Raw genomic sequence first — 52,500 nt, 5'->3', positions numbered from 1 at the left:
CCCAACAGTGCAAAATATCATCCCGCTGCAGATAGAACCATCTGCAGTGATCTCACCCATCAGAACTGTTCCGATACACAAACTCCTTCTATATAAAAGAAGTAACCCAGGACAAAGTGAAAAAGGCTATTGCAAATATGAGTAACTCTATGGCAAAGGACAACCATAACTTAAATACTTCATTTATCAAGAAACATCAGAGTTGTCTGTTGGAGCCAGTCACTTACTTGGTAAATTTATAAATCCTAACAAATAGGTTCCCAGAAAGCTGGAAAACTGCAATAATTACCCCAGTTTATAAATCAGGAGAAAGGGACTTAGCAGGCAACTACAGGCCTATCGCCATCCTCCCGGTAGTCTCAAAAGTTCTAGAGAAAATTGTAGCTGAGCAATTAATGGAGCACTTAGAGTCGAACCAACTGCTTTATCCACAGCAGTTTGGTTTTAGACAAAAAAAATCTACAGAATCAGCTAACTGCTATCTGCTGGAGAAGATCAAAACTTCCCTGGATAAAGGAAATGTTGTTGGGGCAGTGTTCTTGGATTTAAAAATGGCCTTTGACACTGTTAAACACAGTGTCCTACTCAATAAATTAAAGCAATTCAAACTGTCGCCTGAAGCTCTTAAATGGCTTAAATCATATCTGGAGGGCAGACAGCAGTGTGTTAGGGTCAATGGGGTGAAGTCCAGCATGTTAGCAAACAGCATGGGTGTACCACAAGGATCCGTCCTTGGTCCATTGCTGTTCACTATGTACGTTAATGACCTGCTGAATTGCTGCCCAAGTGTCAACTGCCAAATGTATGCTGATGACACCGTCCTCCATGTGGCCACTAAAACACCCAGCCTGGCTGGTGAGCACCTGACGCAGGCATTATTAAACATCTCGACATGGCTTGAGTTATCCCACCTAACTCTTAATGTAAAAAAAAAACAGTGTCCATTTGCTTCTCCACGCGTAGCAGGCCTGATCATGAAGTATTTCAGGTCAGGATTAAGGAGGAAATCACTAAAGTAGTGAATGAGGTGAAGTACTTAGGTATCATCCTAGACAAACATTTTAAATTTGACAGTCAGGTTAAGTACATCTGTAACAAGGTCAAACCAAATCTTAACTGTTTTCGTTTTATCAGAAGGAACCCGTCACACCAAGCTGCAAAACTATACATGCATGCTATGATTCTTTCTCATTTATCATACTGCATCACATCGTGGTCACAGGCTTCCACAACCACTATGAAACCCATAGTCTCCATATATAAGCAAGCAATAAAAATCATAGACCAAAAACCAATGAAATGGCATCACTGCCGCATCTTAAGGAAACATAACCTTCTCACTTTTGAAAATTTTATTAACCTCAGTATTTTCAGATTTGTTTTTAAATGTTTAAATAATCATGTGTCAACACTGTTTTCTGAAGTGGCCATCAGGCGTCAGAGCTCTCACAGAGCGACCACACGAGCATCCACTTGTGGTGATTGTCCCATCCCACTACGCAAGACTTCTTTAGGCCAATCTGCTCTCTCTGTAAAGGGGGCCAAACTCTGGAACTCTCTGCCCACTGAGTTAAAACTAGAGACCAATAGTAAAGCTTTTAACAAAGGAATCAAACAGTGGCTAAAATCTAATCAACAGTGCACACATGAATAGTTCTTAACTGGTTTACTGCTTGCTCATATTGCCTTTGCTCTGTTGCCTTTTATGTCCCTTATTTGAAACTTGCTTGTATTTCTTTGATATCTTTTTTCTCTCGTTTTGTTGCTGTTTTTTCTTTTCTTTTTTTCTCCGATCTTTGCCTGTTTTTTTTTTTTCTTTCTCCACTCTTATTATTTTAATTGCCCTATTTTCTAACTGCTCTATCTTCTCAAAAGCTGCCTATGGACAAGTGTTGTGAATTAGCACTTGTGCTAAAACACTTAAACAATGCATATGGTTTGTCCAATGTAATTGCTATGTCCATCTCAAATAAACATTTAAAAAAAAAAAAATTATTTATTGAAGAAAAAGTAACTTAAAAAGTAACCTAAACTAATCATGGCGTGTGTAGTCAGTGGAATCAGTGGTGTAGGTGAATGCTGACGACCCTGCTGATGTCAGAGGGAGAGAGAGAGCAGGGAGGGTTGTCACCCACCCCCCCACCCCATAAGACGGGGGTCCTCACAGGATCTCCGTCACAACATAATACATAAAACATGATACCAAAGTGAGAACTACATAATCAAATAATACAATAATTACAGCATACTTACAATCTGCCAGTTCCAACATCCATTCCCCAAAACAGCAACATCCCAACCTATAAGGGCCAATTTCAATTAATACAGAGGGGAAGGGAGAACAGAAGGTGAACAGTTTCCTACTCCATCACTGGAGCCCGAGACATTGCAACCACGGCCTTTAATGTGTCGGATGTCCAGATTACAAGACTGCAGGAACAGCAACCACCTAATCAGCCTCTGACTGGGGCACCGCATAGAATGTAAAAAAAAATTGTAGATTGTGGTCTGTATAGACCACAACAGGTGCCCCCCAATTGGTGCAGGACGGCACGTCACCAAACAAACCAGGGTCAAATACCATAGCTTGTGCTTCTGGCAAATAGCCAACCAACCCTTTAAGAGTCTTCAAGGTGTCTGGATTTTTCAACCGGCCCGACAGCACCCCCTCATCAGGCTCAAGAACACCATCAAGACACTCACCGGAAACCACTCCCACTGTACCAACTACCAAGGCAGGATTCACTGCCACTGACCCCTGCTGGTCAGCACCGGATGCACTGGGAGAGTGAGCATAGTAGGGCTTAAGCAGATTCACATGAAACAGTTTAACTGACTTCCTCCGACCAGGGGTGGAGATTAAATAGTTTAGGTCTGAAACACGTTTAACCACTGTATAAGGTCCCATAAACTTGGCCTGGAAGGGTGAACTCACCAATGGACACCGAGCCAAAACTCAATCGCCCTCACTAAACTCACGCAGTTCAGCTCTGCGATCATACCGCTTCTTAATTTTAGCCTGGGATGGGATGGAAGCCCACATTTGCTTTGCCAGCTCCCCGGTTAGCTGACAAGTACTACAGTGTTTAATGTGAAGAGAAACATCCTTTTTAAGTCGTGGCCAGAAGAAATGATGCAAAATCCTGTCATAGGTTTTATGGACACCCAGATGCCCTGACCCATCATGGGCCAACTTTAACACCAAACCACGAAATTTGAATGGAACAACCACTTGAAAGAGGGGATCCCCAACAAAATCCTCCCCATGGGGCATCCACTTTCTCACTAAGATCCCATCCTGGAGAAAGTACCCGCTGGCAACACTTTTCAGCTCACAGGGTGTCAGCACAGACCCAAACAGCTCATCCAACCATCGGTCAGCTCTCTGTTCACTTTGCAGTTCACTGTGGGATACAGACAAAAGGAAAATCAGGCAAAAATGGCAAAACAGTATCACTCTTCCCATCTGTCCCCTTGGACTCAGCACGACTCATTGCCCGCGTAACTACACATGCAGAAAAAACTTGCGGAAAGCGCAATGCACTTTCATCAGGATGTTCTGGCCATGAAGGAGAGAGGGAGACTACTGGAGGGCACCCTACACTTTCAGGCCGTTTTTCCCCTGAAGGAGAGAGAGAGACTGCTGGGTCGGTGAACACTTAGCCCAAACCCGACTGCCTGCCAGATCGTTGCCCAGAATTATATCAACCCCCTCTATACGCAATGCTGGTCTCACACCCATCAGAACCCCACGCTGCCCCAATTCACAGTCTAAGTTCATCTTATGCACTGGGACAGCCACTACATCCAAGCCCATTCCTCGCATAAGGATCTTGTCACCAGTATCAGTCTTCTCAGAAAAACACAAAACGGATTCCAAAACATATGAATCAAAAGCACCTGTGTCCCTTAAAATCTTAACAGGCACTTGAGTGTCACTACCAACCAGTGATACAAACCCATCTGAAATGAAAGGCAGATAGGACTCGTCAATGGCACCAGTCAGGCCAGATTCCCCCCAGTTACGTTGCCACGCCACCACATCCACAGGGCCTGAAACACTCGCAGCCAGGGCCGCTGGTTTTACACGCCCGCCTCAGCATGCTGCTTCTTAGCTTTTAGCATTGGGCAGACCGACTTCCAATGGCCTGCCTCACGGCAATAGTTACAGACATCCTTTCTATTCTGAGGTGCTGCCCGGAACCCCTTACCTGAGGAAACGCCAAAACGAACAGGTGATCTACCACCCTCCTTTCGCCCAACAGGCTCCCTTCGAGGCTCACCAGGCCCTGCCCTTATGAACAATCACATACTCATCAGCCAGCCCTGCAGCCTCAGCAGCAGTTGTAACCTTGCGCTCATTAAGATATGTGGCAACCCGACTGGGCAGAGTGTCTTTAAATTGCTCCAGGATGACCAAATTGCACAATCCCTCAAAGTTATCAACACTTGAGGCTACACACCAACGATTGAAATGATTAGTCAGCTCCCTTACAAACTCCATATGTGACTGATTAGCCCTCTTCTCCCATGTCCTAAAACGCTGGCGATACGCCTCTGGGACCAACTCATACGCCTTCAGTAAAGCAGCCTTGACTGACTTATATGTGAGGTCACAGCCCAAAGACGCATACGCCTCCCTGTGCTTTCCCTGTCAACACGCAATGCAGCAGCAATGTTTGGTCAGAATCTGACCAGCCTCTTGCCTCTGCCAGCCGCTCAAACAAAGAAAAAAACACATCTGGATCTTTTTCGTTGAATTTAGGCAGGAGACGCAGACTACTCACCACTTCAGGGGACTTTGATGGTGAAGAAGAACCATCCCCCCCTTGCCAAACCTCTCCAGACAGTTTACCCTCTTTGACTAACCCCAGGCTAGTAGCCTGCAAGTCTATCTTTGCCTGCTCTGTCTCACGCCGCAAGCGATGAATGGAGCTAACATGGCAGGAAAAGTGAGAGGAGTGCAAGCTCGCATTCTGAATAAAAATCCCTTGGCCACATACTCACCATGTGCATCTCACACGTTAAACCTAGTTGGTGTCCATGCAGCCCGGACCTGCCCAGAAATAGACATATTCTTTGGCTTCATCAATCAGCTGTACAAACTATTCAGTGGCAGCCTTCATCAAGGGGAAATCTTACAAAGAGTTTTGGGTTGTTCTCTGCACAGCTTGTCTGACACACGATGGAGTGCGTGGATAGAGGCAGTGCGCCCAGTGGCAAAACATTTGCCCGGTGTGATCCAGGCATTAGACACCGTTATCACTACAGGTAACCTCACCAGTGAAGCCAAAGCTGAAGCACAGGGTCTAAAGACCTACTTTCAGTTCTTTAATGCAGTTTTGCTCCTCACTTTTTGGGTCAAGGTGTTACAATGCATAGACGATAGAAACCTTACCAGCCAGTCCTCAACCATCTCACTTGATGCGCAAGCTGTCAATATAAAGGAACTGGAGGAGGAGATTGCCTGCATGCATGCATCATGGGACAGTTTTCTGACAGAGGCAACTGCTGTTGCCCAGAGATAGAGTGTTTCATGTTGCAATGGACAGCATAATCTCTCAACTACATGTATGGTTCTCATCAATGTAGCAGATATGTGACGAGTTCTGCATCCTGTGGAAATTCAGAGATATGCCACAGGACAGCATCAGTGCATCATGCTCATAGCTCTCTGAGAAATATAAGAATGACCTCACAGAGTCCCTTGAAGACCAAATTCAGCACTTAAAGAAAATATATAGTGCAACTTTTGAAGACGGTCTTGGACCTCTGGACCTACTTAATGCCATATACACAATGGGACTACAGAGCATTTATGGAGACCTGTGTGTCCTGCTGCGTATTTTCCTGTCTCTGCCTGTGACTGTGGCTGGAGGTGAGCGAGCCCTCAGTAAAATGAAGATAATAAAAAACTACTTGCGCTCTAACATGTCCCAGGAGAGGCTCAACGGTTTGGCAATGCTCTCCATTGAGCGTCAACTTGCCAAGAAACTGGACTTTAAAGACATCATAGAAGATTTTGCCACAAGGAAAGTTTGGCGCATGGCATTTGGAGTTCAAATCTAAACATGTCATACAGCAGTAGCGTAAAATACGATGGTAAATATTCATTTATTTCCTGCTAGTGTCAGAATTCCAGTACATATGAAGAGTGTATTTGGCAACAGCTTATGAGTAGTTTGTTAATGTTAACCATTATTGTCAATGCTCGTCACTTGTCTTTCACAGAGAGAGATGTGAGGAGTAGAGAGGAGAGGAGAGGAACAGGAGAGGAAGAGCAGAGGAGAGGAACAGGAGAGGAAGAGCAGTGGAGAGGAACATGAGAGAAAGAGCAGAGCAGAGGAGAGGAACAGGAGAGGAAGAGCAAAGCAGAGGAGAGGAGCAGGAGAGGAAGAGCAGTGGAGAGGAACAGGAGAGGAAGAGCAGTGGAGAGGAACATGAGAGGAAGAGCAGTGGAGAGGGACAGGAGAGGAAGAGCAGTGGAGAGGTAAAAGGAGAGCTCTGGGCACGGGGGGGGGGGGCATCTAAGACGATCTTGTCCCGGGCCCAGGCAGGACTGTCAGCTGGCCTGTACTGAACAGTGTAACCGTTAAAAGTTGAGACGTAGCTCTATCTTCAGCAGACCGATTGACACGCAGTCGAGACTCGAGTCGAGACAGTTCTTGCTTTAGCAGAGCGGTGTTCGTACGGTGTAGGGGGGAGGGGCGACGTTAACTCTTGAGGTGTGAAATACAGGATCATAGTTTAGAGTAAGAAGTTCAGAGTTAATATTTAAACATTTACACTTACAGCTTTGATTAAGTGACACTTCCTTTTTACACTCGGTTTGACAACACCTATTTAACGACTGAGAGTTAATTATAATGGATTAACGCTATCCAGAGTATAATTAACTCTACTAGTGTATGTCTAGTTTAACACCAAGAATTCAATTCTTCTCAATTTGCTGTGTGTATTGAATAAGCATCTGTCATACTTCCACCCAGTTACTGGATTTCCACCAGATATTTTACATGATTTTTTTGAAAGCGTTATTCCTGTGGAATTATCTTTGTGTCTGAATGAACTGATAGCAAAAAAAACTTATTACATTTGATGAACAAGCCACAGAAAATTACAAAAGCAAACCTTGCAAAGGGAAATATTGGAGGCAATGGGCATGAAAATTGGGCACTGCTACGATTAATCCCTCTCATGATTGGAAGCAGTATTCCAGAACAGAAGCCCCCATGGGAAATTTTGATGGACCTAAAGGAGATTGTTGAGATTGCCGTGTCCAGCAAATTCACTGAGGAAATACTGGGTTACTTGGAGAATAAAATATCTGACCATCGGAATCTGCTTATTCATTGTTTTCCTGACTTAACCCCATGGCCAAAGCACCACTTCATTGAACATTATCCACATCTGATATGCTGCTTTGGACACCTAGTGGAATTATGGACAATGAGGTTCAAGTCCAAGCATAGCTTCTTCAAAAAAGTGGTGCATGATGTTCACAATTCAAGAATATACTTTACTCTCTCTTCAAAACATCAGCAACTGATGGCATACCACTTTGATGGCCCTAATCTGTTTAAACCACGACTGCATATTGGCAATATTGACACTGTCAGAACAACATCATTGGATGAACTACTGAGGACCGCAATCAAGAGAAAATATCTGTATCAAGATACTATCTCCCTGGCTAAAGACATTCATTTCTATGGGATGCATTATGTAAAAGACATGATAATATCTGTCAGTCAATGCAGTGGGCTCCCAGACTTCTACAGAATACTTGGTATTGTGGTTAATCTTGATAAAGTGTCATTTGTCTCGAGAAAGCTCTCATCCTGGTTCTTGGAACATTACAGGTCTTACAAAGTTGTCCAACACAGGTACGGAGACATAGAAATCCTGGATCCAGAGGTTTTGAACGACTATCGCCATCTGGCTGACTACACTGTACAAGGAAAGCTGCTTGTGATCCCAAGGACGTGCCTGTTGTATTGAAAGGACTTGTAATGGTATGTTATAAATCAGTTATTAAGTTCCTCTCCACTCCTGTTTTTCTTGTTCCTCCTGTTGGATGTTTGGAGGAGAACAGTTTACTGTGCATTTGTCTTCTCTGCCCCCTAGCCATGTTGTCAAAATCTGTCACAATTCTTATGTCATTAAAATGAATCAGAATTGTAAAATAAATGTGATCATCACGATTAGTATAGTAATGAGTTTTGATAACTCTGATAAAGACTAGCTCTTTTATTTAGTTATTCTTTAAATTACCTAATTTATTTTTCCTTTCACAGGCTTTGTAACTGCGAGTGCAGATAAATCCAAAACTCATGCGGAAAGTCCACCTTACTCAACCATCAGAATCTGTCGAGCATCTGCAAAATGAACTACGGGAGAAGCTCGGACTTGAAGGTGGATTTTCTCTACAATATGAGGACCCGGATTTTGATAATGCACTTTCTAATTTGGTGGACATTGTAGAGCTGCCAGTTGCCCCTTCCACCTCTTTCTTTGATACGGTAAACTCCAGCTCTACTCTAGTTGTTCATAGATATTTACGAAACACTGCAGAGTGGCCTTGTCTATTTCCCATCCCCCCTTTCTCTTATGATGTGGAGTTAAAGCTCCGAAAGGGCAATGAAGTGTATGAGAAGACGGGCAAAGGTGTCACTGTAACGAGGGACATGAAGATGGGCATACTGGAAAAGTCGCAGATACAATATTTGCCCTGAGAGCCTACCCTGACAAACATCAGATTTAAGCTGTTTCTTGGAGCCGGGCAGCAGCACAAGCTGGACAGTAAGCCTCAAATACAAACTTGGTAACTATAGGTCAAAGCTGCGTAATGCAGACTGCAATGAGATCAGTGTAAACAGAAAAAGAGGGAGGGAGGAAGATGGTGACAGGAGTCGTCCGTTTTTGAAAAAACCAAAGCGAGGAGAGGTCAATTATCATCCAGAAAACCACGATGATGGTACATTAGAAGGGGAAAGATCTGCCATGGTAAATGAGATGAAAAAGAGAAGCAAAGACATGACCTTCATCAGAGAGAAGATGGACCTCACATTCTCCATAAGGAGGAAGGAGATTGTGGATCAACAACCTATGGTGTCATAGATCCAGGAGAGATGGCCTGCTCTGTTTTCTGAAGAACAGGTAATAAAATCTGTGTTATTTAATTTCAGATTAATATTTTTAGAGTTCCTGTTAGCACTGAGTTTCTTAACTACTATATAACTGTCTTAAAAGGATAGGTCATATTTTTTTGAAAGGTGGTGCTTGGTGTCCCAAAGCAGTATATTCCAAAGTTGTGCTAATACATTGACTGCGGATAAATGTTCAACACAACCTCATTTTCAAATTTTGCTACTGTGTGACTTTGGTAAATCTAAACTAACCCTTTACAACACCAGAGTCACACACTAGCCCCATTCACACAGGAGAAGACGCATAAAAGCCACAGCCGCAGTTCGCCAATTCTCCGCCGATGGTGATTCACACAGAGCAAAGCAGCTCCGCCTTATAGACGAACCGCCGTAAATTCACACAGAAAGCCGGTGCTGCGGCTCCTAAAGAGGCATGACGGTACACGTCATGATGATGACGTCGGTGCTTTATCAAGGTGTTCCACCGTGTCCTCCCTGTCAATCTTACTCCCTCACTCAGAGGACAAAAGCTTGTTTTCTGGGGGAAAGTTCACTGAAGTTTCGGTCCGGAGGGCTGACCATCGCTGTGATTTATTTTCATCACAAACACTCGGTGAATTAAAGTTTTTTGCCGGTGAAAGACGCTGTTTTTTGGGCAGAGGAAGAGTCGGTAGGACGGACAGGAAGACAGACGCTTCTCCACGTATACGGTATTTTTTTTCTCATATAAGTTGCCAAAGACAGTTACAGTCACTACGTTACTTTTGTTTAGTCATGTAACATAGCTTTGTGGTAAATTTCTCTGTATTAAGTTGAGTGAAGGACCTGTGTAGTCGACACGCCCCCGATACGCAAAGCCGGCTTATCCGTTCACACTGGTTGGGTTCTCCAATAATACGGCCCTGATACTACCTCCAGAGGTGTATCAGGGCTGGAGCGAAATTTCACCCCTCGCCGCCTCCGAGAGAGTCACACTGAGACGGAGGCGGGGAATTGGCGTACTAAAGCTGCACCCAAAAGCCAGTGTGAATGGGGCTACTAACACAGACTAACTAGCAGATCAAGAGAGTGGTGGACCAGCAACCACAGTGAAGTGTGGTTGGTTTGGAGAGAGCACGATTTGGTTTATATGGAAGTGACGTCCCATCAGAAAAGGAGTGTCTGTTGGCAAGGTGAAGCAGTGACAATATTCTAAATACAGCATACACTTAAGCTGATCATCTAAAGTTGGTAATACAATGACTTTGGATCTCACAGTATCTCATACACCAGACTTCAAACAGTCCACCTATCCCTTTAAAGTCATTAGATAAACATGTGAACTCTGTTGAAGGGTAACACGAGTGATTCCTATAAACTCAATTATCAATTATTTACAGTAATAATTATTTTAATTTAGGTTTTTTTCGGCATAGACACCTTTATTAAGCAGTAGACAAATAGGAAATATGGGAGAGAGAGGGGGATGTGACATGCAGCAAAGGACCTCCGGCCGGAATCGAACCAGGGTTGGCTACGTATGTGGCATGCACTCTAACCACTCGACCTCCTGCGCGCCTAGAATAAATGTTTTAATACTGAAATGTGATTCTGCTTTATGTTCAACAGATTTGTGCAGAGTTCTACCGTGTCACCACCAAGGAGCTTTTGGGGACCTTCAGATCAGCCTCAGATGAGTACTCTACTCGCCTGCTGAAATTCTACCATTCCAAGACGGGTGCCATTGGTCAAGAAATCGAAAAACTCCTTGACAAGCTTGATCACCAGGTAGACTGATCACTTGAGATCAATTTAAATGTTTATTATTGGAGTTAACATATCTGTGGCTCAGTCTCAAATTTTTGCTCTCAAAGGGGAACACCATTTATGTATAAAAACAGTGTTGGTCACTTCTCTGATGAGTAGTTTCTTTTATTATTTTTTTTGGGGGGGGGGGGGTTTCAGGCATCTGACATTGGAGTACACAGAAGGAACACATCTCTGCAAGGTCTACCCCTGTTTCTATGCAAGGATTCAGAGAAGCTCTTTAGGAAATGCTTGGTGAGTACAGTAGGAGGCTCAACATTTTTAGATTTTTGGGAGGGAATTGGTTCCTAATTTTTCATTTTCAGTTATCTCTGAATTTGGCACCACTACCCTGTTTTTATCAGGAAACTGATCCAGATGACAGGAGCCTCAAAACCAAGCTTATACTTTAAGTCCGCTAAAACCTGACTCAAAAAGTCCATACTTTTTCTTAAAGCGCAACTCAGCATTTATTTTCTTGTAATTAGCCTCTCAACCGACATCCAGACAAGAGGATAGATATAATTTTTTAGACTGTGCGTGCATTAACAAGAAAAAGACATGCAGAGATCACCCACCGTTAATTAGCTTAACTCCAGTGAATGGTAGTAAACGGGATTCACTCTGCTTAGTCATCAGATAAACTTTCCAACAGTGTTAATGGTCCTCTTTGCTTGTTGTGATTTGTTTATTTACCCAGTTATGACAAAAACAACAGGAAGAAGACAACAAAATAAAATGTCGGTCCTTGTCCTTGTACATTTTATTTTGTTGACCTACATCTTCCTGTTGTTCTTGTGCTGTTGTTGCGCTTTACTTCCTGTAAGTATTTAAAAAAGATTTTAAAATAACATCACTCGCTAATCTGACTTTTAAAATAACATAACTGGGTAAATAAACAAATCACAACAAGCAAACAGGACCGTTGTTCACCGTTAGAAAGTTTATCTAATGACTAAGCAGAGTGAATCCCGTTTACTACTGTTCATTGGAGCTAAGCTAATTAGCACTGGGTGATCTCTACACATCTGTTTCTTGTTAATTCACCAAAAAATAGGAGTATGGCTTTATGTTGCTTTTGGCTACACGCAGACGTGCATGGCAAACTATTTTGTTTTGTTTTTATGGGTGTTTTATTCAGCTGGATAATGATACCCATTTTACAATGTTAAATTGTATGCCTTTAACTGGCATCGTTTTTTGAAATTTTACATAAAACTGTTGTGAACTGCACAGGTGCTTTTACAGGTTTTGCGTATTTGTATTTGACCCGGCCACTTCAGATATGTCAGCAATGTTGTTGCTGTTGTTGTAATGCACCGCACAATGACATGTTTACGAGATGGTAAATATGTTTTGAATGTATTTGACCATAGGTCAATAACATTTGAAGTTACTGTTTTTATGGAGCTACTTATTCTGCACTTGGGTTTGCTGCATTAAGACAGCGATTATCTGCTGCTAAAGTAGCTGTGGTATATCTTGCTTGTTCTACTGCTGTCTGGCATTCTGAAATTTTCCAATTATCACTTTTAATAAAGTATGAAGTAAACTTAAACTTAAACAATTTTAAATGTTATTAACCTTAACTTAACAACCCTAACTTACTTAGTTAGTACTTGCTTAGTAACAACCATAACTCTAACTTTTAAGTTTTACTAATAAAGAAAAGTAAATTATCTGAACAAAAGATTATTAGTTGACAAACTTAAAAAAAAAAAAAAACAGACTTTTAAGTTGGCACTACTCTAACATTCAAGTTTGTCTAAAGAAAAAAATGTAATATACAAACAAAATAATATTAGTTGATGTAACTTTTTTTAAAACTCAAGATCTTTTGTTGGGCTCAATTCTAAAAAATGTATTGCAGTAAGTTGCCTTGAAATTTTGAGTTTTCTCAACTTTTTCATTTTTACATTGTTGTAACACAATTCCAAAAATCAAAAAGAGCCAACAAGCAGTTATAGCAAAAGGGAAACATAATACGTGACCTTCAATAAATAATTGTGAGGATTTTGTGTCCAAAACTCCCGCCACCACACACAATAAGTAAAAGAACTAACCACACCCTCTCAATGTGTCATCGCAATGATGCCATCAACGCAATGACGTAAAACCTATGTAAAGGAGCAGGCAAAATATATTTTGCTACAGTGGTAGTTGTTTAGGAATCACCATGCGCTCTTCACATGCTCTGACAAATCACAGATTGTGACTTGGCTTAAGAAGAACTTTCAGTCATGAGTTTCTCTTTCTTTGTTTTATCTCCTGCAGAAAAGCGTGGACAACAACTCGGCACAACAGACACAGACAAAGCAGAAGACATCAGGACAGCACCGGCAGCAGACCATTAAAAAGCAAAATGAGTCGGCAGTGGATCGTTCTCAGATGAGTTGGAGTCGGATGGTGCAGTTGATCAGTTTGGTGATGAATCAGAATGTGATTCCTCCAGCGTAGACATGGGAGACGAATATATACCACCTAAAGGTGAATGTGAGGACAGCACAGATGATTCGGATGGAAGTGAAGAATTCTTTGATGACACAATTGACGTGATATCCAAACGGAAGGCCAAAGAAAAGAGGACCACTAAGGCCATACAGTGTCATCAAAGTGCAGGTGCAAAGCCCCAGGTTCATGCAAACAAGAAGCAGCATCCCTACCACATCAAAAAGTCCTCCTGGTACAGAAGATGGTGATACATCACTGTCTCCTCCATCTGTGTCTGTTCCTGCAGTCTCTAAAAAGTCAGATGGGAAAAGGGTATATGACAAAACGCAGTACTGCCAGTTTTGTGAAACTTCAGTAAATAAATATTTAAGACATCTGGAGCGTCTTCACAGTGCTTTGGCTGAAGTTGCCAAGGCTTTAAATTACAAGAAGAATTCAAAGGAAAGAAAATGTAATTTGAATTTTTGCAACTTTGTGCACAATGCATCTGTACTCAAGAGTGGACAAGGGAGCCTCATCGCAAAGAAGCAACCCAGAACACACTGTTCGGAGGAAGAATTTTTGCACTGTTCCCACTGCCTTGGCCATTTTGCCATAAAACTGATGTGGTGATCTTAGAAATTGTGATAAACGACCATCCGAAGAGGAGGCACAGGAGACATTTTCTAAAACTCGAGTGCTGGCCACCTGCTCTATTGAACAACCTTCAGCTTCAGGCACACCTGAAATGTTTAATGATCTGACCAAGAGCATGCGTCAAGATTATGTCACTGATATTGTTAAAACTGATCCAGCAATCAGGGGTTTTGGCTGCCATTTAATGAACAAGGTCATGGGTAGTAGTACTGACACAGTTGGCAATAAGAAGACTTTCACACAACAGCTGAGGAGTCTTGGTAGGATGATAAAAGCTGCAAGAGAGATAACAACTATGAAGGAGACCATTAAAATTGCACGTCACGTAGGCAGATTTGACAAAACGACATTTAAGTCCAAAATTCCAAGTCTTAATGGTAAATTGGGTAATGGATTGAACAACATGGCAAAGTACTTAAGAGCCGAAGCACTGCAGAACTTAGATCATGCAGAAGCAGAGCGGTACCATGCATTTTCCACTATTTATGATAGTCACTGGGGTGTGTACATGTCAGGCAGTGGTGGACAGTAACGGAGTAAATTTACTTGAGTACTGTACTTAAGTACATATCCAGAGGATTTGTACTTTACTTGAGTATTAGATTTCTTTGGTACTTAATTTCTAGGAAGGCTGAAAAGTACTCGTTACTTTCAGGTCTGCTCTTTTTTTTTTTTTTTTTTTCTAAAATACTATCGGACACAAGCTGTGTTTGTCAAAGAAGGAAACCTATCACAGTGCACGCTCTCCACTGGGATCTACGTAAAAGCGGAAATACGTCATCCCTCCCCATAAGGATACCACCAAAGTAGCCACGCTCTCGACTGCGTTTGTCAACACAAAACCGCGACAATGGCTGCATCAGATGTAGTTTTTTGTAAAGCAGTGATTCTCAACCAGTGGTCTGGGGACAACATTGGTCTTTGAGGGGGTTCCAGTTCCCAACTTAGCTAAATGATAGAGAGTTAGTTGGACGGTGCAGGTTCATTTGGTTACAGTTTTAATGATTGTTAATAAACATCTGCATCTGCAACATCTGCTGCATTGATGTTGCTAGGTAAGCGTCCTGCGTCCCTGACACATTAAAATCTGAAAGGACGCACTAAACTCACTATCCATGCGTCCCGGGGACGCACCTCATTTTCCCCATGAAAAACGATACATTGTGAACATTAAACAACTCGTGTTTAATCTCAGTAACTGGCAAAAGGAACCTTGTTGTTAGCAGACCGGACAAGCGCTGTTTCAACCCTCTGCGCATCTGCTCGGCGCAGACGTGATCCCCTGTACAAAGTATCGCGACATCCTAATTTAGCCGCTACCAAAACAACTAGCCCGTCACCGCTGATTTCCTTTCAACCAGGGGCGTCACACCCGTGGGGGATGTGTGTGTTAACACCCACACTTTTCCCGTTGAGAGGGTTCAACACCCACACTTTTTCTGCAGTTTTCCACAAACGCCTTACTGCGGCCGCTCTGTGTCTGCACTCGCTGCAGCTGCCTCCTCTCTCCTCTCTCTCCTGTTGCTGCTTCAAACATGACACCGGCTTTGGGACTGACCGGCTGATGATTGGCTGTTCTGCCTTAAGTCCCGCCTCTCTTGCTATGTTAGATTTATTGTTCAGCTCGTGCTGATGAGGCGGGATCTACCGTAAAATACCAAATAATAGCCGGGCGTGTATTTGTCTCAACCACTTAACAGACCAGGTGTTTATTTGGGACAGGCGTTTAATTCCCTCCTCACAAAAATCCGGGATGAAAATGTCACAAACTTCTCCAGCTTCTCTGTGAAATCTCTGGAAACGGAGAGCAACCAAAAACAATGTCTGTAACGTTCACTGATGATTATAAACGTTGATTACTCCTGATACGTTCAGTATACAGGTCGACACCAAACCACATGATGTGTTGTATAATGTGTTTATGTGTTTACAGCTGCTAATGTATGTAACGCTGTTACTGTGATGACAAATGACAGTTAAATATTTAATCTGTCTATAATAACCACATCCTGACATGTAACTGTGATTTTTGATAATCTGTTAATTTTTTGTCATGATTGTTATTATTAGTACTCAAAGGCTGCAAATCAAGATAAGAAGCTGCAACTGGCAGTGAGCAGCTCTCTTTTCTATTAGCAGTGAAGTGACATAGTCCATGACAGAACATTATAAAATATGATAATGTATAAAATAACATTTAATGGTAAAAAAAAAGTACAGTTGCAGTAGGCTTCTATTATAAATATTATAATTAAACAAATCAAGACAGATGTCACATTTACATGTCAGGGTGTGGTTATTATAGACACAGATTTAATATTTAAGTGTCATTTATCATCACCCCCCGACTCAAAATTGTTTTAAAAAAACACCACCACCACATCCATCCCCCGCACTTTTGAAAAGCTTGCTACACCTCTGATTTCAACATTTAATAATACAAACTTCATAGTAAATAAACCGACATTTCCACTGCTCGATGCTGTGCTCATTTGTGTCACATTTAGGGGACGTGCTGTAATGAAATAAATAAAACATAATCCGATGGTGGTGATGAAAACTACATTGAAGGCCAGCCGCCATTTTGTTACTGTCATATGTCATGCCACTGTGACAGTTGTTTTACAATAAACTTTTCAGATTTGGAATTTAATTTGTTCAATTTCAGATACATTTTGAACATACATGAATATATCCGTTTATTATAACCATACTAAAACCCACTAAACTCACCACCTGTGTGTCCCGGGGACTCACTACATTGAAAACCTATCAACATCACTGTGCTGTCCTCCTGTCCTCCCATTCATTTGATTTGTTTTTACAGGTGTTTCTGCAGGCTTTATATAACATTGTGGTTCTAAAAGCAAGCACATCAGTGCAGGTGGTTTCAAAGAGTTCATTCTCAGAAAACAAGAGTTAAAAGGTCCTTAAATTCATTTAGAAAAAATTATAGTAATTCATTGATGTGAAAAATAAGAAATGTACTCTTACTTTTACTTAAGTACCTTTAAAAGCAAGTACTTTTTTACTCTTACTCAAGTAACATGTCAACTGAGCTACTTTTACTTGTAACGGAGTAAATTTTGACCAGTAGTATTTGTACTCTTACTCAAGTACTGGGGTCGAGTACTCTGTCCGTCTCTGATGTCAGGTCATGGCAGGATGGACCAGAGGGAGGCCAAATTTATTGCTCCCAAGCACTTACCATTTACAGGTGATGTTAGACTTCTTCATGCTCGTCTAGATAAAGCGGTAACCCAAGGGATCAAGGAATTGAAAGAGATGGTTTCAACAGCTAACTGGAAACGGCTGTGTGAGACTACTTTGACAAATGTAATACTGTTCAACCGCCGAAGGGAAGGTGAAGTCTCTAAGATGGAGCTTAAGTTCTTTCAGATAAGAAAGAAATCAGTGCCTATTGAAGAAGTCGAACAGCACCTCACAGTCAACGAGATGAGTATGTTCTCCCATTTCACTCAGATTGAACTGCCAGGAAAGCTTAGCCAAGGTGTTCCTTTACTACTAACCCCACAGACTGAAGAAGCACTTGAACTGCTGTGCAATAAACAAGAGGAGTGTGCCCTTAAAAAAAAACATCTACTTGTTTGCTCGTCCAGAAAAAGACACCTATCTCTAAGGTTCTGATTGCATTAGAAAATATTCAAAAGAATGTGGTGTCAAAAACCCCAAAGCCCTTCGCTCCACAGAGCTGCAGAAACAAATTGTAACATTGTTGAGTGTACTGTATCTTAAAGACCGTGATCAATTGGCAAGGTACCTCGGCCACAATATTAGGATCCATGACGACTTCTATAGGCTCAAGCTGGACACCCTTCAAATTGCCAAAGTCAGCAAGCTCCTACTTGCTTTGCAGCATGGGCGGATTGGAGACTATATAGGGATGAACCTTGATGAGATAGACATCTCCCCAGATGGTATGTACACAGCATTTCTCTGCATGACCCAATTTGTTTTATTAATTCTCTTAAATAGACTGTTAAAATTATTTAGCCTTTTGGAATAGTGTACATTTAATTATGCTATTTTTTGGTAAAAAACGTATTTTCTTAAAAGGTTAAAGCTCTATAATGTGATTGCAATCATTGCTATAGAGTGTTTGTTCTGTAACAGAGGGTTCTCCAGCTCCAGAAAGTACATTTTCAGGTGGGTTGCCAATTTCACCCAGACAGGAAAGAGAACCCATTTATCAGCTACAACCCCTTTATCAGCTTCAATTTTATAGTGTTCCAGGTCTGATTTGTTTCTTTGTCTTTGTGTTATCAAGGACCATGCTGGAAATAAGTTGTACACTTTTGCATGTCATCCTTTTGGATTACTGTTTTATTGTGTTTTCGATCCATAAATAAATCAATCAAAAAAAATCACTTCAAATTTCACCTGTTTATGCTGTATCTTGTCTTGTCTCTCTCCAGATAGGATAAAATTGGTGTCTCAACCTGAAAAAAATGAATTTTCATTTACTAAAGAGCTGCAGAGATATGGAGACCCCTAAACAAACACGCTATAGCAATTTGTCACAAATAGTGCTATTTATTTAACATTTAAGTTAACAAAACAGATTCACTTGTATTACCTTTATTTTGCTTAATCCCATAGAGTCTGTACCAACACTGATGCCCGACAAGGAAGAGGTGCAAGGAGAAGACGAGATGGGGAAAGGAGAAAACAGCAATAACAGGGGAGGAGAAGATGGCGAGACAGAGGTCATGTATTGTCGGGTATATGTAACTTTTATAGGTAATGCATCAGGGTTGAGATGTTGCTATACCTACAGTGCTGGATAACAAAAAAAGATACACAACTGACTAATAGCATGAGGGGGGCTAACCCTGGTACAGTGTTTCCTCTACATTCATTTAAAATCCTATGAATCCTATAAATCATAGCCGCCGCTCCTTCAAATGTCTTCTTTTTTTTTTTTTTTTAATTGTCGCAAATACACCACCGCCGCATCATTTCTCCACCTTCACAGCAGAGTCCTGCACTGGGTCGGATGTCGTCGCGAGTGCTGAGGTAAACTAGATAACTATCTTGCTCAGTATCTACTCTTTGGAGTAGATTCCCTCCGCCCTCCCCCAATAACTTACCGGTGCCATCGACGTTAATTACTCGCGAGAGCGCAGCCTTGAAAGTGACATCACGTCAAGCACCCAGGCACCAGGTCGGAGAGTCAGAGGAGTGTCATCTTGAAAATGGGGCAATGACTCACCGGAGAAAAGGTAGACTTATTAGCTTAAGAAAACTTATAATAGATTTTATAAGTTCAATAGACATTCGCAAAATATTGATGGCCAGCTAAGGTTACGTAACATGTCGGTAGCTTAATTAATTGGGCCCGGTGCCAACTCAACTCAGTGTCCCTAACGTGAGTAAACTAATTGATAGCATTAAGCAAATGTATACACGCCATGATGTAACTGCTGACTGCATTTTCAGATGAGCTTGTTCAAATATTTCTCTAAACCCAGAAAAATTCCTTGTTCTGAGCCTGGGCAGAGACGTTCTACTATTGTAGAGACAGATCACTCTGATCATTTTGAATGGGGAAATCTGCGACGCCAAAGATGGCGCATATCCCGCCCCTTTCACCAACAGCCAATCACCTGCGTTGTCACAGTCGAACCGGGAAAATTATAGCCCAATCATGTTGTTTCACCAGCGCATGCGCACAAGTAGTTTTTACGACAGCGAGAACGTCTCTGGTAGAGTCATTAACGGCACTGGAGTAGTGTCCGAAAGTCCGTTTTTCTTTTTGCCGTTGAGCTCACTATATAGTGCACTATGATGGACTCACTATGTAGTGACTACGGAGTAGGGAATGAGTGGGTGATTTCGGACACAGCCCCAGAGCACAGCAGCCGGCACAGATTCAGCCGTACGATGGACGTCGGTGTCGTAAATCCGCGCGCATGCGCAGTGGAGTTCTCCCTGTAGGAAAAGAGCATTTTAAACATTATTTCTATGGTAAAGTCGATGTTTTTTGGTTTTTATGTGTATCTTATTTCACTGGCAAGCATGTCTGTGTTTTTTCCGTCCTGCTATCACGTTAAAGGGTGGATTTGACCATGCCTCCATTCATTTAGATAGGGGTCTGGTCTCTTTGGGCTTTTCGAGGCGTCGCCAAGATGGCCGCCGAGTGGCATGACTTGCCTAGAAGGACTTTGGCCTGGGTGCAATCTTTGCCACTGATTCTACAGCCTCATCAAGAGATTATTATTATTATATTTATTGTTTTTTAAATTTATTTTATTGTTATTATTTTTTATTTTTACATTCAGCCTTTAAAAAGCCCTTTTCCATGCCAGCCATTCAATAAAAAGGGGGATTATGCTGGGCATTTAAGTAAAATCTGCAGTCAAGTGTCATTTGTTTACGCCGCCACGGCTCCCCGGAGAGCCTGCCCCCGCTGCTAATAAAAATCCTGGAGGAAATGTAACCCGCTAGGTACTACAGAGTTTTGGACCAGTGACTAGGTTCGTAGAGGAGGGTTTAAAGAGGAAGTCACAGACACAATGAATAAATGGAGCCACGAAGTACGTTGAAAGTAAGTTGACTGTATTGAACTGTATGAAAATAAAATAAAATTCAGTGCAATGACATCTGATTGCTCAATATTTCACAGTCTTTCTTTAACATAAAACCAAATAAAAGTGTCCAAATGGAAACGTAATGTTCCTTTAAATGTTCCTTGAATGTCCTTGAATGTTCCTTGAATGTCCTTGAATGTTCCTTGAATGTCAGCGCGCTTCAGTCAAATGTATGTAAGTCAAGTCAGGGGAAGTTGAAAGAGTCAGGGGTTCAGGAGTCAGGTGTGTGTGTGGTGGTCCTACCACAGGCACACTCAGTTAAGGTGAAGAAGGGGCTGGATGTCCTCTTCAGGCTCAGGTACGGGTTCTCTACTCCTTTGGGTAAGGGGGTTTCACTAGCTCGCCATCTCCATCAACCAGGAGAATCCAGATCCACATCTAAAGGTTTCTGAAGGTTCTCAAAAAACCTAGCCTGTATAAAGACAGAGCTAGCACTACATAGAATCATCAAACTTCTCTTATGGCCATATTCAATACATATATCTCAACACACTACTGGAACACAATAGTGATTAAATGAATTATCTTTTTAACTGTACAGTTCTTTTCTTTTTCTCAATTAAGTATTTCCACACATTTTTAATCAACATTAATTATCTTAGCTATTTAACCATGAATTATGATAATTTTAGCTCCTTTACCATAAAATATTGTTCATTTTAATCCTTTAACCATTTCACACATATCCATTGAATTATGAACAGAAAATTAGCAAAATGCACCTTTAACACACATAAGAATATCAATTCAGGCTTCAGAGTTTCTGCCTTCCTGATTAATGAATATGTTTAACAGTATTTAACAAGACACACACCCTAAAGTGCATCTCAGAATGAGTACACACACACACACAGGAAAATAAATAGCACACCTCGTTTTTTCATCAGGTTATCAGAGCAAAATATGCAGCTTTAACTCTTAAAACACACAGTAAACAGTAGCGGCAGGTCACGTTCATGTATCAACAAGTTTTCTGCCCTCTCACATGTTGAATCACCATGTGGCTACTACAGTTAGCATGCGCTAGCGCTAGCTAGCTCGAGCAACTCACCAAGTCTCTGCCGAAAACAATAACTCACGGGTCCTCGACCACCTCTCTGCTTCAGGTAGGTACACTTTCCAAGGTTATTCTGTGTTGATAAGTTAGTTAACAACCGCCATTTTCGTGACTTCTTATTAACTTTCTCCTCCGTGCTCTCATCTGCTCGTACCGCTGCTCTGACTCTCTGCTCTCACTCCGCACCACGCTAACTCTGCGCTCTCACTCCGCACTGTAACTCTCGCGAGAACAGGGTGGGAATACTTTTTCTTAAAAATCATACATCTACTTTTTTTTTATAATGCAACAATTAATGACTGAGTGTGTGCAAAATTAATATTATTGACAGAATAATAAACTAAAGAGAGTTAAATTAATAAAAAGTATATTTTAAAGGAAACAACAATATTATCTACTGGGTTACAGAAACACTGTGGTAGTTTTTGTTTTTTGTGAAATAATTTTGTTTCTGTGTGCAAAGTAAATTAATAATAATAATAACAATCATAATAATAATGGTTTACAATTATATAGCGCTTTTCTATTGATACCCGATATCCAAAGCGCATACAGAAACCATTATTCATTCATACACATTCTCACTGGTGGTGGTAAGCTGCATGTGTAGCCACAGCTGCTCTGGGGCAGACTGACGGAAGCATGGCTGCCAATGTGCGCCAAACGGCCGCTCCGACCACCACTGTGATCATTCATACACATTCACACAAGGCAAGGTGAGTAAGGTGTCTTGCCCAAGGACACTATGACAGCGAGTATCCAAAATACAACTATGATGTGAAAACACTGTGTTTGCTCAGTTTAACAGCACTTAGGAAATATTTACAAAAGAGTGACGTTTTCACAGGGAGGCTAAAAATGTCATCCTCAACGGTAGCTGTTTTATTGTCGCTGTCTCATCTCAAACTCGCCACAATTTCTTCATCCCACAAAGACTAGTCACGTGCACTGATATTTTAATGTAGTTGTGTATGTGGGAGGGACAGCATGTGTTTATAAACAATACATACAGGATTTGCTGTAGCTCAATGGGATAATTTACTGTGAGCCCCTCATGAACAGCTGGGTTTGGTACTGGAGCTCAAATGACAGACAGACAGACAGACAGACAGATAGTTAGACAAACAGGTGGATAGAAATTACCTAAATGGTTCTCATTTTCATGTAGGTGGCTGCCCAACAATGGAGAAGCCTTGGACCAAAGAAGAAACATCAGCTGTCGAAAGTAGCATGAGCCGAAAATTAATTGAGAAGTTTGTAGTGCCAGGGAAAAATGACTGCATTGCCTGCATCAATGCAAACCAGGAAGCATTAAAAGAGCGTGACTGGAGAGTAGGGCTGTAATCTAGTCAACTGGTCGATTTACTGGTTGATACGTTCTGGCTTGACCAAAATTCTGATTGGTTGATTTTTGGCGTGTTAATTACATGCTGCTATGGCAGTGCGTAAACATGTAGCGGTTCCTCTCCATCCCAAAGCTGTGTGTCCTGCATATGGCATATTTGACTTCATCAGGAGGAAAGTACCAAGTGCTAATGGGGGTGTTTTCAGAGCACCCCTGTTTCACAGGTAACAGTTTCTTCAGAACACCCCCCTTGTTTTCACTATTTTGGATTAGCCCAACCCACTACAGACGAACAGATTGAAGAAACAGTAAGCTGACTTGTCTGCATTAGGTTGCTCCGTCCGTTTTAAGTATATGAACAATGATTTTTTCTTAAAGTGGACTTGCCTTTTGTGTTTAAGAGTAAAAGTTTTAGGTTAATAGTTCGTGCAGGGGCGCTGCCAGGGATTTTGGGCCCCATGAAAAGAGATCTAATTGGGCCCGTGTATAGGCCGGCAACATTTTTTTAAAATGTAAAACTATGCATTTTAATGATATTTTTGACTATCATTCCCATATTTGTGAAAAGAACAACATGACAGTTACGTGGTTACTGCTCACTGTCTCCCTTGTAGTCCTGCATGCAGGTCTAATTTATCTCCACAGCTGCAGACTCACAGGTGGTGGCATTGGATTTGGGGAGAAAAAATACGTATATGAGGCGATATGGTTTTTGCGATTTAATCTTCTGATTTCCAGAAAGTATAAACATTTCTCAGATTGTACTGAGAGTTGTATTGAGTCACACAGTCTGCATGCACCAGAAATGTTCTTATCTGTTCCTACTGCAAAGCAGGAAGGTGAGACTCCCAAACTACTGACCAAACATTCTATTTTAGTGATAGCTGAATTTGAACTGTATCATATATACACATATGCTCTTTTTTTTTATTTCAAAACTGTTTTTAATACATGAATATCATTCTGAAATAAATATGGATTATAGGGCATTTTATTTTACAACTCTCTTTTAAACCCTCTGAAAATGATGGTGGATCATCTGGAATTAACATTACTGTCTTCTGAAGGCCGTCACAGGCGAATTTTTTAAGATTTATTTAAGCCATAAGCATCATAGAAATCTTGAAATTGGAATGAATACGCTGATACCAAACATGTCAAACTGTTTTTACCGCGAGGTCCGCGACCTCAACGTGAAAGGATTACTTGTAATAATAACTTTCAGTCAGCACTTAATGAGGAATGAGATGAGGATGAGGAACCTGCTGATGCTCAAACTGAGAAACTAGATTCATGGCTGTCTGACTGCCTTCAATCTTTACAACTGCTGATATTATTATCAGCTTTAGGTTAGGGTTAGGGGGGTTAGGGTTAGGGAAGGGTTAGGGGGGCAGGGTTAGGGTTAGGGGTTAGGTGAAGTGGTAAAGTACTCAGAGCCTCCCCCTATGTTGACCAACGACAACATAGTTTGGAATAGAGAGACAACGGCATGGCACAGGCCGACGCATGTTAGTCCCCATCCCATTTCCCACTTGCTTGCATGAACCATGTGACAGAGGAGAGGAGAACAGATAGAGGAAGAGTAGGTGGAGAGGGGAGACGCGTGGAGCGACCCGCCATTCACAGTGACCTGTCAAATTGAAAAGCACACTAGAAGGTTAGTGGCTGAAAGTTATTTCAATTATTCTTATACAAAATGCTGGCTCAGGCATGTTTGGTGTCAAGCTCAAGAAAGGAGGAGAAGGTTGGGATTAGGCATGCAGAAGGGGAGTGGTTAAGTTTAGGATAAGCAACTGGTGTGGCCATATATAAGGCCAAGAAGACTGGCAAAACACAGGAAAACAGCACAGTAACACCAAAAGCAAAAACCACATTGCAGACACTTGGAGTGTGTCAATTAAGACAGTAAGCAAGACAGTGCCAGAGGTGTCATCATGGCAGGATACAGCACAAGTGGAATACTCTGAACAATGCTGGAGACCACTGCCTGTCATCCCAGAGGGAGCAGGAATGCCCCCTCAGACATCGTGACAGACATTTCCACCTGTTGTCTGAATTTAAGAGAACGTGGGCCTGTATGTCGGCCCGCGATGCTCCAAAAGCGAAAAACCCACAGGGAATTTCGAGTGATGACATGCAAAGTCAGTGCTTACTGGTAAAGCATAGGAGATTTTATGATTCTGTAGAAATATATTAGTCCCTAATGACAAAATGTCGCTCGCTCAGTGAGTTAGGACAATGCTTGGAAGTGTCATCATGTCACGAACCGCCCTAATGGAGTACTCTGAACAGTGCAGGGAACTAGTGCAAGTCCTCCGCCCAAGCTAAAATGAGCCCTCCAGGCACTCCTGTTATACCTGAATCCCTCCCATCAGCTAAGACACCGGGAGCACACACAGCCGTAACGGGGGATGTGGCTGCATGCGTCTGATGAGCAAAGCCCCAGGAGAGAATGTGGTGGGTGCAAGGAAGAGCTCAATGATAACGGAAGGCAGGAGGAATAGCCCCACTACACAGTGGCAATCATGTACTCCATCTTGTCTGAATTTAAGGGAACGTGGGCCTGTGTGTCGGCCCGCGATGCCCCAACAGCGAAAAAACCCTTGGGGAATTTCGATTGATGATGTGCAAAGCCTGTAATCACTGGGACACATCTTCAGTTGTGCGCCTCGAGGTCTCAGGGTGTTTCGACGGCTTACCACAAGACACCCTCACCCAAGGAAGTCCCGCCGCAGTTACGCCAGCTGCGGGGTGTGTCCCTCCTGTGCTACACTACACTAGCCACTTGTCTTTTTGAAAGCTTTTGTTTTGAGAAGAGTTACATTTTTAGAAATAGTTTAGAGCGCCTATTTTTAGACATTTCAGCTATTTAAAGCATTGATTTGGGGGGGCTCCCAAAAGCAACCAGCACAATTTCATTGTTAATCACCCAGAATGGCCTGTAGCACACCTTCAAATCACACCATCTCTTAGCTGTTGTTTAGCAGGCAGGACCAGAGAGCCGGCTTCCTCCCAGCCCCAAAGTCCACCCCAGCAATGACCAGGAGAAGCCCCGCCAGAGCGGAGCCCTCCCGGCCACCACCGAGCATGGAGGACCAAGGCCAGCAGAGACATGCTCTGCCTCCTTGATCCCCAATGGACCCAGGGCCAAGAAAAAAGCCAACTCTCCGGTTCCATACACCGCTCAACACAGAGAGTGGCAAAAAGAAAAAGAAAAATGTACAAATTTAAAACATGTAAGCAATGAAATATTACCAGGAATGAAGGTCCAAATCCAACAGCAGTCCAATGAAGAAGTGAAGAAGTACGTCCTCTCTGGGGTAAACTCCTCCTATCAGGTTGTTTTCTTTTTGTTTAACAACGGCCAAAGCAGGCCCTAGTCAATATAAGTGCTCTGTGTGTTAGTCAGGGTGCAAGTTACTGCAGTTGACAGCCACTCCCCCTGTGTAGGAAGGGGTGAAAGGCACTCTGGGTAAATAGCAAGAATGGGAGGGGGGAGGGAGAGGGGGGATAAGTCAGCCCCCACTGGTCTGAGTGAGGCAGTGCAGAGCCTTATGGGTAAACACGCCCCCTGACTGTGAATGTGGAAAAAAGGCTTAGGAGTGCTGGTAAATTTACTGTTATATACATGAACTCTTTAAGGAGTAAATCATGTGTTGGTAACATGTATTCTGGTACATTTTGTTATATTCACAGACAAAAAAGTACTTCTTAATCCTTATCTGGTCTCTTGCACCATAAGGGAGGTGGCTTGGCCAGCCCAGTAGTATGCCGGGGTAAAAAACACAGAAAAAAGAGCATGCGCCTAATACCATGCTGTGTCCAGCAGAGGGCGCCATCTGTGAAAACTAAATTGTCAAAACAAATGTAGCCATAAGTTAACTGCAGTACATCTGTACATCTATAGTGACAGTCACAGTCAGGACCAGTATCATGCTGTGGCCACAAGGGGGCGCCAGCGGTGACAATGGAGATGATGAAAATAAATTAGTGAAAAAAATAAAAATAAAAATCTAATGCAACTGTGTGAGCCCTGTCCCTGCTTGGGGGTAGATGCAGAAAAAAGAGGGGACTATTGGTTAGGGTTAGGCACAGGGAGGAAAGAGGTTAAGTTTAGGGTTAAGGAAACAGGGCAGGTTATAAATTAGAAATGTCAGGAAAGTAAACTGGTTGGGGTTAGGCATTAGAAAGGAGATGGTTAGGTTTAGGATACATAACAGGGGAGGTTTATAAAAGGAAGAAGCAAAAGAACAAGTAAGGTAGGTGAGTAAAAGACTATAAAGAGGAAAAAAAACAGAAAAAGAGAAAAATGTTGAAGAAACAGAAATATGTCCACTAGGGGCAGAAAGGCTAGTATGGGGATGGTCTGTCCCCTGCCAGGCATCTGAGGAGAACACGCAGGTCCATTAGGGGGACGTCCTTTGGGCCGTGTCACAAGGTGAGGAGGGGTAACACACGGTGGATGGGAAGCACACAGGTGTGCAGAAGGGGCCGCAGAAGGGAGGAGTGGAGATGGTTTTGGGCGTGTAAGGGGAGACATGGGCGATGCAGAGGGAGCACCTGCAGTTTTAGGGCTGCAGGGGGAGCAGCTGTGTACTAACAGTGGCTGCAGGTAATGAAGGACAGTAGGGGAAACAGCTTAGCGCTCCTCCTCCATCAGTGAGCATACTTGTTAAGCTGCAGATACTGATAAGGGAAGCTGTCGCTGAAGTGTTCCTCCCGTGTGTCCTGTGAGGAGGTGATGAGGGGGGACGCCTAGTGGTCGGGTTTAGTCTTTCAGTTAAGGGAGGAGTGGAGATCCCTTTGGGCGTGTAGATTTAGGGGCTGCAGGGGGAGCAGTTGTGTACTAACATTGGCTGCAGGTGATGAAGGACAGTAGGGGAAGCAGATTCGCGCTCCTCCCATATCAGTGAGCGTACTTGTTAAGCCGCAGATACTGATAAGGGAAGCTGCTGATGAAGTGTTCCTCCTGTTGGCCATGTGGGGGGGGGCGACGAAGGGGGACGTTTAGTGGCTGGGAAGCGCATTGCAGTGTGTGAGGGGCCTCAAATGGGGAGAGTGTGGATCCTGTGGGCGTGTACGAAGAGACACAGGTGATGAAGAGGGAGCGCATGTAGTTTTAGGGCTGCAGGGGAGGAGATGTGTGTTAACATCTGCTACAGGTGATGAAGGACAATAGGGGAACCAGCTTCGCGCTCCTCCCATATCAGTGAGCGTACTTGTTAAGCCGCAGATACTGATAAGGGAAGCTGCTGATGAAGTGTTCCTCCTGTTGGCCATGTGGGGGGGGGCGACGAAGGGGGACGTTTAGTGGCTGGGAAGCGCATTGCAGTGTGTGAGGGGCCTCAAATGGGGAGAGTGTGGATCCTGTGGGCGTGTACGAATGAGACACAGGTGATGAAGAGGGAGCGCATGTAGTTTTAGGGCTGCAGGGGAGGAGATGTGTGTTAACATCTGCTACAGGTGATGAAGGACAATAGGGGAACCAGCTTCGCGCTCCTCCCATATCAGTGAGCGTACTTGTTAAGCCGCAGATAGCTGATAAGGGAAGCTGCTGATGAAGTGTTCCTCCTGTTGGCCATGTGGGGGGGCGACGAAGGGGGACGTTTAGTGGCTGGGAAGCGCATTGCAGTGTGTGAGGGGCCTCAAATGGGGAGAGTGTGGATCCTGTGGGCGTGTACGAAGAGACACAGGTGATGAAGAGGGAGCGCATGTAGTTTTAGGGCTGCAGGGGAGGAGATGTGTGTTAACATCTGCTACAGGTGATGAAGGACAATAGGGGAACCAGCTTCGCGCTCCTCCTATATCAGTGAGCGGACTTGTTAAGCCGCAGATACTGATAAAGGAAGCTGCTGATGAAGTGTTCCTCCTGTTGGCCATGTGAGGGGGCGACAAAGGGGGCAGCCTAGTGGCCGGGATTGTGTCTGTTTTATTATTAAGGGAGGAGAGGAGATGCGAACGGTGCAGAGGCAGCGCATGCAGTGTTTAGGGGCTGCAGGGGGAACAGCTGTATGCTGTCATTGGGTGCAGGTGATGAAGGATAGTAGGGGAACCAGCTTAGCGCTCCTCCTATATCAGTGAGCGTACTTGTTAAGCCGCAGATACTGATACAGGAGGCTGCTGCTGAAGTGTTCCTCCTGTGGGCCATGTGAGGGTGCGACGAAGGGGGACGCCTGGTGGCCGGGAAGCACATTGCAGTGTATGGGGGGCCTCAAATGGGGAGAGTGTGGATCCTGTGGGCGTGTACGAAGAGACGTCGGCGATGAAGGGGGAGCGCATGTCGAGCGAAGGCAGCAGGGGAAGCAGCTGTGTGCCGACAACAGGTGCAGGTGATGAAGGACAGGAGAAGAGCAAACGTAGCGCTCCTCCTATATCAGTGGGCTTCCTTGTGAAGCCCCCGGGTCTGATAAAGGGAGCTGTTGCTGACTTGGTGCTGTGGTGAGCCCTGGCAGGGGGCAGTGTAAGAGGAAGGAATGGAGGCGAGGGTTAGTGAGCTGACGTAAACGAGCCGAGCAAATAAGTGGCCGGGTGGAGGAGGGTGTAGGAAAAATGCTCACCAGGCTCAGCTCCGTGCAAAAAGATGCATATGTACCTTACAACTAGACAGATATTACTGTTATATTATTATTAAAAAAGTCTGTATCTGTAATAAAAATGGAGCGAGAGGTGATGTCAAAGATATGTTTAGTCTGGGAGTCTGATTACAGTAGCCACCAGACTGTGACCTCAAAGTATACGTTGTATACATGGAATTATCATGTTCTGGATAGAGTTACCACCAGCCCATGTAGAGGTCAGACTACTCCTGATCACACTACAGTTGCCATGCGATCAGGATATTAAGTTTACAAAGAGGATGAAATGGCCGTGCAGCAAGATAGTAGGGATAATGAGAGGAGCTGGTCCGAGGCACGGGCAAGGGTTAGGTGAAGTGGTAAAGTACTCAGAGCCTCCCCCTATGTTGACCAACGACAACATAGTTTGGAATAGAGAGACAACGGCATGGCACAGGCCGACGCATGTTAGTCCCCATCCCATTTCCCACTTGCTTGCATGAACCATGTGACAGAGGAGAGGAGAACAGATAGAGGAAGAGTAGGTGGAGAGGGGAGACGCGTGGAGCGACTTGCCATTCACAGTGACCTGTCAAATTCAAAAGCACACTAGAAGGTCAGTGGCTGAAAGTTATTGTAATTATTCTTATACAAAATGCTGGCTCAGGCATGTTTGGTGTCAAGCTCAAGAAAGGAGGAGAAGGTTGGGATTAGGCATGCAGAAGGGGAGTGGTTAAGTTTAGGATAAGCAACTGGTGTGGCCATATATAAGGCCAAGAAGACTGGCAAAACACAGGAAAACAGCACAGTAACACCAAAAGCAAAAACAACATTGCAGACACTTGGAGTGTGTCAATTAAGACAGTAAGCAAGACAGTGCCAGAGGTGTCATCATGGCAGGATACAGCACAAGTGGAATACTCTGAACAATGCTGGAGACCACTGCCTGTCATCCCAGAGGGAGCAGGAATGCCCCCTCAGACATCGTGACAGACATTTCCACCTGTTGTCTGAATTTAAGAGAACGTGGGCCTGTATGTCGGCCCGCGATGCTCCAAAAGCGAAAAACCCACAGGGAATTTCGAGTGATGACATGCAAAGTCAGTGCTTACTGGTAAAGCATAGGAGATTTTATGAGTATGTAGAAAGATATTAGTCCCTAATGACAAAGTGTCACTCGCTCAGTGAGTTAGGACAATGCTTGGAAGTGTCATCATGTCACGAACCGCCCTAATGGAGTACTCTGAACAGTGCAGGGAACTAGTGCAAGTCCTCCGCCCAAGCTAAAATGAGCCCTCCAGGCACTCCTGTTATACCTGAATCCCTCCCATCAGCTAAGACACCGGGAGCACACACAGCCGTAACGGGGGATGTGGCTGCATGCGTCTGATGAGCAAAGCCCCAGGAGAGAATGTGGTGGGTGCAAGGAAGAGCTCAATGATAACGGAAGGCAGGAGGAATAGCCCCACTACACAGTGGCAATCATGTACTCCATCTTGTCTGAATTTAAGGGAACGTGGGCCTGTGTGTCGGCCCGCGATGCCCCAACAGCGAAAAAACCCTTGGGGAATTTCGATTGATGATGTGCAAAGCCTGTAATCACTGGGACACATCTTCAGTTGTGCGCCTCGAGGTCTCAGGGTGTTTCGACGGCTTACCACAAGACACCCTCACCCAAGGAAGTCCCGCCGCAGTTACGCCAGCTGCGGGGTGTGTCCCTCCTGTGCTACACTACACTAGCCACTTGTCTTTTAAAAGCTTTTGTTTGTAGAGGAGTTACATTTTTAGAAATAGTTTAGAGCGCCTATTTTTAGACATTTCAGATATTTAAAGCATTGATTTGGGGGGGCTCCCAAAAGCAACCAGCACAATTTCATTGTTAATCACCCAGAATGGCCTGTAGCACACCTTCAAATCACACAGTCCCTTAGCTGTTGTTTAGCAGGCAGGACCAGAGAGCCGGCTTCCTCCCAGCCCCAAAGTCCACCCCAGCAATGACCAGGAGAAGCCCCGCCAGAGCGGAGCCCTCCCGGCCACCACTGAGCATGGAGGACCAAGGCCAGCAGAGACATGCTCTGCCTCCTTGATCCCCAATGGACTCAGGGCCAAGAAAAAAGCCAACTCTCCGGTTCCATACACCGCTCAACACAGAGAGTGGCAAAAAGAAAAATGTACAAATTAAAAACATTTAAGCAATGAAATATTACCAGGAATGAAGGTCCAAATCCAACAGCAGTCCAATGAAGAAGTGAAGAAGTACGTCCTCTCTGGGGTAAACTCCTCCTATCAGGTTGTTTGTTTTCTTTTTGTTTAACAATGGCCAAAGCAGGCCCTAGTCACTGTAAGTGCTCTGTATGTTAGTCAGGGTGCAGGGTACTGCAGTTGACAGCCACTCCCCCTGTGTAGGAAGGGGTGAAAGGCACTCTGGGTAAATAGCAAGAATGGGAGGGGGGAGGGAGTAGGGGGGATAAGTCAGCCCCCACTGGTCTGAGTGAGGCAGTGCAGAGCCTTATGGGTAAACACGCCCCCTGACTGTGAATGTGGAAAAAAGGCTTATGAGTGCTGGTAAATTTACTGTTATATACATGAACTCTTTAAGGAGTAAATCATGTGTTGGTAACATGTATTCTGGTACATTTTGCTATATTCAAATACAAAAAAGTACTTCTTAATCCTTATCTGGTCTCTTGCACCATAAGGGAGGTGGCTGGCCAGCCCAGTAGTATGCCGGGGTAAAAAACACAGAAAAAATAGCATGCACCTAATACCATGCTGTGGCCAGCAGAGGGCGCCATCTGTGAAAACTAAATTGTCAAAACAAATGTAGCCATAAGTTAACTGCAGTACATCTGTACATCTATAGTGACAGTCACAGTCAGGACCAGTATCATGCTGTGGCCACAAGGGGGCGCCAGCGGTGACAATGGAGATGATGAAAATAAATTTGTGAAAAAAATAAAAATCTAATGCAACTGTGTGAGCCCTGTCCCTGCTTGGGGGTAGATGCAGAAAAAAGAGGGGACTATTGGTTAGGGTTCGGCACAGGGAGGAAAGAGGTTAAGTTTAGGGTTAAGGAAACAGGGCAGGTTATAAATTAGAAATGTCAGGAAAGTAAACTGGTTGGGGTTAGGCATTAGAAAGGAGATGGTTAAGTTTAGGATACATAACAGGGGAGGGTTATGAAAGGAAGAAGCAAAAGAACAAGTAAGGTAGGTGAGTAAAGACTATAAAGAGGAAAAAAACAGAAAAAGAGAAAAATGTTGAAGAAACAGAAATATGTCCACTAGGGGCAGAAAGGCTAGTATGGGGATGGTCTGTCCCCTGCCAGGCATATGAGGAGAACACGCAGGTCCATTAAGGGGGCGTCCTTTGGGTCGTGTCACGAGGTGAGGAGGGGCAACACACGGTGGATGGGAAGCACACAGGTGTGCAGAAGGGGCCGCAGAAGGGAGGAGTGGAGATGGTTTTGGGCGTGTAAGGGGAGACATGGGCGATGCAGAGGGAGCACCTGCAGTTTTAGGGCTGCAGGGGGAGCAGCTGTGTACTAACAGTGGCTGCAGGTAATGAAGGACAGTAGGGGAAACAGCTTAGCGCTCCTCCTCCATCAGTGAGCATACTTGTTAAGCTGCAGATACTGATAAGGGAAGCTGTCGCTGAAGTGTTCCTCCCGTGTGTCCTGTGAGGAGGTGATGAGGGGGGACGCCTAGTGGTCGGGTTTAGTCTTTCAGTTAAGGGAGGAGTGGAGATCCCTTTGGGCGTGTAGATTTAGGGCTGCAGGGGGAGCAGTTGTGTACTAACATTGGCTGCAGGTGATGAAGGACAGTAGGGGAAGCAGATTCGCGCTCCTCCCATATCAGTGAGCGTACTTGTTAAGCCGCAGATACTGATAAGGGAAGCAGCTGATGAAGTGTTCCTCCTGTTGGCCATGTGGGGGGGCGACGAAGGGGGACGTTTAGTGGCTGGGAAGCACATTGCAGTGTGTGAGGGGCCTCAAATGGGGAGAGTGTGGATCCTGTGGGCGTGTACGAAGAGACACAGGTGATGAAGAGGGAGCGCATGTAGTTTTAGGGCTGCAGGGGAGGAGATGTGTGTTAACATCTGCTACAGGTGATGAAGGACAATAGGGGAACCAGCTTCGCGCTCCTCCCATATCAGTGAGCGTACTTGTTAAGCCGCAGATACTGATAAGGGAAGCTGCTGATGAAGTGTTCCTCCTGTCGGCCATGTGGGGGGGGCGACGAAGGGGGACGTTTAGTGGCTGGGAAGCGCATTGCAGTGCGTGAGGGGCCTCAAATGGGGAGAGTGTGGATCCTGTGGGCGTGTACGAAGAGACACAGGTGATGAAGAGGGAGCGCATGTAGTTTTAGGGCTGCAGGGGAGGAGATGTGTGTTAACATCTGCTACAGGTGATGAAGGACAATAGGGGAACCAGCTTCGCGCTCCTCCTATATCAGTGAGCGGACTTGTTAAGCCGCAGATACTGATAAAGGAAGCTGCTGATGAAGTGTTCCTCCTGTTGGCCATGTGAGGGGGCGACAAAGGGGGCAGCCTAGTGGCCGGGATTGTGTCTGTTTTATTATTAAGGGAGGAGAGGAGATGCGAACGGTGCAGAGGCAGCACATGCAGTGTTTAGGGGCTGCAGGGGGAACAGCTGTATGCTGTCATTGGGTGCAGGTGATGAAGGATAGTAGGGGAACCAGCTTAGCGCTCCTCCTATATCAGTGAGCGTACTTGTTAAGCCGCAGATACTGATACAGGAGGCTGCTGCTGAAGTGTTCCTCCTGTGGGCCATGTGAGGGTGCGACGAAGGGGGACGCCTGGTGGCCGGGAAGCACATTGCAGTGTATGGGGGGCCTCAAATGGGGAGAGTGTGGATCCTGTGGGCGTGTACGAAGAGACACAGGTGATGAAGAGGGAGCGCATGTAGTTTTAGGTCTGCAGGGGAGGAGATGTGTGTTAACATCTGCTACAGGTGATGAAGGACAATAGGGGAACCAGCTTCGCGCTCCTCCTATATCAGTGAGCGGACTTGTTAAGCCGCAGATACTGATAAAGGAAGCTGCTGATGAAGTGTTCCTCCTGTTGGCCATGTGAGGGGGCGACAAAGGGGGCAGCCTAGTGGCCGGGATTGTGTCTGTTTTATTATTAAGGGAGGAGAGGAGATGCGAACGGTGCAGAGGCAGCGCATGCAGTGTTTAGGGGCTGCAGGGGGAACAGCTGTATGCTGTCATTGGGTGCAGGTGATGAAGGATAGTAGGGGAACCAGCTTAGCGCTCCTCCTATATCAGTGAGCGTACTTGTTAAGCCGCAGATACTGATACAGGAGGCTGCTGCTGAAGTGTTCCTCCTGTGGGCCATGTGAGGGTGCGACGAAGGGGGACGCCTGGTGGCCGGGAAGCACATTGCAGTGTATGGGGGGCCTCAAATGGGGAGAGTGTGGATCCTGTGGGCGTGTACGAAGAGACGTCGGCGATGAAGGGGGAGCGCATGTCGAGCGAAGGCAGCAGGGGAAGCAGCTGTGTGCCGACAACAGGTGCAGGTGATGAAGGACAGGAGAAGAGCAAACGTAGCGCTCCTCCTATATCAGTGGGCTTCCTTGTGAAGCCCCCGGGTCTGATAAAGGGAGCTGTTGCTGACTTGGTGCTGTGGTGAGCTCTGGCAGGGGGCAGTGTAAGAGGAAGGAATGGAGGCGAGGGTTAGTGAGCTGACGTAAACGAGCCGAGCAAATAAGTGGCCGGGTGGAGGAGGGTGTAGGAAAAATGCTCACCAGGCTCAGCTCCGTGCAAAAAGATGCATATGTACCTTACAACTAGACAGATATTACTGTTATATTATTATTAAAAAAGTCTGTATCTGTAATAAAAATGGAGCGAGAGGTGATGTCAAAGATATGTTTAGTCTGGGAGTCTGATTACAGTAGCCACCAGACTGTGACCTCAAAGTATACGTTGTATACATGGAATTATCATGTTCTGGATAGAGTTACCACCAGCCCATGTAGAGGTCAGACTACTCCTGATCACACTACAGTTGCCATGCGATCAGGATATTAAGTTTACAAAGAGGATGAAATGGCCGTGCAGCAAGATAGTAGGGATAATGAGAGGAGCTGGTCCGAGGCACGGGCAAGGGTTAGGTGAAGTGGTAAAGTACTCAGAGCCTCCCCCTATGTTGACCAACGACAACATAGTTTGGAATAGAGAGACAACGGCATGGCACAGGCCGACGCATGTTAGTCCCCATCCCATTTCCCACTTGCTTGCATGAACCATGTGACAGAGGAGAGGAGAACAGATAGAGGAAGAGTAGGTGGAGAGGGGAGACGCGTGGAGCGACTTGCCATTCACAGTGACCTGTCAAATTCAAAAGCACACTAGAAGGTCAGTGGCTGAAAGTTATTGTAATTATTCTTATACAAAATGCTGGCTCAGGCATGTTTGGTGTCAAGCTCAAGAAAGGAGGAGAAGGTTGGGATTAGGCATGCAGAAGGGGAGTGGTTAAGTTTAGGATAAGCAACTGGTGTGGCCATATATAAGGCCAAGAAGACTGGCAAAACACAGGAAAACAGCACAGTAACATCATAAGCAAAAACCACATTGCAGACACTTGGAGTGTGTCAATTAAGACAGTAAGCAAGACAGTGCCAGAGGTGTCATCATGGCAGGATACGGCACAAGTGGAATACTCTGAACAATGCTGGAGACCACTGCCTGTCATCCCAGAGGGAGCAGGAATGCCCTTCAGACATCGTGACAGACATTTCCACCTGTTGTCTGAATTTAAGAGAACGTGGGCCTGTATGTCGGCCCGCGAAGCTCCAAAAGCGAAAAACCCACAGGGAATTTCGAGTGATGACATGCAAAGTCAGTGCTTACTGGTAAAGCATAGGAGATTTTATGATTCTGTAGAAATATATTAGTCCCTAATGACAAAATGTCGCTCGCTCAGTGAGTTAGGACAATGCTTGGAAGTGTCATCATGTCACGAACCGCCCTAATGGAGTACTCTGAACAGTGCAGGGAACTAGTGCAAGTCCTCCGCCCAAGCTAAAATGAGCCCTCCAGGCACTCCTGTTATACCTGAATCCCTCCCATCAGCTAAGACACCGGGAGCACACACAGCCGTAACGGGGGATGTGGCTGCATGCGTCTGATGTGCAAAGCCCCAGGAGAGAATGTGGTGGGTGCAAGGAAGAGCTCAATGATAACGGAAGGCAGGAGGAATAGCCCCACTACACAGTGGCAATCATGTACTCCATCTTGTCTGAATTTAAGGGAACGTGGGCCTGTGTGTCGGCCCGCGATGCCCCAACAGCGAAAAAACCCTTGGGGAATTTCGATTGATGATGTGCAAAGCCTGTAATCACTGGGACACATCTTCAGTTGTGCGCCTCGAGGTCTCAGGGTGTTTCGACGGCTTACCACAAGACACCCTCACCCAAGGAAGTCCCGCCGCAGTTACGCCAGCTGCGGGGTGTGTCCCTCCTGTGCTACACTACACTAGCCACTTGTCTTTTAAAAGCTTTTGTTTTTAGAGGAGTTACATTTTTAGAAATAGTTTAGAGCGCCTATTTTTAGACATTTCAGCTATTTAAAGCATTGATTTGGGGGGGCTCCCAAAAGCAACCAGCACAATTTCATTGTTAATCACCCAGAATGGCCTGTAGCACACCTTCAAATCACACCATCTCTTAGCTGTTGTTTAGCAGGCAGGACCAGAGAGCCGGCTTCCTCCCAGCCCCAAAGTCCACCCCAGCAATGACCAGGAGAAGCCCCGCCAGAGCGGAGCCCTCCCGGCCACCACCGAGCATGGAGGACCAAGGCCAGCAGAGACATGCTCTGCCTCCTTGATCCCCAATGGACCCAGGGCCAAGAAAAAAGCCAACTCTCCGGTTCCATACACCGCTCAACACAGAGAGTGGCAAAAAGAAAAAGAAAAATGTACAAATTTAAAACATGTAAGCAATGAAATATTACCAGGAATGAAGGTCCAAATCCAACAGCAGTCCAATGAAGAAGTGAAGAAGTACGTCCTCTCTGGGGTAAACTCCTCCTATCAGGTTGTTTTCTTTTTGTTTAACAATGGCCAAAGCAGGCCCTAGTCACTATAAGTGCTCTGTGTGTTAGTCAGGGTGCAAGTTACTGCAGTTGACAGCCACTCCCCCTGTGTAGGAAGGGGTGAAAGGCACTCTGGGTAAATAGCAAGAATGGGAGGGGGGAGGGAGAGGGGGGATAAGTCAGCCCCCACTGGTCTGAGTGAGGCAGTGCAGAGCCTTATGGGTAAACACGCCCCCTGACTGTGAATGTGGAAAAAAGGCTTAGGAGTGCTGGTAAATTTACTGTTATATACATGAACTCTTTAAGGAGTAAATCATGTGTTGGTAACATGTATTCTGGTACATTTTGTTATATTCACAGACAAAAAAGTACTTCTTAATCCTTATCTGGTCTCTTGCACCATAAGGGAGGTGGCTGGCCAGCCCAGTAGTATGCCGGGGTAAAAAACACAGAAAAAAGAGCATGCGCCTAATACCATGCTGTGGCCAGCAGAGGGCGCCATCTGTGAAAACTAAATTGTCAAAACAAATGTAGCCATAAGTTAACTGCAGTACATCTGTACATCTATAGTGACAGTCACAGTCAGGACCAGTATCATGCTGTGGCCACAAGGGGGCGCCAGCGGTGACAATGGAGATGATGAAAATAAATTAGTGAAAAAAATAAAAATAAAAATCTAATGCAACTGTGTGAGCCCTGTCCCTGCTTGGGGGTAGATGCAGAAAAAAGAGGGGACTATTGGTTAGGGTTAGGCACAGGGAGGAAAGAGGTTAAGTTTAGGGTTAAGGAAACAGGGCAGGTTATAAATTAGAAATGTCAGGAAAGTAAACTGGTTGGGGTTAGGCATTAGAAAGGAGATGGTTAAGTTTAGGATACATAACAGGGGAGGTTTATAAAAGGAAGAAGCAAAAGAACAAGTAAGGTAGGTGAGTAAAAGACTATAAAGAGGAAAAAAAACAGAAAAAGAGAAAAATGTTGAAGAAACAGAAATATGTCCACTAGGGGCAGAAAGGCTAGTATGGGGATGGTCTGTCCCCTGCCAGGCATATGAGGAGAACACGCAGGTCCATTAGGGGGACGTCCTTTGGGTCGTGTCACAAGGTGAGGAGGGGTAACACACGGTGGATGGGAAGCACACAGGTGTGCAGAAGGGGCCGCAGAAGGGAGGAGTGGAGATGGTTTTGGGCGTGTAAGGGGAGACATGGGCGATGCAGAGGGAGCACCTGCAGTTTTAGGGCTGCAGGGGGAGCAGCTGTGTACTAACAGTGGCTGCAGGTAATGAAGGACAGTAGGGGAAACAGCTTAGCGCTCCTCCTCCATCAGTGAGCATACTTGTTAAGCTGCAGATACTGATAAGGGAAGCTGTCGCTGAAGTGTTCCTCCCGTGTGTCCTGTGAGGAGGTGATGAGGGGGGACTCCTAGTGGTCGGGTTTAGTCTTTCAGTTAAGGGAGGGGTGGAGATCTATTTGGGCGTGTAGATTTGGGGGTGCAGGGGGAGCAGCTGTGTGCTGACATTAGCTGCAGGTGATGAAGGACAGTAGGGGAACCAGCTTAGCGTTCCTCCTATATCAGTGAGCGTACTTGTTAAGCCGCAGATACTGGTAAGGGAAGCTGCTGATGAAGTGTTCCTCCTGTTGGCCATGTGGGGGGGGCGACGAAGGGGGACGTTTAGTGGCTGGGAAGCGCATTGCAGTGTGTGAGGGGCCTCAAATGGGGAGAGTGTGGATCCTGTGGGCGTGTACGAAGAGACACAGGTGATGAAGAGGGAGCGCATGTAGTTTTAGGGCTGCAGGGGAGGAGATGTGTGTTAACATCTGCTACAGGTGATGAAGGACAATAGGGGAACCAGCTTCGCGCTCCTCCTATATCAGTGAGCGTACTTGTTAAGCCGCAGATACTGATAAGGGAAGCTGCTGATGAAGTGTTCCTCCTGTTGGCCATGTGAGGGGGCGACAAAGAGGGGCAGCCTAGTGGCCGGGATTGTGTCTGTTTTATTATTAAGGGAGGAGAGGAGATGCGAACGGTGCAGAGGCAGCGCATGCAGTGTTTAGGGGCTGCAGGGGGAACAGCTGTATGCTGTCATTGGGTGCAGGTGATGAAGGATAGTAGGGGAACCAGCTTAGCGCTCCTCCTATATCAGTGAGCGTACTTGTTAAGCCGCAGATACTGATACAGGAGGCTGCTGCTGAAGTGTTCCTCCTGTGGGCCATGTGAGGGTGCGACGAAGGGGGACGCCTGGTGGCCGGGAAGCACATTGCAGTGTATGGGGGGCCTCAAATGGGGAGAGTGTGGATCCTGTGGGCGTGTACGAAGAGACGTCGGCGATGAAGGGGGAGCGCATGTCGAGCGAAGGCAGCAGGGGAAGCAGCTGTGTGCCGACAACAGGTGCAGGTGATGAAGGACAGGAGAAGAGCAAACGTAGCGCTCCTCCTATATCAGTGGGCTTCCTTGTGAAGCCCCCGGGTCTGATAAAGGGAGCTGTTGCTGACTTGGTGCTGTGGTGAGCCCTGGCAGGGGGCAGTGTAAGAGGAAGGAATGGAGGCGAGGGTTAGTGAGCTGACGTAAACGAGCCGAGCAAATAAGTGGCCGGGTGGAGGAGGGTGTAGGAAAAATTCTCACCAGGCTCAGCTCCGTGCAAAAAGATGCATATGTACCTTACAACTAGACAGATATTACTGTTATATTATTATTAAAAAAGTCTGTATCTGTAATAAAAATGGAGCGAGAGGTGATGTCAAAGATATGTTTAGTCTGGGAGTCTGATTACAGTAGCCACCAGACTGTGACCTCAAAGTATACGTTGTATACATGGAATTATCATGTTCTGGATAGAGTTACCACCAGCCCATGCAGAGGTCAGACTACTCCTGATCACACTACAGTTGCCATGCGATCAGGATATTAAGTTTACAAAGAGGATGAAATGGCCGTGCAGCAAGATAGTAGGGATAATGAGAGGAGCTGGTCCGAGGCACGGGCAAGGGTTAGGTGAAGTGGTAAAGTACTCAGAGCCTCCCCCTATGTTGACCAACGACAACATAGTTTGGAATAGAGAGACAACGGCATGGCACAGGCCGACGCATGTTAGTCCCCATCCCATTTCCCACTTGCTTGCATGAACCATGTGACAGAGGAGAGGAGAACAGATAGAGGAAGAGTAGGTGGAGAGGGGAGACGCGTGGAGCGACCCGCCATTCACAGTGACCTGTCAAATTCAAAAGCACACTAGAAGGTCAGTGGCTGAAAGTTATTTTAATTATTCTTATACAAAATGCTGGCTCAGGCATGTTTGGTGTCAAGCTCAAGAAAGGAGGAGAAGGTTGGGATTAGGCATGCAGAAGGGGAGTGGTTAAGTTTAGGATAAGCAACTGGTGTGGCCATATATAAGGCCAAGAAGACTGGCAAAACACAGGAAAACCGCACAGTAACATCATAAGCAAAAACCACATTGCAGACACTTGGAGTGTGTCAATTAAGACAGTAAGCAAGACAGTGCCAGAGGTGTCATCATGGCAGGATACAGCACAAGTGGAATACTCTGAACAATGCTGGAGACCACTGCCTGTCATCCCAGAGGGAGCAGGAATGCCCCCTCAGACATCGTGACAGACATTTCCACCTGTTGTCTGAATTTAAGAGAACGTGGGCCTGTATGTCGGCCCGCGATGCTCCAAAAGCGAAAAACCCACAGGGAATTTCGAGTGATGACATGCAAAGTCAGTGCTTACTGGTAAAGCATAGGAGATTTTATGATTCTGTAGAAATATATTAGTCCCTAATGACAAAATGTCGCTCGCTCAGTGAGTTAGGACAATGCTTGGAAGTGTCATCATGTCACGAACCGCCCTAATGGAGTACTCTGAACAGTGCAGGGAACTAGTGCAAGTCCTCCGCCCAAGCTAAAATGAGCCCTCCAGGCACTCCTGTTATACCTGAATCCCTCCCATCAGCTAAGACACCGGGAGCACACACAGCCGTAACGGGGGATGTGGCTGCATGCGTCTGATGTGCAAAGCCCCAGGAGAGAATGTGGTGGGTGCAAGGAAGAGCTCAATGATAACGGAAGGCAGGAGGAATAGCCCCACTACACAGTGGCAATCATGTACTCCATCTTGTCTGAATTTAAGGGAACGTGGGCCTGTGTGTCGGCCCGCGATGCCCCAACAGCGAAAAAACCCTTGGGGAATTTCGATTGATGATGTGCAAAGCCTGTAATCACTGGGACACATCTTCAGTTGTGCGCCTCGAGGTCTCAGGGTGTTTCGACGGCTTACCACAAGACACCCTCACCCAAGGAAGTCCCGCCGCAGTTACGCCAGCTGCGGGGTGTGTCCCTCCTGTGCTACACTACACTAGCCACTTGTCTTTTAAAAGCTTTTGTTTTTAGAGGAGTTACATTTTTAGAAATAGTTTAGAGCGCCTATTTTTAGACATTTCAGCTATTTAAAGCATTGATTTGGGGGGGCTCCCAAAAGCAACCAGCACAATTTCATTGTTAATCACCCAGAATGGCCTGTAGCACACCTTCAAATCACACCATCTCTTAGCTGTTGTTTAGCAGGCAGGACCAGAGAGCCGGCTTCCTCCCAGCCCCAAAGTCCACCCCAGCAATGACCAGGAGAAGCCCCGCCAGAGCGGAGCCCTCCCGGCCACCACCGAGCATGGAGGACCAAGGCCAGCAGAGACATGCTCTGCCTCCTTGATCCCCAATGGACCCAGGGCCAAGAAAAAAGCCAACTCTCCGGTTCCATACACCGCTCAACACAGAGAGTGGCAAAAAGAAAAAGAAAAATGTACAAATTTAAAACATGTAAGCAATGAAATATTACCAGGAATGAAGGTCCAAATCCAACAGCAGTCCAATGAAGAAGTGAAGAAGTACGTCCTCTCTGGGGTAAACTCCTCCTATCAGGTTGTTTTCTTTTTGTTTAACAATGGCCAAAGCAGGCCCTACTCACTATAAGTGCTCTGTGTGTTAGTCAGGGTGCAAGTTACTGCAGTTGACAGCCACTCCCCCTGTGTAGGAAGGGGTGAAAGGCACTCTGGGTAAATAGCAAGAATGGGAGGGGGGAGGGAGAGGGGGGATAAGTCAGCCCCCACTGGTCTGAGTGAGGCAGTGCAGAGCCTTATGGGTAAACACGCCCCCTGACTGTGAATGTGGAAAAAAGGCTTATGAGTGCTGGTAAATTTACTGTTATATACATGAACTCTTTAAGGAGTAAATCATGTGTTGGTAACATGTATTCTGGTACATTTTGTTATATTCACAGACAAAAAAGTACTTCTTAATCCTTATCTGGTCTCTTGCACCATAAGGGAGGTGGCTGGCCAGCCCAGTAGTATGCCGGGGTAAAAAACACAGAAAAAAGAGCATGCGCCTAATACCATGCTGTGGCCAGCAGAGGGCGCCATCTGTGAAAACTAAATTGTCAAAACAAATGTAGCCATAAGTTAACTGCAGTACATCTGTACATCTATAGTGACAGTCACAGTCAGGACCAGTATCATGCTGTGGCCACAAGGGGGCGCCAGCGGTGACAATGGAGATGATGAAAATAAATTAGTGAAAAAAATAAAAATAAAAATCTAATGCAACTGTGTGAGCCCTGTCCCTGCTTGGGGGTAGATGCAGAAAAAAGAGGGGACTATTGGTTAGGGTTAGGCACAGGGAGGAAAGAGGTTAAGTTTAGGGTTAAGGAAACAGGGCAGGTTATAAATTAGAAATGTCAGGAAAGTAAACTGGTTGTGGTTAGGCATTAGAAAGGAGATGGTTAAGTTTAGGATACATAACAGGGGAGGTTTATAAAAGGAAGAAGCAAAAGAACAAGTAAGGTAGGTGAGTAAAAGACTATAAAGAGGAAAAAAAACAGAAAAAGAGAAAAATGTTGAAGAAACAGAAATATGTCCACTAGGGGCAGAAAGGCTAGTATGGGGATGGTCTGTCCCCTGCCAGGCATCTGAGGAGAACACGCAGGTCCATTAGGGGGACGTCCTTTGGGTCGTGTCACAAGGTGAGGAGGGGTAACACACGGTGGATGGGAAGCACACAGGTGTGCAGAAGGGGCCGCAGAAGGGAGGAGTGGAGATGGTTTTGGGCGTGTAAGGGGAGACATGGGCGATGCAGAGGGAGCACCTGCAGTTTTAGGGCTGCAGGGGGAGCAGCTGTGTACTAACAGTGGCTGCAGGTAATGAAGGACAGTAGGGGAAACAGCTTAGCGCTCCTCCTCCATCAGTGAGCATACTTGTTAAGCTGCAGATACTGATAAGGGAAGCTGTCGCTGAAGTGTTCCTCCCGTGTGTCCTGTGAGGAGGTGATGAGGGGGGACGCCTAGTGGTCGGGTTTAGTCTTTCAGTTAAGGGAGGGGTGGAGATCTATTTGGGCGTGTAGATTTAGGGGCTGCAGGGGGAGCAGCTGTGTACTAACATTGGCTGCAGGTGATGAAGGACAGTAGGGGAAGCAGATTCGCGCTCCTCCCATATCAGTGAGCGTACTTGTTAAGCCGCAGATACTGATAAGGGAAGCTGCTGATGAAGTGTTCCTCCTGTTGGCCATGTGGGGGGGCGACGAAGGGGGACGTTTAGTGGCTGGGAAGCGCATTGCAGTGTGTGAGGGGCCTCAAATGGGGAGAGTGTGGATCCTGTGGGCGTGTACGAAGAGACACAGGTGATGAAGAGGGAGCGCATGTAGTTTTAGGGCTGCAGGGGAGGAGATGTGTGTTAACATCTGCTACAGGTGATGAAGGACAATAGGGGAACCAGCTTCGCGCTCCTCCCATATCAGTGAGCGTACTTGTTAAGCCGCAGATACTGATAAGGGAAGCTGCTGATGAAGTGTTCCTCCTGTTGGCCATGTGGGGGGGCGACGAAGGGGGACGTTTAGTGGCTGGGAAGCGCATTGCAGTGTGTGAGGGGCCTAAGGGAGGAGTGGAGATCCCTTTGGGCGTGTAGATTTAGGGCTGCAGGGGGAGCAGTTGTGTACTAACATTGGCTGCAGGTGATGAAGGACAGTAGGGGAAGCAGATTCGCGCTCCTCCCATATCAGTGAGCGTACTTGTTAAGCCGCAGATACTGATAAGGGAAGCTGCTGATGAAGTGTTCCTCCTGTTGGCCATGTGGGGGGGGCGACGAAGGGGGACGTTTAGTGGCCGGGAAGCGCATTGCAGTGTGTGAGGGGCCTCAAATGGGGAGAGTGTGGATCCTGAGGGCGTGTACGAAGAGACACAGGTGATGAAGAGGGAGCGCATGTAGTTTTAGGGCTGCAGGGGAGGAGATGTGTGTTAACATCTGCTACAGGTGATGAAGGACAATAGGGGAACCAGCTTCGCGCTCCTCCCATATCAGTGAGCGTACTTGTTAAGCCGCAGATGCTGATAAGGGAAGCTGCTGATGAAGTGTTCCTCCTGTTGGCCATGTGGGGGGGCGACGAAGGGGGACGTTTAGTGGCTGGGAAGCGCATTGCAGTGTGTGAGGGGCCTCAAATGGGGAGAGTGTGGATCCTGTGGGCGTGTACGAAGAGACACAGGTGATGAAGAGGGAGCGCATGTAGTTTTAGGGCTGCAGGGGAGGAGATGTGTGTTAACATCTGCTACAGGTGATGAAGGACAATAGGGGAACCAGCTTCGCGCTCCTCCTATATCAGTGAGCGGACTTGTTAAGCCGCAGATACTGATAAAGGAAGCTGCTGATGAAGTGTTCCTCCTGTTGGCCATGTGAGGGGGCGACAAAGGGGGCAGCCTAGTGGCCGGGATTGTGTCTGTTTTATTATTAAGGGAGGAGAGGAGATGCGAACGGTGCAGAGGCAGCGCATGCAGTGTTTAGGGGCTGCAGGGGGAACAGCTGTATGCTGTCATTGGGTGCAGGTGATGAAGGATAGTAGGGGAACCAGCTTAGCGCTCCTCCTATATCAGTGAGCGTACTTGTTAAGCCGCAGATACTGATACAGGAGGCTGCTGCTGAAGTGTTCCTCCTGTGGGCCATGTGAGGGTGCGACGAAGGGGGACGCCTGGTGGCCGGGAAGCACATTGCAGTGTATGGGGGGCCTCAAATGGGGAGAGTGTGGATCCTGTGGGCGTGTACGAAGAGACGTCGGCGATGAAGGGGGAGCGCATGTCGAGCGAAGGCAGCAGGGGAAGCAGCTGTGTGCCGACAACAGGTGCAGGTGATGAAGGACAGGAGAAGAGCAAACGTAGCGCTCCTCCTATATCAGTGGGCTTCCTTGTGAAGCCCCCGGGTCTGATAAAGGGAGCTGTTGCTGACTTGGTGCTGTGGTGAGCCCTGGCAGGGGGCAGTGTAAGAGGAAGGAATGGAGGCGAGGGTTAGTGAGCTGACGTAAACGAGCCGAGCAAATAAGTGGCCGGGTGGAGGAGGGTGTAGGAAAAATGCCCACCAGGCTCAGCTCCGTGCAAAAAGATGCATATGTACCTTACAACTAGACAGATATTACTGTTATATTATTATTAAAAAAGTCTGTATCTGTAATAAAAATGGAGCGAGAGGTGATGTCAAAGATATGTTTAGTCTGTGAGTCTGATTACAGTAGCCACCAGACTGTGACCTCAAAGTATACGTTGTATACATGGAATTATCATGTTCTGGATAGAGTTACCACCAGCCCATGTAGAGGTCAGACTACTCCTGATCACACTACAGTTGCCATGCGATCAGGATATTAAGTTTACAAAGAGGATGAAATGGCCGTGCAGCAAGATAGTAGGGATAATGAGAGGAGCTGGTCCGAGGCACGGGCAAGGGTTAGGTGAAGTGGTAAAGTACTCAGAGCCTCCCCCTATGTTGACCAACGACAACATAGTTTGGAATAGAGAGACAACGGCATGGCACAGGCCGACGCATGTTAGTCCCCATCCCATTTCCCACTTGCTTGCATGAACCATGTGACAGAGGAGAGGAGAACAGATAGAGGAAGAGTAGGTGGAGAGGGGAGACGCGTGGAGCGACCCGCCATTCACAGTGACCTGTCAAATTCAAAAGCACACTAGAAGGTCAGTGGCTGAAAGTTATTTTAATTATTCTTATACAAAATGCTGGCTCAGGCATGTTTGGTGTCAAGCTCAAGAAAGGAGGAGAAGGTTGGGATTAGGCATGCAGAAGGGGAGTGGTTAAGTTTAGGATAAGCAACTGGTGTGGCCATATATAAGGCCAAGAAGACTGGCAAAACACAGGAAAACAGCACAGTAACATTATAAGCATAAACCACATTGCAGACACTTGGAGTGTGTCAATTAAGACAGTAAGCAAGACAGTGCCAGAGGTGTCATCATGGCAGGATACGGCACAAGTGGAATACTCTGAACAATGCTGGAGACCACTGCCTGTCATCCCAGAGGGAGCAGGAATGCCCCCTCAGACATCGTGACAGACATTTCCACCTGTTGTCTGAATTTAAGAGAACGTGGGCCTGTATGTCGGCCCGCGATGCTCCAAAAGCGAAAAACCCACAGGGAATTTCGAGTGATGACATGCAAAGTCAGTGCTTACTGGTAAAGCATAGGAGATTTTATGATTCTGTAGAAATATATTAGTCCCTAATGACAAAATGTCGCTCGCTCAGTGAGTTAGGACAATGCTTGGAAGTGTCATCATGTCACGAACCGCCCTAATGGAGTACTCTGAACAGTGCAGGGAACTAGTGCAAGTCCTCCGCCCAAGCTAAAATGAGCCCTCCAGGCACTCCTGTTATACCTGAATCCCTCCCATCAGCTAAGACACCGGGAGCACACACAGCCGTAACGGGGGATGTGGCTGCATGCGTCTGATGTGCAAAGCCCCAGGAGAGAATGTGGTGGGTGCAAGGAAGAGCTCAATGATAACGGAAGGCAGGAGGAATAGCCCCACTACACAGTGGCAATCATGTACTCCATCTTGTCTGAATTTAAGGGAACGTGGGCCTGTGTGTCGGCCCGCGATGCCCCAACAGCGAAAAAACCCTTGGGGAATTTCGATTGATGATGTGCAAAGCCTGTAATCACTGGGACACATCTTCAGTTGTGCGCCTCGAGGTCTCAGGGTGTTTCGACGGCTTACCACAAGACACCCTCACCCAAGGAAGTCCCGCCGCAGTTACGCCAGCTGCGGGGTGTGTCCCTCCTGTGCTACACTACACTAGCCACTTGTCTTTTTGAAAGCTTTTGTTTTTAGAGGAGTTACATTTTTAGAAATAGTTTAGAGCGCCTATTTTTAGACATTTCAGATATTTAAAGCATTGATTTGGGGGGGCTCCCAAAAGCAACCAGCACAATTTCATTGTTAATCACCCAGAATGGCCTGTAGCACACCTTCAAATCACACCATCTCTTAGCTGTTGTTTAGCAGGCAGGACCAGAGAGCCGGCTTCCTCCCAGCCCCAAAGTCCACCCCAGCAATGACCAGGAGAAGCCCCGCCAGAGCGGAGCCCTCCCGGCCACCACCGAGCATGGAGGACCAAGGCCAGCAGAGACATGCTCTGCCTCCTTGATCCCCAATGGACTCAGGGCCAAGAAAAAAGCCAACTCTCCGGTTCCATACACCGCACAACACAGAGAGTGGCAAAAAGAAAAGGAAAATGTACAAATTTAAAACATTTAAGCAATGAAATATTACCAGGAATGAAGGTCCAAATCCAACAGCAGTCCAATGAAGAAGTGAAGAAGTACGTCCTCTCTGGGGTAAACTCCTCCTATCAGGTTGTTTCTCTTTGTTTAACAATGGCCAAAGCAGGCCCTACTCACTATAAGTGCTCTGTGTGTTAGTCAGGGTGCAGGGTACTGCAGTTGACAGCCACTCCCCCTGTGTAGGAAGGGGTGAAAGGCACTCTGGGTAAATAGCAAGAATGGGAGGGGGGAGGGAGAGGGGGGATAAGTCAGCCCCCACTGGTCTGAGTGAGGCAGTGCAGAGCCTTATGGGTAAACACGCCCCCTGACTGTGAATGTGGAAAAAAGGCTTAGGAGTGCTGGTAAATTTACTGTTATATACATGAACTCTTTAAGGAGTAAATCATGTGTTGGTAACATGTATTCTGGTACATTTTGTTATATTCACAGACAAAAAAGTACTGCTTAATCCTTATCTGGTCTCTTGCACCATAAGGGAGGTGGCTGGCCAGCCCAGTAGTATGCCGGGGTAAAAAACACAGAAAAAAGAGCATGCGCCTAATACCATGCTGTGGCCAGCAGAGGGCGCCATCTGTGAAAACTAAAATGTCAAAACAAATGTAGCCATAAGTTAACTGCAGCACATCTGTACATCTATAGTGACAGTCACAGTCAGGACCAGTATCATGCTGTGGCCACAAGGGGGCGCCAGCGGTGACCATGGAGATGATGAAAATAAATTAGTGAAAAAAAATAAAAATAAAAATCTAATGCAACTGTGTGAGCCCTGTCCCTGCTTGGGGGTAGATGCAGAAAAAAGAGGGGACTATTGGTTAGGGTTAGGCACAGGGAGGAAAGAGGTTAAGTTTAGGGTTAAGGAAACAGGGCAGGTTATAAATTAGAAATGTCAGGAAAGTAAACTGGTTGGGGTTAGGCATTAGAAAGGAGATGGTTAGGTTTAGGATACATAACAGGGGAGGTTTATAAAAGGAAGAAGCAAAAGAACAAGTAAGGTAGGTGAGTAAAAGACTATAAAGAGGAAAAAAACAGAAAAAGAGAAAAATGTTGAAGAAACAGAAATATGTCCACTAGGGGCAGAAAGGCTAGTATGGGGATGGTCTGTCCCTGCCAGGCATCTGAGGAGAACACGCAGGTCCATTAGGGGGACGTCCTTTGGGCCGTGTCACAAGGTGAGGAGGGGTAACACACGGTGGATGGGTTAGGGGGGGTTAGGGTTAGGGTTAGGGTAGGGTTAGGGTTAGGGGTTAGGGTTAGGGTAGGGGGGTTAGGGTTAGGGTTAGGGGGTTAGGGTTAGGTGGAGTAATGAATTACTCAGAGTCTCTCCCTATGTTGCCCAACGACAACATAGTTTGGTGTAGAGAGACAGAGGCAAGGCGCTGGCCGGCGCAAGTTAGTCCCCATCCCACCGCCCACTTGCTTGCATGACCCATGACAGAGGAGAGGAGAACAGATAGAGGAAGAGTAGGTGGAGAGGGGGGACGCATGGAGCGACCCTGCATTCACAGTGACCTGTCAAAATCAAAAGCACACTAGAAAGGCCAGTGGCTGAAAGTTATTTAAATTAGTCTAATACAAAATCCTGGCTCAGGCGTGGTCGGTGTCAAGCTCAAAAGGGAGGAGAAGGTTGGGATTAGGCATGCAGAAGGGGAGTGGTTAAGTTTAGGATAACCAACAGGTGTGGCTATATAAAAAAAAGGTTACAAAGACTGGCAAAACAAAGGAAGACAACACAGCAACAGTAAAGGCAAAAAACCACATTGCAGACAATTGGAGTTGTCAAATAAGACAGTGAGCAAGACAGTGCCAGAGGTGTCATCATGGCAGGATACGGCACAAGTGGAATACTCTGAACAATGCTGGAGACCACTGCCTGTCATCCCAAAGGGAGCAGGAATGGTCCCTCAGACATCGTGACAGACATTTCCACCTGTTGTCTGAATTTAAGAGAACGTGGGCCTGTATGTCGGCCCGCGATGCTCCAAAAGCGAAAAACCCAGGGGGAATTTCGAGTGATGACATGCAAAGTCAGTGCTCACTGGTAAAGCATTAGAGATTTTATGATTATGTAGGAAAGTATTAGTCCCTAATGACAAAGTGTCGCTCGCTCAGTGAGTTAGGACAATGCTTGGAAGTGTCATCGTGTCACGAACCGCCCAAATGGAATACTCTGAACAGTGCAGGGAACTAGTGCAAGTCCTCCGCCCAAGCTAGCATGAGCCCTCCAGGCACTCCTGTTATACCTGAATCCCTCCCATTAGCTCAGACACCGGGAGCACACACAGCCGTAACGGGGGATCTGGCTGCATGTGTCTGATGTGCAGAGCCCCAGGAGAGAATGTGGTGGGTGCAAGGAAGAGCTCAATGATAACGGAAGGCAGGAGGAATAGCCCCACTACACCGGGACAGACATTTCCACTTTTATCTGAATTTAAGGGAACGTGGGCCTGTATGTCGGCCCGCGATGCCCCAACAGCGAAAAAACCCCTTGGGGGAATTCCGATTGATGATGTGCAAAGCCTGTAATCACTGGGACACATCTTCAGTTGTGCGCCTCGAGGTCTCAGGGTGTTTCGACGGCTTACCACAAGACACCCTCACCAAGGAAGTCCCGCCGCAGTTACGCCAGCTGCGGGGTGTGTCCCTCCTGTGCTACACTACACTAGCCACTTGTCTTTTAAAAGCTTGTGTTTTAGAAGAGTTACATTTTTAGAAATAGTTTAGAGCGCCTATTTTTAGACATTTCAGATATTTAAAGCATTGATTTGGGGGGGGCTCCCAAAAGCAACCAGCACAATTCCATTGTTAATCACCCAGAATGGCCTGTAGCACACCTTCAAATCACACAATCTCTTAGCTGTTGTTGAGCAGGCAGGACCAGAGAGTCGGCTTCCTCCCAGCCCCAAGTCCACCCCAGCAATGACCAGGAGAAGCCCCGCCAGAGCGGAGCCCTCCCGGCCACCACCGAGCATGGAGGACCAAGGCCAGCAGAGACATGCTCTGCCTCCTTGATCCCCAATGGACTCAGGGCCAAGAAAAAAGCCAACTCTCCGGTTCCATACACCGCACAACACAGAGAGTGGCAAAAAGAAAAGGAAAATGTACAAATGTAAAACATTTAAGCAATAAAATATTACCAGGAATGAAGGTCCAAATCCAACAGCAGTCCAATGAAGAAGTGAAGAAGTACGTCCTCTCTGGGGTAAACTCCTCCTATCAGGTTGTTTTCTTTTTGTTTAACAATGGCCAAAGCAGGCCCTAGTCACTCTGAGTGCTGTGAGTGTTAGTCAGGGTGCAGGGTACTGCAGTTGACAGCCACTCCCCCTGTGTAGGAAGGGGTGAAAGGCACTCTGGGTAAATAGCAAGAATGGGAGGGGGGGAGGGAGAGGGGGGATAAGTCAGCCCCCACTGGTCTGAGTGAGGTAGTGCAGAGCCTTATGGGTAAACACGCCCCCTGACTGTGAATGTGGAAAAAAGGCTTATGAGTGCTGGTAAATTTACTGTTATATACATGAACTCTTTAAGGAGTAAATCATGTGTTGGTAACATGTATTCTGGTACATTTTGCTATATTCAAATACAAAAAAGTACTTCTTAATCCTTATCTGGTCTCTTGCACCATAAGGGAGGTGGCTGGCCAGCCCAGTAGTATGCCGGGGTAAAAAACACAGAAAAAAGAGCATGCGCCTAATACCATGCTGTGGCCAGCAGAGGGCGCCATCTGTGAAAACTAAATTGTCAAAACAAATGTAGCCATAAGTTAACTGCAGTACATCTATGTTGACAGTCACAGTCAGGACCAGTATCATGCTGTGGCCACAAGGGGGCGCCAGCGGTGACAATTGAGATGGTGAAAATAAAATTGTGAAAAATAAAAATCTAATGCAACTTTGTAAGCCCTTCCCTGCTTGGGGGTAGATACAGAGAAAAGAGAGAGGGGCTATTGGTTAGGGTTAGGCACAGGGAGGAAAGAGGTTAAGTTTTAGGGTTTAGGAAACAGGGCAGGTTATAAATTAGAAATGTCAGAAAAGTAAACTGGTTGGGATTAGGCATAAGAAAGGAGCTGGTTAAGTTTAGGGTTAGGGTTAGGGGTTAGGGGGGTTAGGTTAGGGTTAGGGTTAGGGGTTAGGGTTAGGGTAGGGTTAGGGTTTAGGGTTAGGGGTTAGGGGGTTAGGGTAGGGTTAGGGTTAGGGTTAGGGTTAGGGTAGGTTAGGGGTTAGGTTAGGGTTAGGGTTAGGAAATAGGGATGAG

At 45.9% G+C, this 52,500-nt stretch overlaps 1 protein-coding gene and 2 long non-coding RNA genes across 3 annotated transcripts; 1 reads left to right on the top strand and 2 right to left on the bottom strand.

Annotated features, from left to right (window-relative positions):
• Positions 1-13,190: 13,190 nt before the first annotated feature.
• LOC115581427 (uncharacterized) lies at positions 13,191-18,482 on the bottom strand. Its single transcript, XR_003984038.1, has 3 exons — positions 18,423-18,482; positions 13,598-13,674; positions 13,191-13,415 (listed from the first exon to the last, which is right to left on the bottom strand). It is a non-coding gene; the product is annotated as an uncharacterized LOC115581427 (long non-coding RNA).
• Positions 18,483-20,583: 2,101 nt separating this feature from the next.
• LOC115581425 (uncharacterized) lies at positions 20,584-21,870 on the bottom strand. Its single transcript, XR_003984036.1, has 2 exons — positions 21,684-21,870; positions 20,584-21,044 (listed from the first exon to the last, which is right to left on the bottom strand). It is a non-coding gene; the product is annotated as an uncharacterized LOC115581425 (long non-coding RNA).
• A 3,585-nt stretch (positions 21,871-25,455) lies between these two features.
• LOC115581037 (proline-rich protein 2-like) lies at positions 25,456-51,261 on the top strand. Its single transcript, XM_030415854.1, has 7 exons — positions 25,456-25,491; positions 26,022-26,204; positions 31,534-31,716; positions 37,297-37,479; positions 42,207-42,389; positions 47,975-48,205; positions 51,121-51,261. Exons 1-7 carry the CDS (start codon positions 25,456-25,458, stop codon positions 51,259-51,261), a joined length of 1,140 nt encoding a protein of 379 aa, XP_030271714.1.
• Positions 51,262-52,500: the final 1,239 nt, after the last annotated feature.

Source organism: Sparus aurata, chromosome 5, assembly GCF_900880675.1.
Source record: "Sparus aurata chromosome 5, fSpaAur1.1, whole genome shotgun sequence".
Taxonomy (NCBI): Eukaryota; Metazoa; Chordata; class Actinopteri; order Spariformes; family Sparidae; genus Sparus; species Sparus aurata.
Note: the sequence above shows the minus strand (reverse complement) of the source record. Positions and strands in the feature narration are given on the sequence as shown.

Excerpts from the sequence above, each read along its gene's own strand:
- LOC115581037 (XM_030415854.1), top strand. The coding sequence starts at position 25,456 with ATGCGTCTGATGAGCAAAGCCCCAGGAGAGAATGTG. Across the intron at positions 31,717-37,296 it reads AGAAAAAAGCCAACTCTCCG|GCAGGACCAGAGAGCCGGCT; the intron begins GTTCCATACACC and ends GTTGTTTAGCAG. Across the intron at positions 48,206-51,120 it reads GGCAAAAAGAAAAGGAAAAT|GCAGGACCAGAGAGTCGGCT; the intron begins GTACAAATTTAA and ends GTTGTTGAGCAG.